Source organism: Saccopteryx bilineata, chromosome 3, assembly GCF_036850765.1.
Source record: "Saccopteryx bilineata isolate mSacBil1 chromosome 3, mSacBil1_pri_phased_curated, whole genome shotgun sequence".
Classification (NCBI taxonomy): Eukaryota; Metazoa; Chordata; class Mammalia; order Chiroptera; family Emballonuridae; genus Saccopteryx; species Saccopteryx bilineata.
In genome coordinates this window covers 300,151,710-300,223,798 of record NC_089492.1, presented here as the reverse complement: position 1 = coordinate 300,223,798, position 72,089 = coordinate 300,151,710, and the positions used below count along the sequence as shown (strand labels likewise).

The window sequence follows — 72,089 nt, the reverse complement described above, 5'->3', positions numbered from 1 at the left end:
CTACTTTGACAGTATGTGCACAATTGCAGTATACATTAAGGGGCTGAGCAGAAAATAGGGCCAACACTAAAAGCAAAGTAACTCTATACTTTGTCCTGATTGATAAGAAGTTTGTTTAACTTGAGTTTTATTTGTGTGGTAAAATCCTGCTTTTTCTGAGTTGGAGCCATCAGTAAATACTGTTAGGGCAGTAGTAATAAGCTGTGATCATAAGATCTCCAGGAACAACAAACTGGTAGTTAAGGCAAATTGAATAATTTTATTAGCTGGATAGTGATTATCTATCAAACCCAGGTACGTGGCAAGAGTAATCTGCCAGGAAGTAGAGGCCTGCCAAAACCAGTTTTGTTGAGAAATTATAAATGGAAAAAAGTGATCCCAATGGAGGTGACACTCAGAAAACTGCAGTAATGGAGGAACAAAAATTTATTAGTAGCTGGTGGCTGGTGGAGCATGTGGAGTTAGTAGAACCAAAGCATGAGATTCCAAAATTAGATTTTCTTACAGGTTATATACCTTTACAGTATCCAAGCAATGGGTGTATGATTTCCTTGTTTAAGGTTTCTTAGGACTCAAGGAGAGGGGATGAAAAGTTTCTGTGATGTCAACAAGGGGCAAAGGGGTTTCCAGATCATTGGTCATAGCTACATACAGAGCCTGCTTTTCTTGCTTTGTGTGGCAAGAGGCTCTAAGCAACCATTTAGAGAACTATAGGATGTAATTACTTTATAACAGGCTGACACAGTTATCACTGCTGGATTCATTTTTTTGTATCCTTCTGGTTTATCTCCTCTCAAAGCCAAAACAGAAGGGAGGTTTGCTGCCTCCTCAATTCACATTCAAAATGGCCAACTCTATCAGGTTAAATTTTGAAAAATTTGACCATGTTAAATATTGTATGTTCCATGTGTGCTGAAAAACAGCCTGTCATTTTGAGATAGAGTTTAATTCAACAGGTCACACTAGTGCTTGTGTGTTTTAAAATTTTGAAGTCTGTAATAATTTTGCTGTCTTTAATAATCTAAGAATTTGCATCTGTTTCATAGTGATATTACAGTGAGATATGTTGGAACTTTCCATTAAATGTAAATATAGTCTTTTTTCTTTTGTGAATATGTTCATTTCACTTGCAAGTTTTACAAGCAACAATGTAGAAGGAAGTGACCTGATGGAGGACAGACACACAGATAACTTTATCAGAGGAAAAGAGAATTTATTAAAAGCTGGCAGAGCATAGAAGGCTAGTAGGTCCAAAGATGTACTCAAAATTTATTTTCTTACAGGTTATATGCCTTTACAGTATCTAAGCAATGGGCATGTGATTTCTTTGTTTAAAGTTTGTCAGGACTCAAGGAGAGGGGAGGGAATGTTTCAATGGGATCAGCAAGGGGGAAGGGCTTTCCAGATCACTGGTCATAGTGATATACAGATTCTGCTATTCTTGCTTTATATTGTAAGTAACTTTAAGCATCCATTTAGAGAACTATGGGATGTAGTTAACTTATTACTGGGTTATGACTTGGTTACCCCTGCTGGCTCCTTTCCTTTGTATTCTTTTCATTTCTTTTTTCTCAGCAAAGAGGGGCCTGCCCTTCCTTCTTCAATAAAACTTCCCATAGACAAAATAAACTCTTGGCTTTCACCTATAATTTACCAGTCTCCAGAAGTTTTAAATTTGATGAAAAGTTCACCAGCCACGTATTTATTTGGATTAATTGGTGTCAACGTTGAAATCACTTTTATCTCAACATGATTAGTTGCAATATTATGGAACAACATATAATCTCTATAATCTACCTTCAAAATATTCCTAAAATACTCTGAACATTGAATTAAAACAAACAAACAAAACATGTTCAGAAGACAAGCTATAGGAATGATTTGATGAAAAAATTGGCTTAAACTTTTAGGTACATAAGCATCAACTGGAGATTAAAACTGAAGAGGCATAAGTGTAATCAAGTTAAGAAATCAATCAAAATGTTTGTGGGTTTTTTTTATAACAGCGTGGGTGAAAAGGGGGCCTGTTGGGCATATATGTTTGTAAAAAAATTTTTTTTAGTTTGCTTGCTTATATTTTGCATTGGCTTGGGCAGCGCCATGTGTATGTAGTCTGTGAAAGGCTACACTGCTTGCTCTCAGAGCAGCAGATTTTAAATTGCTGATTACGTTCCTGCTCTGGAGGGGCTAAAGGAATTTTTTACTCACCTGGTTTTGCAGACAGGATAGAAGGAGTGCAGTGGTAGAACCGGAGTAGAGGGGGTTTGGTTGCTCCACTGAGGCTGATAGGGGCCTTTGATTCCAGGAGGAACCAGAGGAGATGTTCCAGGTTGCAGAATCAGAGAATGGGTCAGGGCTTTGTGATCTCTGAATGAGAGGGAAGCGGTCTTTCTTGCCTGTTTGCTTGTCTGCCGGTAAGACACTTTTAATAAAAGGAACGACCCACCATTTTTTGTCTCCACTGTTTACTGTCTGCGAAAATCCAATGAGAACCTGCACGGCCACAACTGCTGTGGCCACTGGCCTTATAGGGCCACCCAGTGAACTCGACAAGCTCAGGGGAGGCCTGCATGGTGGCCCTGCAAACTCAGAGACCTAGAGTCACCACACAAGATGATCTGAAATTAAAACTTTCTAATAAAAAGCAGTTCGTGGTGGGTAGTCATATTCTAAGGAGGTAATTTTCTCTGACAATGTCAATGCTTACCTTAATCAAGCCTGTCTGTTGTCTTTTGCATCTACAATAAAGTACTTGATAGTATGCCTTTGAAATGTAAGGATAATCTACTTTTTCTTACCCATCTAGGGCAGGAATCCCAGCACAGTAGAAATCACCTCTTCTGCCTTATGATTGTTATTATCATGTTAATCACCTTAAATATTTTATTCCTGCCTATGTAAAAGAAATTTTAGTACCTATACATACATTTTTACTTTTTATCTCATCCCAGGAATTTTTCTATTTTACTTTCTCCTGGCTTCCTAATCTATCATCAATCAATTTCTTTTTTTTTTTTTTTTTTATGTGTGTGTGACAGAGACAGAGGAACAGATAGAGACAGACAGATTAGAATGGATTGAGATGAGAAGCATCAATTTTATTTTGCTGCAGTTTAGTTCCTTATTGTTTGCTTTCTCATATGTGCCTTCACCCGGGGTGGGGTAGGGAGTGTGGAAAGCAGCAGCAGACCAAGTGACTCCTTGCTCAAGCCAGCGACCTTGGGCTCAAGCTGGTGAACCCTGCTCAAACCAGATGAGCCTGCGCTCAAGCTGGCCACCTCAGGGATTCGAACCTGGGTCCTCCATGTTCTAGTCCAGGGGTCCCCAAACTTTTTACACAGGGGGCCAGTTCACTGTCCTTCAGACTGTTGGAGGGCCAGACTATAAAAAAAATATGAACAAATCCCTGTGCACATTGCACATATCTTATTTTAAAGTAAAAAAACAAAACGGGAACAAACACAATATTTAAAATAAAGAACGAGTAAATTTAAATCAACAAACTGACCAGTATTTCAGTGGGAACTATGCTCCTCTCACTGACTACCAATGAAAGAGGTGCCCCTTCTGGAAGTGAGGTGGGGGCCGGATAAATGGCCTCAGGGGGCCGCATGCGTAGTTTGGGGACCCCTGTTCTAGTCCAATGCTCTATTCATTGCGCCACCGCCTGATCAGGCACGAATTCATTTCATGTAATCCCCACCCCATATCTTTCTCCCATGATTTTGATGTATAAAGTAAGTGATGAAACCGCTATCATCCAAAGCACTTTCTCAATGCGTTATTTGCCAAATAAGGAGCCTGAGATGGGTAGAAAATCAGCCCCAGAGGGTCATTGCCAGTAAATCCTGGCTGGGCTGTGGGCATGCGGTTATTATGTCTCCGCCTCGCTGCCTCTAACTTGATAAAATAATAATAATAATTGAATCTGTGAAAGGTGATTATAAAAAGTTTGGACAAAACACTCCATTTTAGGAATAATGACGAAGTTCAAATCAACACACAAGAAAAGGCCAATGAGAGCACGTGGATGGCCCAGACCCAACCCCAGATCCAGCCCTTCTCCGGTCTTTCAGCTATAGACCCGCCTCCTATTACGACCAGCCAATTGCAGAAGTGCTCACTAAGGAAATAGTCCCTCGTTGGTTTTCAGGGAACGCGCACGCGCAGGTTGTTACAGATGCGGAAGCAGCTCTAGAGCAAGTATTGCAGATTCGGGAGGCAGTTTTCCCGGTTTAAACTTGACTCTCCCCGTCCCCATTCCTGCACGCGGGGAGCCTGAGGGTAGCTGCGGACGCCGAGAACCCCGCTCCCGAGTCCCCAGCGGTGAGTGCGGAGTCCCGGTGAGAGGCCCCAAGCCTGCCCGCTTCGCTACCAGTTGTGCGCTTCCTGTTGGTTTCTGGGGAAACTCTGAGGCCGCCCCGCCCGTGTCCCCCGCTGTCGGGCGTGGGATCCGCCTGCCGCGGGGTTTTATGCCTCGGTCCTGAGGGGGCAGCCACCCCCTCCTAAGACCCCACCTCATTTAATAAGAGACCCGGCTCTGGAAGAGCACGCTGTCCATGGGGTGGGGATTCGGGGCGAGAACGCGGGGTCCCCAGAAGAGCCCCCGGCCCCGCGCGGGGAGGGCTGTGTGGGAGCGGCGACTGCGAAGGGGCCCCGGGGACGCGCAGAGCGGGGCTGGGAGGGGTCAGGGGACGGAGAGAGACACGGGAGGGGAGGAGAGGTCAGTGAGGGGCCATGAAGAGACGGCAACGTGTGAGTGCGCGGGGATGGGACCGCGACGGGGAGAGTGACAGTAACCGGGGAGAGGAGCGGGAGGGGAAGAAAGGGGAGAAATCCCGAGGAGAGGGAGGGGCCCGGAGAGAAGGGCGGGCAAGGAGGGGGGCTGCCGAGCAGAAGGGGGAAGAAGAAAAAAAAAATTTTTTTTTGAGGGCCCATTGGATTTACTACTTTTATTACACATCTCGCATTTAATTCACTTTTTAAAAAAAGCTATTGAGATAACGTGTCTGTTGACTCGGCTTTCTTGCAGTAGTTATTAACTTTTAAAATTAGCATTGGTGATATAGAGTTGGCAGGAGGAGGACACCCGAGTTCAGACAAGAGAAGTTTATTATTTTTATATTTTAAAAGGCTTTATTGAGTACAGAGCGCATCCCGTCCAACAAGGTTCCCTAGCCCCGGGGAGGCAAGAGAAGTTTATTAGGGGGTCATCTGCCAGGCTGACTCCTAACGCGCAGGTCAGCAACCGGTTCTCTTAACAGGTAGGATTAAATAGAGGATTTGAGTGTGGGAAATAAAGATTGACAATAAGTAAGCTAGGGGACCTTCCACACCTAGGTAAGTCAATCCGGATGCCTGGTGGTAACTTGAATGTCCAGTATCTTAATGTCCTTTCATGCTCTTAAGGGAGAGGGGGTCATGGACCCCACTTTCAACCGTATCAGGTGATATAACCATAGCTTATGATTTTTGTTTCTCCCTGAAGTGAGAAACAGGGAGGCAGAAAGACACTATTGCATATACTCCCCATCGGGTTCTACCTGGCAAGCCCACTAGGGGGTGATGCTCTGCCCATCTAGGGCTGTTGCTCAGCAGTCAAGCTCTTTTAGTGCCTGGGCTGAGGCCATGGAGCCACCTTGCTCCAATAAAACCGTGGCTGCAGGAGGGGAGGAGAAAAATAGAGTGAAGGGAGAGGGGGAGTAGTGGAGAGGGACATGGTTTCTTAGCCTGTGCACCCTTCCAGGAATTGAATGCAGGACTTCCAAACACTGAGCTGATGCTCTACTGCTAAGCCAACTTGCCAAAACCAGAACTTATCATTCTTTTCCAAATATGAGGCAGTCTCAGTTTCTTAAATCATTGATTTTAGAAGTTGTTACATTAAAAAAGATTCCATATCATTTTCTTTTTAAATATATTGTGTCGAGTTTAAATTCTGAGCCCTGCATCCTTTCTAGTGTCTATCATATATTGAAACTGCCGTTGGTATTGAGTAAACTAAATTAGGCTATTTCATTGTGCACTTGATAAGGATGTCTGATCTTAGGAGTCAGAACCTGGTCTTTTTTTATTTATTTTTTTACTTACTTATTTTAGAGAGAAGAGATAAGAGACAAGGGTGGAGCGGAGGTGCAGGAAGCATCAATTCCCATATGTGCTGAGATGAAATCACTGAGTCTACACTGTTTAGGGTCTTGTGGGAAACCTCCACAGGACTAAAAATGACAAATCTGGAAACATGGTATCTCTCTAACCAAGTGGTGGTGCAGTGGAAAGAACATCACACCGTGTTGCAGAGCACGGAGTTTCAAAACCCAGGGTTCTGGCTTGAATGAGAGATCACCAGCTTGAGCATGAAATCAGACATGAAACTGGTTGGTGGCTTGAAACCTAAGGTTGCGGGCTTGAGCAAAGCGTCACTTACTCTGCTGTAACCATGCCAGTCAAGGCATATATGAGAAAGGAATCAATGAACAACTAAGGGCCACAATAAAGAATTGTGGCTTTTCATCTCTGTTATTCCTGTCTGTCCTTATCTGTTCTTCTCTCTGTCTTGTCTCTTACATAAAAAAACCACACACAAAAAGAGTAGACATGAGTAATGTTCCCAGGTATTTTGAAATTTCTGCACCCAACTACAGATCTCTACCACTTCATTCATAAACTCCTAAGTGAAAAAAACAGCTTAGCACACATAACGTCAGCTACGTGCACAGGTTTCCTAGGTCCCCAAAGCAATAAAAGAGCCAGATAATGGTGACCTTCAAAGTCCAAGGGGAGGACTTCGGCCCACACTGCTAATGTGATGATGGAGGTCACTGGAGTATAATCGGTCCAGAAAGAATGCAGGAGCACAAGACTTGCTGAAGAGACCAGCTGTTCCTCTATGACAGCAGGACAAACCCGCTTCTCACAGCTCTTTCCAGTAGCAGCTTATGAAACCACTCTCAGATTCGCAGTCTGTGCCAGGTTGCCCTGGTGTGCCCTAGAACAGTGGTCCCCAATCTTTTTTGGGCCAGGGACCGGCCTTTAGGGTGGGATGGATAAATGTATCATGTGACCAAGACAAGCGTCAAGAGTGAGTCTTAGACAGATGTAACAGAGGGAATCTGGTTATTTTTTAAAAATAAAACATCGTTCAGACTTAAATATAAATAAAACGGAAATAATGTAAGTTATTTATTCTTTCTCTGCAGACTGGTACCAAATGGACCACGGAGCAGTGGTCTGGGGGTTGGGGACCACTGCCCTAGATTTCCAGGTGCACCCTATGGTATTCCAGAGAAATATGTGCCTGTTGGGGACGAAAAAACCAACAGGTTTTTGGAGTTTAGATTTTTTGGGAAACAGGTGTGGGGAATTGGCTGTAAGCTGAGTCTGCCCAACCGCCCCACATCACTTGCCTGATTAGGTTGCAAAAAGCTGTTAAGCTGTGGTGCTAGATTCTTTTACACTACACCCCATATTACCTGGAAAGACGAGGCACCTTTCTTATATCCTTTGTTTGGTGTAAAGTTAAGACTTGCTAATTGCTTCATTTTGGCCTATAAATAAAGCAAGATGTGGTTTTTGGGTGTGCTTTGTTCTTTTTTTTTTTGAATTTTTCTGAAGCTGGAAACGAGGAGAGACAGTCAGACAGACTCCCGCATGCGCACGCCCACCAGGGGGCGATGCTCTGCCCCTCTGGGGCGTCACTCTGCCACTACCAGAGCCACTCTAGCGCCTGGGGCAGAGGCAAATGAGCCATCCCCAGCGCCCGGGCCATCTTTTCTCCAATGGAGCCTTGGCTGCGGGAGGGGAAGAGAGACAGAGAGGAAGGAGGGGGGGGTGGAGAAGCAAATGGGCGCTTCTCCTATGTGCCCTGGCCGGGAATCGAACCCGGGTCCCCCGCACGCCAGGCCGACGCTCTACCACTGAGCCAACCAGCCAGGGCCTGTGCTTTGTTCTTGCCAGCAGCATTTACAGGGCCTTCCTGACCCCGTATTTTCTTAATTCTGCACTGTTCCCATTCGTGACCTGGAATTACGAGCTGAGCTGGTTCATGACATGTGCCTAGATACAAAAATATATTCTATTATTCCATTTCATTACGGAAATACTGCTATTTTTGTTAACACGTTATATTAATTTTTTTATTTTTTATTTTTTTACTTTTATTAACTTTTAGAGAGGAGAGAGAGTGAGAGAGAGAGAAGGGGGAGGGAGGAGCAGGAAGCATCAACTCCCATATGTGCCTTGACCAGGCAAGCCCAGGGTTTTGAACCGGGGACCTCAGCATTCCAGGTCGGCGCTTTATCCACTGCGCCACCACAGGTCAGCACATTATATTAATTTTAGATAAACACATCCAAATAAAATGGATAGATTTCTCAAAAAAAGTGATATTGTAGAATACAATTCTAGGAGTGAGCAAAAGTTAAGTTTAAATAAAATAGGACTTGGAGGCTGACAGACAGAATTTAATTTATAGCATTTTTCATCACTTAACAGTAACAGTACAGTTCTATTAGAAACTCATTCATGGAAGCTTCAAGTGATTTTGGTTTAACATTAACAGAAGAAAAACTGGCAGCTATATCCACTGATAGTGGATGACTAAACATAAGGAATTGTCTCAAAGCCTTTTGGATTTCTATAAAAGAAAAATATTGTGGCAATATCTAAAAAAGCTTTGAACATTTTACTACAACCTTCAACATCCTATTTATGTGAATTAGGATTTTCTACCTTAAACACAAGAGTAAAAAAAGGAATTCTTTAACGTATTAATGAGGAAATGAGTTTGCCTTGAATTCGAATATATGCCCAAACATTGAAGAAATCACCAGGACACATCAGACTCATGTTTCTCGTAAACACAAGAATGAAAAAACTTAACACATTTGGGCTGGGATCTGAAGTTACTAAATCTTACTAAGAATGAATCCATATATAAAGATAACTTTTTTGTTCATTTTAACCCTTTTTCTTAAAAAGCATAACTGAAAAATGTAACTTTAATGTCAGAAGTTAATTTTGTTGTATTTCATTTAGTTACCATAAAAACACGCTTATACTTTATATTTTTCTTTAATATTTGACTTATTACAACGTATTTCTCAGAAATTTGTATATAGTGTGCCTACAATTATTTGTAGGATTTTACATGCGCCCCAATTTTAAAAAGTTTGATAAGCACTGCTCTAAGGTCTGGACTCCTCCATGACCTTTAGATCTCTCACCTGTGTTGTCTGCCTCATCTCACCTACATGAGTGGAAAGATAGTGTCTTTTTTTCCCCCCTACACTTCAAGTGCTTCTCCCATTGCTCTAGAAAGCGAGACATGCTTATTTAAATAGGGAACATAAGTTTTGATATAGTCTCCAATTTCCAATACATTTCGTGCCCAGGTGAAAGACAAGGCACAATATTATAATGTTCTTATAACGTTTCATGATACCACCTAATTGTTCTAGAGAAAAAATAAGACTCTTTTTGAAATACATTTTTAAAATTCATTTTAGTGAGACAGTCAGGCACATTAATGTGTTACTGTATGTGCCCTGACCAGATATCTAACAAGCAAACTGATTTGGGATGATGGTCTAACCAACTGACCTATCCAAGAAGGGATAACACAAATTTAATTTTCCCAAATTGAGCCAGTTTTGCAGCATGAAAACAGGTGTCCACTCTCCAGTGTTCACATCAACTCGGCATCTGGGGTGTTTGTCATCTCCCACCTAGTCCCACAGCCTCACTGCTACTGGGATTCAGGTTTCTTTATTGTGAAGCAACTATTAGAGTGACAGCAGTGTCCTGTGTGTGCTCACTTCATGAAATGTCAGAACAGTGACAGGACACCACCTAGTATTCAGATGAACACATTGGCAGAGATAAGAAACTGACTGATAACATCACTAATAACATGTGAGAAACTTAATTTAGTGAGGAGTGGAAGAACAGAGACTCCAATAGGTGCCATGACTGGGATCCACCTGACAAGCCCATTAAGGGGTCTGCTCCCTTATAATCAGAGCCATTTACCACCTGAAGTGGAGACCAGGGAGTCAGCCTCAGCGCCTGAAGACAGCTCGTTCTAATTGAGCCATGGCTGCATGAGGAGTGAGAAAGGGAGAAACAAGAGGCAGAGGGTTGAGCAGATAGTCACTCCTTTCTGTACCGACTTGTACATTCTACCACTGAGACAACAAGCCAGGGCCAAGAATAATTTAAAAACCACGATATAATTGTTACTCTTCAATGAAAAACTGAAATACACTAAACAAGATGAAAGTTTGTGTGACCTCTGTGAAATTACCTGCATTTTCCAGTTGATTTCTGTATGCCATTACATTGCACAGAAGCCATTCTTAAAATCGCTAAGCAGGTCATTAACATAACATTCCATAACCATAAAAAAAATAACTATACTAGGTTTCCTATTAAAGTAAAAGAGGCCTGACCTGTGGTGGCACAGTGGATAAAGCGTCAACCTGGAAACACTGAAGTTGCCAGTTCAAAACCCTGGGCTTGCCTGGTCAAGGCACATATGGGAGTTGAAGCTTCCTGCCCCTCTCTCTCTCTTTCTCTCTCTCTCTCAATCTTTCTCTCTCTCCTCTAAAAATGAATAGATAAAAATAATTTAAAAGTAAAAGAGATAAACTGCACAGTAAGTTTCTAAAACCAAGAGTCATGAGTTTGGGGGGAAAGTTAAGTACAGAAAGTCATTCACATTGGAAATTTATAAGTACTACTTGGAAAATATCAGGTTTGTGAATTACCTTGAGAAACAAAATTTTTGTTGCATCCACAAAAACACTTGATCTTCCCTAATTCGTGTGCTGATCTCAAATCTGACAGTTTTATTTGTAAGGTACAGTTTCTTTTGCAATTCAAGATTTTAGGTTTTCATCTTACTGTAAAATTTTCAACATTTAGTTTAACATAATGAAGTAGAATGTCTTCTTGGGCATCATCTTTGTGGAAATACAATTTATATAATGCAGTAAATACACTAATACACTAAAAGATATGATTGCATCAGACTTTGTCTACAATTTCAAAATAGAACATATTAAGACACTTATTTTAATCATAAATTTTATGCAAAACTTATTTAAATTCTATTCAGGCAAAAATTTGCATTTGTAGCTTTTGTGTTTGTGTAATCGTTGAAGACAATCTCATTTGATTCTCCAGTAGTACTCTGTTCATCACCAAAAGCTCCAAGATTTTCGGGAAACTTATCAAAGTGACTGTTCAGGAAGTGAATCTTAACACTCCTGTTACATCCATTGTTGCAGAAAGCCACCAGCATCCTTTGAACTAGAAGTTCAGTTTTCTGCTTTTTTGTGCCAAGGAAGTTCTTTGTAACTGCCAAAATCCCCCCCCCCCAAAAAAAAAAACCCCTTCCATGCTGCTTTCTCCTCCTTATTCATCTTCCTGGCAAATTGTCACGTATGAGGGTTTGAATTTGAGGTCCATTGAATACACCTGCTTTTGTCTTCTCAAAAGACAAGGTAAGAAAAGCAGAAATATGTTGAAAGCATTCACTTTCTCTATTCAAAGCCTGAACAAACTGCTTCATTAAGCCAAGTTTGATGTGAAGTGGGAGAAAAAGGACCCTGTCTTGATTAACTACAGGTTTATTCACATACTTTGCATCCCTACTTCCAGAGCTTCATGTTTCAGCCACTCCTTCTGTGTCCAGTGTTTCTCCCAAGCTCGGCTGTCCCACAAACACAGAAAGTAAGGATCCTTTGTGAAACCTCTCTGTTGTCCTAGCAGGAAATTTAAGATCCACACTAATGATCTAGTTATGCTCCTCATACTTCAGTAAGTCGAGGGCAATTTTTATGTCATTATAATCTTCTCGCAGATGAGTTGAAGAACCAATTGGAACCGCTGCACAAACATTATCATTGTGTAGGAGAACACATTTCAGACTCTGTTTAGAGCTGTCAAGAAATAGCCACCATTCTGTTGGACTGTAAGTGGTAACACCTAGCTGGCTGACAAGACTACTGATATGACAGTAAACAAAGTGTTTGTTTTCAGAAAAAAGTACACAAAAATTTGTTCATGCTTCCTGAAATGGGATACTTTAGCTGACCAGTGAAGTACATTCTTTTCTTGAAGGCTGGAAGCTATTGGGTTGGGGAATAAGTTCGTAGCGTTTTTATATTTTTTTATTTTAGAACGATTTGTTTGCTGTTTGGCAAAGGGTAAGTATTCATTCGATAAAACTCTTTCTGCTCTACAAAACTATGTTAATTGTATTTTTGAGTTTTTAATTTTTTATTAGTTTTGAGGCTTAGAAATGGAATACCCAGGAGGCAAAAATCAACATTTTCGACACCTGCTCTTCTTTGCTTTTCATCGAGGTCAAAAAGCTGCCGAAGCAGCCCGGGACATTTGCAACGTGTATGGAGAAGGTGTCATAGGCCAGTCTACAGCACGGAAATGGTTTGCAAAGTTCAAAAATGGCGACTTTGACGTCGATGACACGTGCCACAGCGGAAGGCCTTCTGAATTCGATGAAGAACTGGGAAATGCTCGAAAAGAATGCCTCGGTCAACAAGGAGCTCTACATTGCCCAACTACACCGCGTGAATGAGGCTATTCGACTGAAAAGACCTGATTGACATGGTCAAACCATACTCCTTCATGACAATGCCAGGCCCCATGTTGCACAAGTTGTCAAAGCCGCACTCCAAGAGCTCGAATGGGAGGTCGTTCAGCATCCGCCGTATTCTCCGGACCTTGCACCGACCGATTACCATCTTTTCCGCTCCCTGTCAAACCATATGAAGGGCGTTACCTTCAATAACAAAGAGGTCCTTAAAAACTGGCTCAACTTCTTTGACACCAGACCAGGCGATTTTTGGCGGAACGGCATCAACAAATTGGTCGAGAGGTGGGAAGAGGTTGTAAACAGCAACAGCAAATGTATAATTGATTAACTTATTGATATAATTATTGTTTTTGTTTAAATAAAAGTCTTCGGTAAAAATGCTACGAACTTATTCCCCAACCCAATAATAACTCAGCTGCTTTCTTTGATAGGCCCAAATCTCTTCCTAAGTCATTCAACTTGGTTGGCTAAACTGCTGAGGGGTTAATGACTGCTTGGCATCAGAGGAAGACCCTTCAGATTCTACAACGACTTCCTCATGCATCTTATCAAAATACACTTGATCACCATGTTCACTTTCTTTGTCCTTAGAAGAAATAAAACCACTGAGAACTAGAACCGGGAGTGTCTCAAAGTGTGGGACAGGTCTTATTGCTGAAGGAGTATTAGGATATACGACCATATGCCATTTTTTCTTGGCACTGCCCTTTGTATGAATCAGACAGAAATAACAGTCACTGCTGTGGTCCTTAGGTTCACACCAAACAGTGGGAATACCAAAAGGCATTCCTTTGTGTTTTCCTTTTGTCCAGTCACAAAGCATTTCTTCAAAACTATGACACACAATATGAGGAGCCCAAATCTTGTCTTGATCGCCAAGGGGAACTTGAAAATAGGCAATATATGCATGTGTCAGAAATGATGAAATACTGCGCCTTTGATGTTGAAGTGTGTAACAGCTACATATATAACAGAAAGTGTCAGGACTATTCTTACATTTATGCCTACTCGAAGAAGCCATGATTCAATCTTAAGAGGGTGTTTTTATCAAATATTTTTTTACATTTAAAAACTACAATTATGTAAAAGAGATGTTTGGCCTGACCAGGTGGTAGCGCAGTGGATAGATGCAGAGGACCTAGGTTCGAGACCCCAAGGCTGCCACCTTGAGCGCGGGTTCATCTGGTTTGAGCAAAACTCACCAGCTTGGACCCAAGGTCACTGGCTCAAGCAAGGGGTTACTCGGTCTGCTGTAGCCCCATGGTCAAGGCACATGTGAGAAAGCAATCAATGAACAACTAAGGTGTCGCAATGAAAAACGAATGATTGATGGTTCTCATCTCTCCCCATTCCTGTCTGTCTGTCCCTATCTATCCCTCTCTCTGTCTCTGTAAAAAATAAACAAATAAAATGCTTAAAAAAAACCTCAGCAATTAAAAAAATGTAAAAAAAAAAGTGATGTTTGTAAAACATGAATTACCTTGTGGTTATGTTCAATCCACGAGTCGTTGCCTTTTAACTCCAGTTTAAAAACCAATGCATGCCATTAACTGTAACAAAAATTAAAATTGCATAAAAACTAGAGCATGAATCAAAAAACGGATGTCAGATTTGGAATCAGCGATTCAGAAATATAAACAGTTCTAAAACCTCATGCAACAAAAAGTGGGGAAAAAAAAATTGTTCCCCAGTGTTATATGTGTGTTGATGCATTATTTCCCTATCCTTATGAAGACATGCACACACATTTCTTTATTTTTCAGTCTTACTCCTACATTACATCTTCAGATTACTAATGTACATAATGCACTTTGTGTACCAATGTAATTTGTTTACATTGACTCAAAAAGATATGAAATAAGACACATAGGCTCAACATTTAAAAAGAATTTCCTAATTATACTAGAGTGGGTTATTATCAATTACTAGAATTTGTGAAGCAGAGCACTGTGATACAGGAGGGTGAGCAGCAGTTACAGAACAGACCACAAGGCAGATAAAACAGACACATGTATAACTAACAAGCCCTGGAGGAACAGAACAGCAGGGCTGGTTCTACCTGTGGAGGACACTGCACAATGCTGGGAGAAGCAGGACCCAGAGCACAAACCTTTAATAGGATCCATCTGCATAATTATCAGCATTCTAATGTTAAATTCAGCTTGTTGAAATAATACCAAAAAAGGGAAGAATTTTTTAAGTTACAGAATGAATATAGGTAAGGGTGAAACATGGTGAGAGCCCTGAGGTAGAAGAAATTCTATTACTCACATGGGTCTCAAGTAAGCCTTGCATACGATGTAAAGCTTTCCAATGTTCTTTATGTCTGTTACTCTTCTATCCAGTCTTAGCAGATGTTGAGTAAGATAGAAATCAGGACAAAGACTATGGAACATAAATTGCATTTTATGGCTTAATTCTGTTGCTCAAAGAGGTTTTAAAAAAGGTTAAATATTTTGCAAACTTAATGGCATTTTTACTGTTTCTATCCATCATTAATTCTACAATGTTCAGCAAGTTTTCACTGCAGATAAAAGGCTTTAACCACATACTTTACATTTATTTGAAAGGTGCCTCTCTAGTATGTTTTCTCATTTAGGAAGGTGAAAGCAGTCACTTAAAAACCTCCATATTTGCCTGACCAGGCAGTGGTGCAGTGACTACAGTGCCAGACTGGGACACAAAGGACCCATGTTTGAGAACCTGAGGTCACCAGCTTAAGCATAGGCTCATCTGGTTTGAGCAAGACTCACCAGCTTGAGCCCAAGGTTGCTAGCTCGAGGAAGGGATCACTCTGTCTGCTGTAGCCCCCCACACCATCAAGGCACATATAAGCAAGCAATCAATGAACAATAAAGAAGCTGCAACAAAGAAAAGTTTCTCATCTCTCTCCCTTCTTGCCCGTCTCTCTGTCACCACAAACAAAACAAAACCAAAACTTCCATATTTGTAAGGTTTCTCTGGATAATGAATTCTTGAAAGTGTACTAAAATTTCCATGCCAAGCAAAAACCTTATTATACTACCTACAAATGTAACGTTTCTATCCAGTATGAGGTTTCTGATGATTACTGATGTTTCAGGACCGGCCAAAAGCTTTCCCATATTCTCTTCGTTTGTAAGGCTTCTCTCCAGTATGAGTCCTCTGATGTCGAGTAAGGTGCGAGGAGCAATTAAATGCTGTGCCACATTTTGGACATTGATAGGGCTTCTCTCCAGTATGAACTCTTTGATGATCAGTAAGACTTGATGAAATTCTAAAGGATTTGCCACATTCCTTACATTTGTATGGTTTTTCTCCTGTGTGAATTCTTTGATGTACAATTAGGTGTGAGTTCAGGAGAAAATTTTTGCCACAATCTAAACATTTGTGAGATCCCTCTCCAGTATGAATTTTCTGATGTAGTGCAAGGTATGAGGAACGACTAAAGGCTTTGCCACATTCTCTACATTTGTATGGTTTCTCTCCTGTGTGAGTTTTTTGATGTCTAGTAACAGAGGAGAAACAAGTAAAGGCCTTGTCACATTCTCTACATTTGTACGGCTTCTCTCCTGTGTGAGTTCTTTGGTGATTAGTAAGATCGTATAAACACCTAAAGGCTTTGCCACATTGTCTGCATTTGTACGGTTTTTCTCCTGTGTGGGTTCTTTGATGTTTAGTAAGACCAAAGTGTTGAGTAAAAGCTTTGCCACATTGCATACATTTGTATGGTTTCTCTCCTGTGTGAATTCTTTGATGTACAGTAAGAGCTGAGGAATGGTTAAAGGCTTTGCCACATTGCCTGCATTTGTATGGTTTCTCTCCTGTGTGAATTCTTTGATGTTCAGTAAGGTGTGATTTACGTATAAAGGTTTTGCTACATTCTAAACATTTATGAGACCTCTCTCCAGTATGAATTTTCTGATGGTAAGTAAGAGTTGAGGTACGACTAAAGGTTTTGCCACATTCTGTACACTTGTATGGTTTCTCTCCCGTTAGAATTTTTTGATGTACAGTCAGTTGTGAGTTCAGGAGAATGTTCTGGCCACAATCTGAACATTTGTGAGACACTTCTCCAGTATAAATCTTCTGATGCTTATTAGTAAGAACTGGCGAGTGGCTAAAGTGTTTGCCACATTCTTTGCATTTGAATGGTTTCTCTCTTGTGTGAGTTCTTTGATGTAGAGTAAGAGATGAGGAACGAATAAAGGCTTTGCCACATTCTCTACAATTGTATGGTTTCTCTCCTGTGTGAGTTCTTTGATGTGTAGTAAGATCAGAGGAATAGCTAAAGGCTTTGCAACATTGTCTGCATTTGTATGGTTTCTCTCCTGTGTCAGTTTCTTGGTATATAGTAAGCTTTGTTTTCTGGATAAAGGTTTTGCCATGTTTTAAACATTTATGAGACCTTTCTCCAATATGACTTTCTGGATGGTTAAAAAGAGTTGAGGAATGGTTAAAGGCTTTGCCACACTGTGGGCATTTGTTAGGTCTCTCTTTGGTGTGAATATTTCTCTCATGTGAATTAAGACATGAATGCCAATTAAATATATTACCAGATTTTTCATAGTTATAAAGTTGTTCTCCAGTATGGAATTTCTTAAGTATATTTACCTTGGATATTTCACTGAAAGCTCTGTTACATAAATTATAAGTGTAAGCTTTCTCCTCAGTAAGAATTTTCTCTTCAGTATGATCGGAAGATTGTTTAAAACATTTGACACATTTACTTTGTTCGTTTGTTATTTTCGCAACATGAATAACTTGATGAATATTAGAATGTGATATCTGGTGAAACACTTTTCCGTGTTCATAATGGTTCTCAGGAAACTGAGTTTTTTCATTTTGATTATGAACTGATTCTTGTTTAACATTTTCCCAATGTTCATTGCATTGATAACTTCTGTCTTCATTATGTGTACTCTGGTAATCATCAAAGATAGATATGGTTATAATAAATGGTATAATTTCATTTAACATGTACACTTATTTTCAAATAATTACTCTATGATACCTATTAAACCATGTTGGCTGTACAAAATTTACTCTAAAGGCAATGATTATAGATAATGAAATTAAAAAAAAATTTTGAAAAAGAAATCCAATTACTATTTACTCCAAGATTAAATAACTTTCTAAGTTTTATAGATTTGCTTTTTAAAAATATGTAATAGTAAGAAATAGTTTTTGATCTTGGTGGGAAACCCCACATAGCAGCAATATTCTGCTCATGTGGGAACGTTGCTCCATTGGTCAGCAATGGAGCCATTTTTTTAGTGCCTGGAGAAGAGACCACAGAGCCATTCTCAGTGCCCAAGGCCAGCTCACTCGACCAATCCAGCCATGGCTGTCAGTTTGGAAGCAAGACAGAGAGAGAGAAGAGGAGGAAAAGTAAAGAAGCAGATGGTTGCTATTCCTGTAGGCCTTGACCCAGAATCAAACTTGGGACACCCACACTCTTGGCCATTCTACCACCGAGGAAAACAGCCAGAGCCAACTTGCATGTTTAGAAACCAGCTGATTGGCTATGTAGCTGACTTAAAGAGAGTTTCACAAATGTGTAATATTTTTTACCTATTTAGAAAATAGAGTTTACTACAAATAATAGTCCTACCCTGTCCAGATAGCACAGTTGTTTGGAGCATCATCCTGAAGCACGAAGGTTGCTGCCTCAGTTCTTAGCCAGGGCACATACAGAGGCAGACAGATGTTCCTGTCTCTCTCCACCTTTTTCTCTTCATCTTTTTTTTAAAAAACTTTTTTTATGATTTTTTAAAAAGATTTTATTCATTTTAGAGAGAAGAGAGAAAGAGATACAGAGAGAGAGAGAAGGGGTAAGGAGCAGGAAGCATCAATTCCTATATATGCCTTGATCAGGCAAGCCCAGGGTTTTGCACCAGCGACATCAGCGTTCCAGGTGACGCTTTTATCCACTGCGCCACCACAGGTCAAGTTCTCTTCCCCTCTTTTGATAAAATCAATGCAGTGTTTTTTTTATCTTTTTTCAGAAAGGCATGGAGAGAGAGACAAAACATTGATTTGCTCTAATATGAACTTTGACCAGGGAATCAAACCAGCATTCCATGCTCCAGGACAATTCTACAACCCACTAACATATCCAGGTGGGACACAATTTCTTTTCTACTTTCAGAGAGACAGAGGCTGGGAGAGAAGAGCAAGAAGGGAAGCATTCATTGTTGCTCCACTCTGCTTATCCTGTGTGCCCTTACCAGCGATAAAATCTACAATGTTGTTGTTTCAAAATGACATTGTAACCATCTGAGTGGTTAACAGGCCAGAGTGAAATAACCACTGAAACAATAATAATAATTCTCTCACCATGGCAAATACCCTGCATTTCACTGTCGTCCCTTTATGCAAGGGTTGTAGGCCCAATCCCTGGTCAGGGAACATACAGAAAAAAATCAATGTTTATGTCACTGTCTGTCTCTCTCTCTCTCCATATCTCTCTCTAAATACAGTGGTACCTTGACACATGAGCCCTTTAAATCATGAGCAATTTGAGAGACAAGCAGTCATGTGTGGATTTAACTCACAAGCAGATATTTGAATCACCAGCTTCCACCACCCTCTACTACATGGCCTGCCAAACGTTCTGAAAGGAAGAAACAAACTTCCATGAAAAGGTTTCTGTTGAACTGGCCTCTTAAGTGAAAGCGAGGAAAGTGTGGCAAAAAAGCTAAGTCAGTGAAAAGAAGGATAATTAAGTAAAGTAAAAAAATAGCAAATAAGTTTAGCAATAACGTTACATATCACACATAGTGTGTAAGTTAAATTGTCAAATGTAGCGTTAAGTGTGTAGAGTGTTATGTTAAGCAATAGTTCACAAAATGAAATCCTCCTGTGCCAATCTCCTCCCCCTCTGCCAGCATCTTCACCTGAACTTGAAGGTAAATACACTTCATAAACCAGTTATTTCTTTAAATTCTCTTATTATGTATGTGTGTGTATACATATATATACATATATGTATTTCTTATTTATAAAGTAGATTTTATTTAAAACCATATATGTAAAACAAAAAATTTGTGTGGTTTTTGTGGGCCAGACGGATTAATTGCATTCCCATTAATTTAAATGGGGAAATTCGATTTGACACGTGAGGAAATTGAGTCACGAGAGTGGTCATGAAATGAATTAAACTTATATGTTAGGGTACCACTGTACATAAATAAAATTGCGGCAGGTTAGTTCTGTCCATATTAATGTCCTTTATTCTCACCACTCTTCCTAAATTTCTGAGGCTTTCATTAAGTTTACATTACCAAAACCTCACCTTCCATACCTTACCATTATTCTTTTACAGAAGAAATCTTTGATTCCTGGCTCTTGATACAAGGTCATGTTATCCTCAGACGGCATAGCTAAAAATGCAAAATATGACAGTTTTGAAACAAGGTAAATGGATATACCTGCAAGTATTGACAAAATTACATTTTAAGGCCTGACCAGGCAGTGGCGCAGTGGATAAAGCATTGGACTGGGATGTGAAGGACCCAGGTTCGAGACCCTGAAGTCACCAGCTTGAGCACAGGCTCATCTGGTTTGAGCAAAAGCTCACCAGCTTGGACCCAAGGTCGCTGGCTCGAGCAAGGAGTTACTTGGTCTGCTGAAGGCCCACCGTCAAGGCACATATGAGAAAGCAATCAATGAACAACTAAGATGTCGCAATGAAAAACTGACAATTGATGCTTCTCATCTCTCTCTGTTCCTGTTTGTCCCTGTCTATCCCTCTGACTCTATCTGAAAAAAATAAAATTACATTTTAAGTATGCCAAAGGCAGAACTAAGAGTTAAAAGCAACACCAAGAAAGGTAACAATGAAAAAAGTCACATCAGGAACAAAACATCTGTTACTAACAGTATCTGCTGAAACACCCAAGCACAGAAGGGCGATACGGTAAGAATATTTCCAATTACCAATTTCTTCTTAAGAAACACAGAAATGACAGTACTGTATGTTCAGTGAACTGGATGCTTCACTACCTGAAAGACTGTTTCTGTTTTGTATAACAGAATGCCAAGGGAATTGCAGTACATGGGGAATGTACCATACTTTTTGTTTTTTTTTTACACGGACAGAGAGTGAGTCAGAGAGAGGGATAGATAGGGACAGACAGACAGGAGCAGAGAGAGATGAGAAGCATCAATCATCAGTTTTTCATTGGGACACCTTAGTTGTTCACCGATTGCTTTCTCATATGTGCCTTGACCACAGGCCTTCAGACCGAGTAACCCCTTGCTCGAGCCAGCGACCTTGGGTCCAAGCTGGTGAGCTTTCTCTTTTTTTTTTTGCTTAAGCCAGATGAGCCCATGCTCAAGCTGACGACCTCGGGGTCTTGAACCTGGGTCCTCTGCATCCCAGTCCGATGCTCTATCCACTGCACCACCGCCTGGTTAGGCTAAAGACCATTTTTTAAAAAGTGAGTAATCATTCAAACACACAGAGACAACAGTACTGAAGACAGATATCGAAAACAGAAACAGCATGACCAGTGGCGGCGCAGGGATAGAGTGTCAGCCTGGGATGCTGAGGTAACAGGTGTCAATCCTTGAGGTCTCTGGCCTGAGCATGACCTCATTCGCCTTGAGTGGAGGCTCAAATGTTTAAGAGCAAGGACACCAGTCCTGACCAGAGTGTGGTATAGTAAATTCAGTATCAGCTGAGATGTTGAGGAAACAGGTCCCAAATTCCAAGGTTGGTGACTACAGTGTGGGCACACTATTTTAACAGTGGGGTCACTGGCATAGATATGACCCATGGTTGCTAATTGAAGCTCAAGGTCACTGGCCTGAGCAGGGGGTTTGTGGCTCAGGTAGAGCTCCCCGTCAAGCACATATAAGAAAGCAATCAATGAACAACTAATGTGCTCCAATGATGAGTTGATGCTTTTCTTCTCATTCTGATTGTCCCTCTCTCCTCAATAGAAAACAGAAAAGAAAAAAATTATCAAAGTTGCCAGCTTGAGCATGGGATCGTCATGATTCCACAGTTACGAGCCTGATCCTAAGGTCGCTGGCTTGAGCAAGGGGTCACTCAGTCTGCTGTAGCCCACTGGTTAAGGCACATATGAGAAAGCAATCAATGAAAACTAAGGTGCCGCAACAAAGAATCGATGCTTCTCATCTCTCCCTTCCTATCTGTCTATCCCTCTCTGTGTCTCTTTGTCTTTGTCTCTCTCTCTCTCACACACACACACACACACAAAATCAAGAATGTGAATATAAATGTTAAGAAATAAAAGGATAAAAAAAATGAAATCTTAGCGTTTGCAGAAGCATGGACACACATAGAAGCTATTGTGCTAAGTGAAATAAGACTGGCAGAGAAACACATGTACCATATGATGTTAAGTATATTTGACATCCAAAGAATAATATAAATGAATAAATCACCAGAAACAGACTGACAGATACAGTGTGATGGCAGGCAGCGGGCAAGGGAGTTGGAAGACTGGAACAAAAAGTTAAAGCAGCCTGACCAGGTGGTGGCGCAGTGGATAGAGCGTCGGACTAGGATGTGGAAGGACCCAGGTTCGAGACTCCGAGGTCGCTGGCTTGAGCACAGGCTCATCTGGCTTGAGCAAAAAAGCTCACCAGCTTGGACCCAAGGTCGCTGGCTCCAGCAAGGGGTTACTCGGTCTGCTGAAGGCCCGCGGTTAAGGCACATATGAGAAAGCAATCAATGAACAACTAAGAAGTCGCAACACGCAACAAAAAAAACTAATGATTGATGCTTCTCATCTCTCTCTCCGTTCCTGTCTGTCTGTCCCTGTCTATCTCTGCCTATGTAAAAAAAAAAAAAAAAAAAAGTTCAAAAAGTTAAAGCACTTGAGAAGTACACATTGGTAGTTACAAAACAGTCATGGGATGTAAAGTGCAGCATGGGGACTATAGTAAACAATACTGTATTAACTATGCTGGGTCCCAGAAATACCATGGAGAACACTTTCAGATGTTATAATGTGTATTAATGTCTAACCAGTATCCTGTACATCTGAAACTAGTTTAAAATAATACTGAATGCGAAAGAAAATGCAAATCAAGGAAAAAAATTAGTCTGTAGAATTTTGAAAATTATATAATAAAAGTTCCAGTGATCAAAAATCCTTCTATGTTGCCTGACCAGGTGGTGGCGCAGTGGATAGAGTGTCGGACTGGGATGCGGAAGGACCCAGGTTCGAGACCCCGAGGTCGCCAGCTTGAGCGTGGGCTCATCTGGCTTGAGCAAAGAGCTCACCAGCTTGGACCCAAGGTCCCTGGCTCCAGCAGGGGGTTACTTGGTCTGCTGAAGGCCCACGGTCAAGGCACATGTGAGAAAGCAATCAATGAACAACTAAGAAGTTGCAACTCGCAAAGAGAAACTGATGATTGATGCTTCTCATCTCTCTCCGTTCCTGTCTGTCTGTCCCTGTCTATCTCTGCCTCTGTAAAAAAAAAAAAAAAAAAAATCCTTCTATGTTAACTATAATTTATAACTGAGTATACACTCAAACAGTACAAATTTTCAACATGATATTATACAGCAGAAAGATTTATTACACAAGGCTTCAAATCATTCAAAAATAACTATCAAATATAATTGAAATAAAGATATTTAAATGACATAAGAAAGTTTTTCTGGTTTCCTGTATTTCAGCTATTCTGACAAAAATCTGTAGGGTGTAATGCACCTAAAAAAAATTAACCTTCATTTCCAAATAAAGGAAGCATTACAAAGTTGTGAAATATGGACAGACTAATCTAATACTTAAACATTTCAGATTAAGCACATAATAAGAAAGAAACATGCTGACAAAGCAAATGAAAAACCGCATCATTGCTTTTGCCTGAAATAAACTTGAATTAAGGGACAAAGCCGCTTTCTAAATATGAAGTGCCCAATAATGCTGTATCCTACTTCTTACCAAAGGAGAACAATTCTGCATGTTTACCTGGACTTGGGAATCCAAAATCACAAATATGACAAAGATCTCATCAAAAAGTAAAAATCATAGCACAGAGTCCCAAGGCAGCACTCCTCTGCACTACAAAAAAAATTATAGAAGGATGGTGATGATGAAAGCAGGGAACAGTGGACACCTTCCTACCTGCTGGGCAATACTCTAAGGTCGCCTATGGCAGTAAGTATTGAAGGACTCCATGAGCTATGTAGAGACATGAAATTACTCTAATGTAAACAATTAAAAATTACATGCTGGAAACATTTTTTTCTTCTTTTTCAAGTTAAAAGAGGGGAAATAGACTCGTGCATGCACCTCGATGTGATGCACACGAAACCCCCATCCATGGTTGTTGTTTTATCCATCTGGGGCCATGGTCACAACTGAGGTATTTTTAGTGCTGGACACAGAGACACCACAGAGCTGTCCTCAGTACCCATGGATAATACACTGGAACCAAATGAGACATGGCTTCAGGAAGGAGAGAGAGAGAGAGGGAGAGAGAGAAGGGCGAAGATTGGAGTAGCTGAGGGTGACACTTCCCCTGTATGGATTGAGTGGAATTGATCCCAGGACATCTATATTCCAAGCTGTTGCTCTCCCACTGAGACAAAGTGCTAGGGTCCAGACCAGAAATTTGCAATAATTCATACTAAGCAAAATAACACTTTGAATTAAAACAGATCTTTTCACTTTAGGGAGATACTTTCTGTTGTGATAAAATAACTGAATCTACACTGTGTACGGTCTTATGGCAAACGTCCATAAGATTAGAAATGAAGTATCTTGCCTGACCAGGAAGTGGCATAATGGATAGACATCAAATGGGGAGACAGAGGACACCCACGTTCAACACCCCAAAGTTGCCAGGTTGATCATGGAATCACAAGCGTGACTATGGGATTGCTGGCATGAGCATAAGATCATAGACATGACCCCATGGGCACTGGCGTAGGAAGAATTACTCCCTCTGCTCTAGCCCCCCATCAAGGCACATAAAAAAAGCAATCAATGAACAAGTAAGGTACTGCAACAAAATAATTGATGCTTATTTCTCTCCCTTCCTGTCTCTCTCCTTCTCTATGTTTCTGCTATAAAACAAAACAAAATAAAACACTCCAAATGAGAAAACACAGCTTATCATGTAATTCCTCAGGTACGTGCACATGTTTTCCGTGGTCCCCAAAGCTATGGAAGAGGAGCCATCATGGCAGCTCTCAGTCCACGGGGAAGACTTGGACCCCACTGCTAATGTGATGATGGAGGTCACTAGAGCAAAAGCAGAGTCCTGAGATGGTGTCAGACCACGGAACATGTGGGAAACGAGCGGTCCCTCTATGACAGCAACCAGAATACACCTGGGCTTCTCACAGCCTCTTCCACTGCAGCAGCTTCCCAACCACACTGTAAAGTCTGGCTTCCTCCCTGACCTTTAGATCTCTTACTTGCCTCATCTTCTTCATCCAACCAACCTGGATACTGTCATTTTCCTTCAGTTTCAATTTCTAATTTATTTTGTGCCCATGTAAGTAGATATGATACAATATTACAATGTTCTAGAAAATAACTTCCCAAAATACTGTTTTCTGATAGCACCTTAATCATTCTAAACAACATGTAAGTTTTCATACACTGAGTTAAATCAATGTGCACCATGAAGGCTTTGTTTCTACACCATAGCAGAACTCTAAAATCTACCCTGCAAGGCAGAAGCTCCCACGTGATGTTCCCCCGATGAGAAAAAAAGCTGCAGAGAGAGAATAAACTAAGGAAGGAAGTCGTCCTCACCCAGGGAGACCAGGTTCCTGTAGTTCTCCAACATCACATCCGTGTACAGTTTCCGCTGAGCTGGGTCCAGGCATTCCCACTCCTCCTGAGAGAAATCTACAGCCACATCCCTGAAGGTCACATCCCTGAAGATCAATGGTTTCTGGAAGAAAAGACACATTAATGAAGGTTCACAGTCTCAGTTCATAATGCCATCCAACATGAAAACAGGGTTAGAATTAGTTTTTTCCTAAGAGGAAATGATCCAGTAAGATCATGCTCACCCAGCAATATATAATTTTTTCTGAGTGTGTGTGTGAGAGAAAGAGGTCAAACAAACTAGTTAAGAGAGAGATGAGAAGCATCAACTCAAGCTATGGGACTTTCACTTCTTCATTCACTGCTTTCTGATATATGCCTTGACCAGGTGCCTCTAATTGAGTCAGTTAACCATTGCTCAAGCCAGCAACCTTTGGCCTCATAACAGCAAATGTGGTTCTGAAAAAAAAAAAACCCACGCTCAAGCCAGGGACCCCGGATTGAAGTTAGTGACCTCTGGGCTTTGAATCTGGGTCCTCAGTGTCCCAGGTCAGTGCCTTATCTACTGTGTTACTACCTGGTCAGGGAGAAATACTCTTTCTCAGAAAATTTTTGTCCTCTAGTAAATAAGTGAAACAGCAAGTTCATGTTTTTTTTTTCTTCTCTCTCTAAGGTTTATCAGTAGAATTAAGGTATCAACACAGGCATGTGAATTTATCAGTACTGTATTTGTATCACTGATGATCAGTTGTGTATATTTGTCAGGTGGAAAAGTCACAAGTTGGAAGAGTAAGTGCTTCTTCAATTCTGACGTGGACAACCCTGAACTCCCATTTTCTAAAAATGCTGAATCTCACTCAGGAGTTCTGGGATGGGGCCTGTGTTCCCACACAGCTAACAAGCTCTCTTTCTACCAGCGACACCAATGTCTCCAGTCCATGAGTCATACTCCTAAATTGCACAGAGAAAGGAAACATGAAGTAAAAGGCATAGATGACGTTGAGCTAAAATCTTAATGGAATTTCTTGTTCTCAAGGGATAGGATTCACAGCAACCCCAAATTTACTATACGTAATCTTAGAACAAGTTATTTCATTCCTTGCTGTGAGACTGTTTTCTGAAACATACAATGAATGGTAGACCTTGAGTTTTACTTCAAACATAATCTACAATTTAAAAAAAAAAGTATTAACCCAGGCCAATACTCATAAGAAACCTCATAAACATCTGTAGAAGTTTGCATAACTGATAATAACAAAAACTTCTTAAGCAAAGAGAAAACATAGCTCTAATAATGTTAGCATGTCATGCACACAAACATAACAGGAGAACTAGGTACAATTTGAAAGTGATAGAGCCTGACCTGTGCTGGTGCAGTGGAAAAAGTGTCAAGCTGGAACACTTGAGGTTGCCAGTTCAAAACCCTGGGCTTCCCTAATCAAGGCACATATTGGAGTTTATGCTTTATGCTTTTACCCCTTCTCTCTCCCTACTTAATCTGTCTTGCTTGCTCTCTCCTCTATAAAATAAATAAAAATCTTAAAAATAAACTAAAACAAAATGATAGAAAATAAAATGAAAGAGATTGTGATTCTGTAATTTCATGAATCACTTGTGAATAATACTCATTTTGTTTCTTTTTTTTGTGACAGAGAGACATCAGGAAAAGAGGCAAGAAACATTAGTTCTTAATCACATCTACTTAGTTGTTCATTGAAAATTTTCTCATATGTGCATTGATAAGGTTGGGGGGGAACTACAGCACAGCTAGTGACCGCCTTGGCTTACCCTTTGCGACAAGCCAGCAACCTTGGGCTTCAGGCCAAAAAACTTTGTGTTTAAGCAAGTGACCAGGGGTCATGTCTGTGATCCAACGCTTAAGCTGGTGACCTCGGGGTATTGAACCTGGGTCCTCTGTTTTCCAGTCCAATGCTCTATCCACTGTTTCACCACCTGGTCAGGTGAAACTCACTTTTAATAAACACAGTAGCAAGAAGAACATCCACAGTAATAGAAAAGAATTTGAAGCAACTGATTATTTCATTCTCATTTCTTTGAAAATTTTTATACACATTCATGAACAGCTCTGTTGTGACATTGTAGGCACAGAATATGAATAAGAAAATTATCTGAAAATGGTCATAAAAATAGTAATTTTTAAAAATGTCTATCGACATGTACCCTCCATGTCCTGTTCCTTAACACTCTCTTAAAATAGAAAGAATTTCTCAGCAATCTAATGAGCAGGTCTCTTCTACCTGCTCTTCTCTGTCAGAACTTCCTCAGCTATTCTGACCCGTAGAAGGTGCATTTCCTTAATCCTGTCTGACAGAGCTGACGCTGCAGCCACATGAAACTACATTTCCTTCTTATTAATGCTGGAGCCTCTGACCCATTCATAAGGATGTTGGACACAGTTGCCCTTCCAGGTTGATGTCATAAAGGGGATATTTCTAGTATTTGAAAGTGATTAGAGAGTAAGGGCAGCATGAGAGATACCCCCGATCTCTCCCTTTGAAATTTTAACAAATTGAAGTTATAACACAGTGCAGTAACCCCAGCTGGGCTCATAGGGCACCTGAAAGATCCACACAGCGAATGCACTGATGAGGCAGGTTGAAAGGGCATGGAAGATAAAACACACTCACAGTCAGCTCTGAAGAGGAGAGAAACCACCCTGATCAGGTTTGTCTTTCTGTTTCTTTGCTTCTCTGTGGAAAGGAGGAAGGGCCATGCTGCCTGGGTCTTGTTTACTGTGAAATCAAGAGTCAAATCCACAGTACCTGAGCCTCCTTCAGATAGGAGAGGCGAGGAAAGGCTGGAGGCAGAGGAGGAGGTGCTGAACTAAGGGGGGAGCAGAGGGGGGCTGAGCTCAGGGTCTCGGCCACACTTCCCATGGTCTGCCTGTGGCCCTTTCTCTGCACTGACACAAAGTGCAGGCCCCCAGCCTCCCTGATGTCAACTTGCTCATGTCGCGGGTAGGAAGAGTGGCAGTGGCAGACCCCACAGCTAGCTCTGCAAAGCCATTCTCTCCATCTCAGGTCTCCTGGTTCCCTGAGACCAAATCTCTATTGCTAGAACATTAAATCCACAGACCCAGAAAGCCCTAAAGCTGAAGCCATAAAACCCTCACAAAAAGCCAAACCCACCAATGACTGTGGCACTGCCTGCATCATTAACAGGAAGGTCACAGTGGAGTTCCTTCCAAGAATCTTCAAGCCAAAACTTGCAGTACAGCAACATCTACTGAAAATATAGTAAGCTACGATACCTGAAAAAAATTTTTCTTTTTATTTCTTTTCCTCATTTTATTTACTTTCATATTTCTTTTTTTATTTGAATTTTATTATCTTTAATTTTTATATTATTATTTTTAGGGTGTAATTTCTTTTTTCCTTTTTTATGTTTTCCCTACTTTTCTGTAGTTTTTCATTTTAATTATTATGTATAAAATTTTTATATTTTTCATGACTTTTTTCTTTTTCATATTTTTGTTATTTCTTGATAGAGATCTTAACAATAGCACTCTCAAATGCCATCAAGGTAAAAGAAATCAAATATCCTAGATACACAAGAAAGAGATGTAATTCAGATAATAAAAAATTTTCATAAAGAAATCTCAACTACATGGAAACCTTGGACATAAAAGACAGAATTTAAAAATGAAGTTACAAAAAAAACTCAGTAAGTTGTGAGGAAACAGTGATACACTTTTTATTGAGCTAAAAAATTAAGGAGCAAAAAGAGCACTACAAGAAGGAGATTTAAACTTTAAAGAGAACCAGATAGAGCTGAAGAACTCAATACATGAACTGAAAAATGAGGTAGCAAGTTTAGCTAATAAAACAGTCCAGACAAAATAATCAGTAACCCCAAAAACAGGCAACTATGGATTCTAAAGAAAAAAGAGAAGACAGACTCAAGAATAAAAAAAATGAGAGAGCACCACAAGAATTTGCCTCCATGAGAAAGACCTATATAACGTGTGACCAGGCAGTGGCGCAATGGATAGAGAGTTGGACTGGGACACAGAGGATCCAGGTTTCAACCACCATGGTTGCTGGCTTGAGTGTAGGTTTGCTGGCTTGAACATTTATGTGATCACAGACATGACCCCAAAAACCACTGGCTTGAGGAAGGGGTCACTCGTTCTGCTGTAGCTCACCATCAAAACATGTATTACAAAGCAATCAATGAGCAACTAAGGAGCTGCAAGACAACTGATGCTTCTCATCTCTCCCTTTCTGTCTATCTGTCCCTATCTGTCTTTCTCCCTGTGTGTAATTAAAAAAAAAAAAAGAGCAATATAAGAATGGGTATATCAGAATAAAAGGAAGAAGGGGACAAAGAGCTTATTCAAACATATAATGAAGGTAAACTTCTTAAGCCTATGAAAACAGAGCCTCGAATCTAAGAAGCAAACACAATGCTGAGTTATCTCAACCCAAACAGACCTACACACAGGAAAAACGACCATCTGCTTCTCCACCCCTACCCCTCTCCCAGAATCTCTCTCTCTCTCTCCCCCTCTCGCAGCAAAGGCTCCACTAGATGAAGTTGGTCTGGGCGCTGACGATGGCTGAATGACCTCACCTCAGGTGCTAAAATGGCTCCAGTTACAACAGAGCAATGGCTCCAGTTGAGCAAAGCATCATCCCTTAGTGGACTTGCCAGGTGAATCTTGGTCATGCGAATGTGGGAGTTTCTCTCTGTCTTTTTACTTATCACCTAAGAAAAATACATAAAAACAAACAAACTGAAAGCAGGTGTAGCCATACCCTTGTCTAACAAGGTTGACTAAAAGACAACAAAGGTAACCATACACACAGATAGACATTTCATTATGATAGAGGGGACATTGTATAAAGAAAGCATAGTAATTCTTTATATGCTCTGAATCAGAAAGCACCAGTATATAAATGACATCTACTAACTGATCTAAAAATAGAAGCAGTAAAAAACACACACATATGATACTTGGAGATCTCAACACACCATTGACACCTTTAGATAGATCATCCAAACAGAAAATCAATAAAGAGCCTGACCTGCGGTGGCACAGTGGGTAAAAGCATTTACCTAGAACACTGAGGTCGCCGGTTTGAAACCCCGAGCTTTCCTGGTCAAGGCACATATGGGAGTTGATGCTTTCTGCTCCTCCCTCCCTTCTCTCTCTGTCTCTCTCTCTCTGTCTCCTCTCTCTAAAATGAATAAATAAAAGTCTAAAAATAAATAAAAATAATTTAAAAAAAAAGGAAAATCAATAAAGAAATATTGACTTCAAATGACACACTGGACCAAATGATATAATACACATTTACATAACATTTCATCCCAAAATATCAGATTATATCTACATTCTTCTGTAGTGTGCACGTAACGTTCTCAAGAATAAACTATATGTTGGGTCTCAAAACTAACATCAAAAAATTCAAGATTGAAATTATACCAAGCATGTACTCTGACCATAAGGCTTGGCAATTAGATTCAGCCTGACCTGTGGTGGCAGAATGGATAAAGCATTTACCTGAAACGCTGAAGTCACTGGTTCTAAACCCTAGCCTTCCCTGGTCAAGCCAAATGAGGCAGTTGATGCTCCCTGCTCCTTACCCCCTTCTCTATTTCTCTCTCCTCTAAAAATAAACTTTTTAAAAAGAGAAATTAGAATTCACCTGCAAAAAGAAAGTAAGGAAACCTACAAAAATGTGAGAATTAAACTATACTTTTAAAAAATGACTGGGTCAAAGAAAAAATAAAAGCAGAGATCAAAAGTTACATACGCCCTGACCAGGCAGGTGGTGGCGCAGCGGATAGAGCGTTGGACCAGAATGCAGAGGACCCAGGTTCAAAATTCTGAGGTCGCTGGCTTGAGTAAGGGGTCACTTGGTTTTTTGTAGCTCCCTAGTCAAGGCACATATGACAAAGCAATCAATGAACAACTAAGGTGCCGCAACGAAAAATTGATGCTTCTCATCTGTCTCCCTTTCTGTCTGGTTGTCCCTATCTGTCCCTCTCTCAGTCTCTCTCTCTCTGCTTCTGTCACAAAAAAAAATAATGAAGTATTAGTTAACAGGAAAGTTCATATCATTACAGACTTATATCAAGAAACATAAAAGATCCCAAGTAGACAACCTAACATCATACCTTGACTATCTAGAAAAAGCAGAACAAAAAAACCCAAAAGTCAGTATAAGAAGTAAATAGTATAATTTAAAGCGGAATTATAAAAAATATAGAACATAAAAAGTACAGAAAATATAAATGCAACAAACAGCTGATTTTTTGAAAAATCGATAAAACTGACAAACCACTGGCTACCAGGGGTCCCCAAACTTTTTACACAGGGGGCCAGTTCACTGTCCCTCAGACCATTGGAGGGTTGAACTATAAAAAAAAAAACTATGAACAAATTTCTATGCATATCTTACATAATAATACTGTACATATCTTATTTTAAAGTAAAAAAACAAAACGGGAACAAATACAATATTTAAAATAAAGAACAAGTAAATTTAAATCAACAAACTGAGTGGTATTTCAATGGGAACTATGCTCCTCTCATTGACCACCAATGAAAGAGGTGCCCCTTCCGGAAGTGCGGCGGGGGCCGGATAAATAACCTCAGGGGGCCGCATGCGGCCCGCAGTTTGGGGACCCCTGGCTAGACTCATGAAGGTAAATAGAGAAAGGACTCACATTAAACAATTCTAAAATGAAACATGAGAAATTATCAGAGAAGTCATACATATACAAAAGATCATAGTATAATACTATGAAAGATTTTATGCCACAAAATTCAACAACTTAGATGAAATGGATAAATTGCTACAACTGTATAATCTTCCTAGACCAGGGGTAGGGAACCTATGGCTCGTGAGCCAGATGTGGCTCTTTTGATGGCTGCATCTGGCTTACAGACAAATCTTTAATAAAAAAAATAATGTTAAAAATATAAAACATTCTCATGTATTACAATCCATTCATTTCCTACCACTCATGTTGATGGTTGTGGGTGGCTGGAGCCAATCACAGCTGTCCTCCGGGACAACACCAAATTTTTACTGGATAATGCATAACGTACACAGGTTGTTGTATGGCTCTCATGGAATTACATTTTAAAATATGTGGCGTTCATGGCTCTCTCAGCCAAAAAGTTTCCCGATCCCTGTCCTAGACAAGTCAAAAAAAGGGAAAACCTGAATAGACCCATGAGCAGAACAAAAAATATATAAACAACTACCAAAAAGCTCCCAAAAGCCTGACCAGAATGGCACACTGGATAGAGGGTTAGACTGGGATGTAGAGGACCCAGGTTTAAATCCCAGGGGTCACTGGTTTGAGCGTGGGCTCATCTGACTTGACCAGGAGATGACAAGCTTGAGTGCAGGGTTACTGGCTCATGCTAGTTGCTAGACATGATCCCATGGTCGCTGGCTCGAGCCCAAAGGTTGCTGGCTTGAGTAAGGGGCCACTTGCTCTGATCTAGCCCCCCTGGTCAATGCACATATGAGAAAGCAATCAATGAACCACAACAAATGATGCTTCTTATCTCTCTTCCCTCCTGAAAGTCTGTCCCTCTCTGTCTTTGTCCACACCCCCCAAAAAAATCACCCTTCCCAAAAATAAAATTCCAGGACCAGATGAATACACTAGGAATTCTACCAAACATTCAAAGATGTGGTTCTTATGCATCTCAAATTCTTCCAAAGAAAAGAAACAATACTTCTTAACACATTTCATGTGGTCAACATCATGTTACCAAAAGATGGCAAGGGTAGTACAAAAATAAACAGAAAACAATGGACCAATATCTCTAAGGAATACTGATGCAAAAATCCTAAAGGAAGTGCTAGCAACTCAAATACAACCATTAAAAAAATAATACACAATGATCAATTGGAATTCATTCCAGGTGCACAAAGATGGATTAATATACATAAGTTGTTTAACATAACACACATCAACAAAACGAAGAAAAATCATAATCCTATCAACAGATGAAGAAATGCCCATCAGTAAGATACAACATTCCTTTATGTTTAAAACACTCAATAAAATTGGAATATAAGTACCTCAACATAATAATGGCCCTATATATGACAAACCATCAGCTAATATACTAAATGAAGAAAAACTGAAAGCTTTTCCACTAAAATCAGGAACAACAAAAGGCTGTCAGTCTCTTCACTTCTATTCAACATAGTGCTGTAAGTTTTAGCCAGAGCATCAGGCAAAAGAAAGAAAAAGTATTTATATCGGGAAAGAATTAATGATATCATTTTTCCAGATGATATGATCCTATATATAGCACACCCCCTGCCCTGGCGAGTAGGCTCAGTGGTAGAGAGTTCATCTAATATATGGATGTCCTGGGTACAATTCCGTCAGGGCACACAGGAGATGCGCCTCTCTGCTTCTCCACTCTACTTCCTCTCACTTGCTCCTCTATGTCTCCTGCAGCTATGGCTCGATTGGAGTGACTTGGCACTAGGCACTGAGGATGGCTCCATGGTCTCCACCTCAAGTGCTAAATAATGGCTCGAGGTGCAAAGGAGCAAGGACCCCAAATGAGCAGAGCATTGCCCTATAGTGGGCTTGCCAGGTGGATCCAAGTTGGGGCACGTGGGAGTCTGTCTCTGCTTACGCTCCTCTCACTGAAGAAACAAGAAAGAATGAAAGCACCAAAAATTCTACCAAAATAAATTAAAAACTATAAACCAATGCAGTGAAGTCGCAGGATACAAAATCAACATATAAAAATGTATTCCTTTCATATATGCCAACACTGAAACTTTAGAAAATGAACTAAAAAAAAAAATTCCCTTGACAATTTAAAGAATAAAAGAAAATACATTGGAATAAACTTAATAAACAATGTAAAGTATCTATATATAGAAAACTAAAAAGCATTATTAAAAAGAAATTGAAAAGCAAACAATGAAATATAAAAATATATCATGTTCATGTGTTAGGGACCAAAAAACCAACAGGGTTTTTGCAGTTTAAATTTCGGGGAGGACAAAGGTGTGGGGAACTGGCTGTAAGCTGACAGTCTGCCTAACCCTCAACCTCGCCTGCCTGATTAAGTTGCAAAAGGCTAAGCCCTTCCCCACACCTCCATATTAGCTGTGATACTAATCCTACGACCCATGTCCTCTGGAAAGACTGGAGGCAAGTTTCTTCTATCTGTTGTTTTGTGTAAAGTTAAGATGTTATGAATGGTGGGGGCTTTCTGCACTTGGTAAAAATTCCTGGGTTGCCTTGGAAAGGTGATCAAAAATCTCATTGATTTGCTAATGGCCCGCTTCACCCTATAAATAAAGCAAGATGCGGTTTTTGGGGGTGGGCTGCTTCTGCTGTCAGCTTTGCAGAGCACTCCCGTACCCATTCTTTAATTCTTTAAGCGTATTTTCTTAATTTCGCACCGTTCCCACTCAGGACCTGGAATTACTAGTCTCGCTGGTTCGCGACGTTCATGGATTAGAAGGGTCAACATAGTTAAAATGGCCATATTACCCAAAGCAATATACATATTTAATGCAATCTCCATCAAAATCCCCAAGTCATTTTTTAAAGAAATGAAACAAAAAATAACCAAGTTTGTATTTACCCTTAAAAAAAAAAACCCTAGTAACAAAAGCAATCCTGAAGAAAAAAAAAGAATGAAACCAGAATTACATTACTTGACTTCAAATTATACCACTGAGCCTGACCAGTGGATGGAGCATAGGACTGGGATGCGGAAGACCTGGGTTTGAGACCCCAGGGTCGCCAAATTGAGCATGGGCTCATCTGGTTAGAGCTAAAGCTCACCAGCTTGGACCCAAGGTTGCTGGCTCGAGCAAGGGGTTACTCGGTCTGCTGTAGCCCCACGGTCAAGGCACAAATGAGAGCAATCAATGAACAACTAAAGTGTCGCAATGCGCAACGAAAAACTGATAATTGATGCTTCTCATCTCTCCGCTCCTGTCTGTCTGTCCCTGTCTATCCCTCTCACTGACTCTCTCCCTGTCTCTGTAAAATAAATAAATAAATAAAAATTGTAAAAAAAAAAATATATATATATACCACTGAGCCATGATAATCAAAACAGATAGTATGGGTAGAAATATAGACTCACAGATCAATGGAAAAGAATCAGGAGCCCAGAAATAAAACCACAATATAAATATGGACAAATCTTCATCAAAGGAGCCAAAAAAACCAAACAAACAATGGAGAAAAGAAACTTTCCAATTAATGGTGCTGGGAAAACTGAAAACTCACATGCAATACAATGAAACTTTGTTGTCCCCCTGCACATAAAGCAATTCAAAAGAGATCAAAGGCCTTAATGTAAGAGCTGAAACAGTAAATTACATAGAAGAAAACATAGGTACTAAACTCACAGACCTTGGCCATACATGGCCATTTATGGATTTGACCCCAATGGCAAGGGAAGTAAAGGCAAAAATATATCAAACTAAAAAGCTTCTAAACAGCAAAAGAAACTGACAACAAAACAAATAGGAGGCCAATTAAATGGGAGATTATTCTTGCAAACAACAGCTCCTATTAGGGGTTAATATCCAAAATAAATAAAGACTTTACAAAGCTCAGAAACAAAAAAAAAGCAATCCAGTTAAAAAATAGATGACGTGAACATACACTCCTCCTAAAAAGACATACAAATGGCCAACAGATATATGAAAAGATGCTCATCTTCACTAGCTGGTTTAGAAATGAAACTCAAACCTACAATGACATACCACCTCACACCTGTTAGATTGGCTACTGTCAATAAGGTAATAACAAGTATTGGAGACAATGTGTAGAAAAAGGAACCCTCATTCACTGCTGATAGGAATGGAAACTGTTAGAGCCATTGTGGAAGAAAGTATGGATGCTTCAAAACATTAAGAATGGAACTACCGCCTGACCTGTGGTGGCGCAGTGGATAAAGCGTCGACCTGGAAATGCTGAGGTCGCTGGTTCGAAACCCTGGGCTTGCCTGGTCAAGGCACATATGGGAGTTGATGCTTCCAGCTCCTCCCCCCTTGTCTCTCTGTCTCTCTCTCCTCTCTCTCCCTCTCTGTCTCTCTCCTCTCTAAAAATGAATAAATGAAATAAAGAAAAATTAAAAAAAAATCTTACCATCTCTCCTGAACCAATCAAGACCAATATTCTTCACCAGTGAAATAAGTCTTTAATATTATTTTTAATTAAAGAATGGAACTACCATGACCCAGCAATCCCTCTACTGGGTATCTACCCCCAAATACAAAAATATTCATAAAGACACATGCAACCCCATGTCAATCGCTGTGGAAGTCACAGTGGCCAAGGCATGGAAACAACTAAAGTGTCCTTCAATAGAGGATAGAGTCAGATGATGTACAATGGAATACTACTCAGCCATAAGAAATGATGATAGTCTGAACATGCAGTGACACAGAGGATAGAGAACCGCAATGGGGTGTGGAGGACCCAGGTTCTAAGTCGCCGGCTTCAGCACAGGCTCATCTGGTTTGAGCAAGGATAACCAACTTGTACCCAAGTTCCCTGCCTTGGGCAAGGGGTCACTCATTCTGCTGTAGCCCCCCAGTCAAGGCACATATGAGAAAGGAATCAATGAACAAGTGTGGTGTTGTAAGAAAGAACTGATGCTTCTCATCTCTCTGCCTTCTTATTTGTCCCTATCTGTCTCTGTCACACACACGCACACAAAAAATTAAATGATAATAAAGTGTCATTTATAACAACGTGGATGGACCTTGATAACATTATATGAAGTGAAATACGTATATTAAACCCAAGAACTGTCTACACACATAGTTGGGATGTAAAACTGAGACTCGTGGACATAGACAAAAGTGGTTACCAGAGGAGGGGATGCAGGGGAGAAGAATAAGAGGAGGGGTGTGGGGCAGGGTATAGAGGAAGGACAAATATAAAGTGACAGGAAATAATTTAACTTCGGGTGATGGGAATACAACATAATCAGTAGTTCAAATGCTGTGGAGGTGTTTACCTGAAACCTGTCCTCTTAGTGATCAATGTCACCCTGTTAAATTAAATTGTCTAAATAATAAATAAACTGATTAATTCATGGTGGAAATTTTTCATGCCCTTAGGGAACCTGGATGAAGAAAAGACACAGAAGGCTCTGGGACAAAAAAGGGAAGAATATAAGCCGCTGACCCTGACAATTAAGAAAAAGAGCCTGGGCCCTGATAGCTCAGTAGGTTAGAGCAGTGGTCCCCAAGCAGTGGACCGGGACCGGTCCATGGGCCATTTGGTACCAGTCCGCAGAGAAAGAATAAATAACTTACATTATTTTCATTTTATTTATATTTAAGTCTGAACAATGTTTTATTTTTTAAAAAATTACCAGATTCCCTCTGTTACATCCGTCTAAGACTCACTCTTGACTCTCGTCTCGGTCACGTGATACATTTGTCCCACCCTATAGGCCGATCCATGAAAATATTTTCTGACATTAAACCAGTCCGTGGCCCAAAAAAGGTTGGGGACCACTGGGTTAGAGCATGGTCTTGAAGTGCAGAGGTTGCTGGTTTGATCCCTGCCCAGGGCACATACAGGAACAGATCAACATTCTTGCTGTCTCCCTGACTCTATCTAAAATCAATAAAATAAACAATAAAAAAGAGAAAGAAAAAGAGAAAGAGCTTGACTGTTGGCAGTTTATGAATCCTCAACCTGGGATGTTGATGTTGCTGGTTCGAAGCCCAGGGATTACCAAGTCAAGGAACATAAGGGAAGCCCCTATTACAAGTTGAGGCTCCCTACTTCTCCCCCCTCTATCTCTGCCTCCATCTTTCTCTCTACTATCTAAAATCAATAAATGAAATAAAAAAATAAGTAAATGAAAACAGCATCACTAGGCAGGAACATCAGAAGTACAGAAATAAAGGTTGAGGGTCCTAAATCCACTGAAGTTAGGAGGAAAAGCAAACACAGCCTCTGCCCAGGACACATCGCTTACCTGAGAAGCAGCCATTCTGTCCTAGTCCAGCTCCTGCTTGTTTTCTCAGGCAACAATATGTTGAGGAGTCAAGTCTGCATTTTGAAAATGTGCTGCCACAGGTGTCCACACAGCCCCTCTATCCACTTCCACTGCAGTCACAGACAGAAGGATCTAGAAATGCTGAAAAGGACACACTCTCCTGTCCATCCTCACAGGAGTCACCCAAAAGTGCTCCTACAGGGAGACCACACTGTATTATTTTCCTATCTTCACCTGTCTGTCCTCCCTCAGATGTTCACACATTCCCACAGCAATGAGAACGGGCGCTGCTCTACTGAACACCCAAACCCAACACAACACCCTGTCACCTCCCCTGACCGTCCCTGCTCCCCACTCTCACTAACGCATCCCGGGTGCTCTCCTCCCTGGAACATGTCTGTGCCTCCCCACCCACCTTTCTCTGTCTCTCTCCTAAGAGTTAAGGGCTCCTCTTTTGCCTCTGAAACCTGTTTCCTGAGCCCACTTCTATCTACATCTGTGACATTTAATTTGATGCGATAGAGAAAGGGACTGATAGGAACAGACAGACAGGAAGGAAGATGAGAAGCATCAATTCATCATTGTGGCTCTTTGGCTGTTCCTTGATTGCTTTCTCATATGTGCCTTGATGAAGAAGAGCAGAAGGCTACAGCCATTGGTTTTTGAAGCAAGGTGGCCCCAGGTACAGGGCATGGCTCCATGGCCTCAACTCAGACAGTAAAATAGTTCAATGATAAAATGGCTCTACTGCTGAGCAACAGCCTAAGATGGGCAGAGCATTGCGCCCCCCCGGTGGACTTGCAGTTTGGGTTCTGGTGGGGGCGCATGCAGTAGTGTCTTCCTGCACCACCACTTCTCACTTATGGGTGGGAAAAAAATTTATAAACTTTGGTTATGAGATATAACAAATGCTTATTTAAAATTTAATAACTACTGCAAGAAAGGAAATATTCAATAAAGTAAGATTAGCTCAATAACTTCTTTTTAAATGAATTAAATGTGAGATGTGTAAGAGGGCAATCCATTGGGCCAAAAAGAAAAATAAATTATTTTCTCTTCATCCGCACTTCTGCTCGGCAGCCCCCCTCCCTGCGCCCTTCTCTCCGGGCCCCTCCCTCTCCTCGGGGTTTCTCCCCTTTCTTTCCCTCGCGCTCCTTTCCCCGGTTACTGTCACTCTCCCCGTCGCGGTCCTGTCCCCCCGCACCCCCACGTTGCCGTCTCTTCATGGACCCTCACTGACCTCTCCTCCCCTCCCGTGTCTCTCTCCGTCCCCTGACCCCTCCCAGCCCCGCTCTGCGCGTTCCCGGGGCCCCTTCACTGTCGCCGCTTCCACACAGCCCTCCCCGCGCGGGGCCAGAGGCTCTTCTGGGGACCCCGCGTTCTCGCCCCGAATCCCCACCCCATGAAGAGTGTGCTCTTCCTGGACCTGGGCCTCTTATTAAATGGGGTGGGGTCTCAGGAGGGGGTCCACGGGTCCCCAGGCCCGGGGGGGGGGGGGGGGGGGAGGCAGTCCAGGTTCTACCGGCCAAGAGAGGCGGGGCGAGGGGCGCACACTGTCCGTCTCCAGCGCCCGCGTCCGACTCCCGGGACTTTAAACAGCGGGGGGGGGGGGCTGCCCCCTCGGGACCGAGGCAGAAAACCCCGCGGCAGGGGGTGTCCCACGCCCAACGGCGGGGAGACACGGCGGGCGGCCTCAGAAATTCCGCCGAAACCGACGCGGAGCGCCCACCCGGCAGCGAAGCGGGCAGGCTCGGGGCCTCTCACCGGGACTCCGCACTCACCGCTGGGGGCTCTGGGAGTCCACAGCGACCCTCAGGTTCACTGCATGCAGGAATGTGAACGGGGAGGTTCGGGTTTAAACCGTGAAGGCCGTTTCCATATCCCGCGAGACCTTCGGTACTGTCGCTTCCGGGTCTGTAACAACCAGCGCGTGCGCATTACCTCTAATCTCGGGCGGGATTGCGAGTCTATAATTCAAGGACAGAATGGAAAGGGGTGGGTGCCGGGGCGGGGCCTTGTTCCAACCACCTGCCTCATTGCTTATATATAGCCTTTTCATTTTTGTTGGTTTGAACTTTGTAATTATTCCTAAAATTGAAAGATTTTTTCCCCAAACTTTATTTGATAATGACCTTTTACAGATTGAATTATTTTTTATGAAGTTAGAGGCAGAGAGGCGGAGAGATAGTGCCCGCATGCCCACCCCCCAACCAAGATCCGCTATCAGTGATCCTCTTTGGCTGATATTCTATCCACCTGAGGCTGCTTGCTCGGCAAATGACTTTGTAAAATTTTTATTTTTTGTTTGCTCACTTTTATTGTTAAGAAATGGTGCTGGGCAGCCACGTGTGTGCCTGCCCTCAGAGCAGGGCAGTTGATTGCAAATTGTGCATTGAATTCCTGTTTGGGAGGGGCCATTGTTTTACTAATGTTTGCTATTGTGCTTTGATGGAGACACAATGATACTGAGTCTGGAAAACCCATTTATTTTATATGCTTAAACAAAGGGGTATTGTGCTGGGGGTGGAAGCAATGACCTCAAATCTATTAAAAATACTGAGGGTAAAAAGAGCATGATTCAATTGTGACTGTGGGGAGCAATAATATCCTTTACCCCCTTTCCGTTTTTTGTAGTTGAAACTTTAGGGTTTTGTTAGCACGTTCAAAAATAGCTTGTCCCTGGGGGTTATAGGGGATCCCCATTTTATGGAGAATTTGATAATGTTGACAAAAGTCGTTAAAAGCTCAACTAGTATTGTAAAGTACCGTACCCCAGATGCTGAAAAGTACCATACCTCACTTCTGCAGGTTTACATAGAGTCACCAAATCCAGATAAATTTTGAAGGGTTTTATTAAAGAAGGAGATTTATTAAATATGCCGGCCACATATGGCCGACACGGGCCATATGCAGACCCAAATCGTGGGCCCTAAATACATCTCATGTTGTAAGGTGTCTGTTGGGCAGATAAAATATATTATGCTCACTTTGTTAAAGATGGCGCTGCCCACGTGGAAGCCTGTCGCCCAGGTGATATTAATGTGTGTTGGGGGCAGGCTGTGGGCAGGCAGGATCCTTGTAGCCTGGGGCTTGGCTTTAGGACTAAACCTTTCCCAGCCTTTTTTTAAAAATTTTTTTATTTTTAGAGAGAGAGAGGGAGAGAGAGGAGAGAGAGAGAGAGAGAGAGAGAAGGGGGGAGGAGCAGGAAGCATCAACTCCCATATGTGCCTTGACCAGGCAAGCCCAGGGTTTCGAACCTGCGACCTCAGCATTTCCAGGTCGACACTTTATCCACTGCACCACCACAGGTCAGGCCTTTCCCAGCCTTTTTGATGTGGGGTGGTACATCCCATCATGCCTCAGATAAGTGACTTTGTATTAAAGACTTTCCTATTTTGTATATTGGATTAAAGGTTTTGATTTCTGCACTATAAATTGGAACAGACGGGGAGCTTGCTCTCTAGGTTCCTGAGATTAGCATTAGAGGAGAGAGCAGAGAGGAGAGCAGAGAGAGGCCAAGTGGAGTAGGCCAGCAGAAGCAGCCAAGATGGCAGAGTGCTGAAGGAAAAGCCAGTTTGTGCAGAGTTTGTACAGGGAGAAGGAAGGTGATGGGGAACAGAAGTGAATAAGTCTGGTGAGCTAGAAACCTTTGATTCTAGGAAACTCAGACAAGTCAGTAGCTTTGTGTAAAGCCAGCGGCCAAGGCCAGGCCACCATCACAGCAGCCGCCCAGCCCATGCAGGTTCGCATTGGATTCGGACAGTCGGTAAAGAAACAACGGAACCACAAACTGGTGGGCCATAGTCTTTAATTCTAACTTGCACCTGGCGGGCAAGTAAAAACACACACTGGGCTCCAAAACCCAGTCACATTCAGTGCTCACAAAGCCACTGACTTATCCGAGTTTCCTAGAATCAAAGGTTTCTAGCTCACCAGCCTTATTCTCCTCAGTTCCTGTTGGGCAGATAAAATGTATTATGCTCACTTTGTTAAAGATGCTGTCGCCCAGGTGATATTAATGTGTGTTGGGGGCAGACAGGATCATTGTAGCCTGGGGCTTGGTTTTGGGATTAAGCCTTTCCCACCCTTTTTTGCTGTAGGGTGGTACAATCCAATCATGCCTCAGAGGTGACTTTGTATTAGAGACTTCCCTACTTTGTATATTGGATTAGAGGTTGTGAAGCTACAGTATAAAGTGGGGGCAAAACCGGAGTTTGCGCTCTTGGTTCCTGAGATTATCATTAGAAGAGAGAGCAGAGGAGAGCAGAGAAAGGCCAAGTGGAGGAGGCCAGGAGAAGCAGCCAAGATGGTGGAGTGCTGAGTGAGATGCCAGTTTGTGTAGAGTTTGTATCTGGGATAAGGAAGGAGATGGGGAACAGAGGTGAATAAGTCTGGTGAGCTAGAAACCTTTGATTCTAGGAAACTCGGATAAGTCAGTGGCTTTGTGAGCACTGAATGTGACTGGGTTTTGGAGCCCAGTGTGTATTTTTACTTGCTCGCCGGGTGCAAGCTAGGATTAAAGGTAATGGCCCACCAGTTTTTGGCTCCTTTGTTTCTTTACCGACTGTCCGAATCCAATGCGAACCTGCATGGGCCAGGTGGCAGCTGTGATGGTGGCCCTGGCTCCTGGCTTTACAGTCCCCCATCTCCTTCCTTCTCCAGCATCAAACTGCACAAACTGGCCTCTCACTCAATACTCTGCCATCTTGGCTGCCTCTCCTGGCCACATGGCCTCTTTCTGCTCTCTGCTCTGCTCCCTCTGTTCTCTCATGCTAATCATCCCAGGAACCAAGAGAGCAAGCTCTCATTCTGCCCCCATTTTATAGTGTAGATTCCAAACCTTTAATCCAATATACAAAATAGGGAAGTCTCTAATACAAAGACACTTCTCTGAGGCATGATTGGATTGTACCGCCCCACATCAAAACAGCTGGGAAAGGCTTAATCCCAAAACCAAGCACCAGGCTACAAGGATTCTACCTGCCCACAGAGACACACATTAATATCACCTGAGCGACGGCCTCCTCGTGGGCAGCGCCATCTTTAACAAAGTGAGCATAATATATTTTATCTGCCCAACACTTTGTGAGCACTGAATGAGTGGGTTTTGGAGCTCAGTGTGTGTTTTTACTTGCCCACCGTGTGCACGCTAGGATTAAAGATAATGGCCCACCAGTTTTCGGCTCTGTTGTTTCTTTATTGACTGTCCGAATCCAATGTGAACCTGCATGGGCTAGGCTGCTGTGATGGTGTCCATGTAAAATGGCTTTACAGTGCCAATAGCTACAGAATTAATGTCAGTCCAGTAGCCATGGCCTTTAATATAATTATGCCCATTCCAAGCATAAGGGCAACTAATATCACCTGGGCCACAGGCTTCCACGTGGGCAGCACCATCTTTAACAAAGTGACCATAATATATTTTATCTGCTCAACAATTAATATTAATATTTTAGGAAGTTTAAAGAACATTTTATTAGTTTGGGCTAGGCATGCAGAAAGATTTTGTAAGTGTGATTTCTATGCTTGTGTGATTAGCATAAGACCAAGATGGCATTGTGTTGTAAATGCAGAAAGAGGAAGAAGACTTGGATTTCGTGACCTTCCCCCATACCTATGGGGGAAGAGTCAATGACTAGCCAGGTGTAGGGAGAAAAGAATTAAATCTTTTCTTAGGCTGTTGGATCATTTGCAGGCATTTATTCCCATGGAAACCACTCCTCCCCTCCTGAAAGCATGTAATTAATGTATGTATCTCTAAACAAAAGGTATAAACTTATGCTGTAATGTCAGGTTTTCTTCCCTCCCATGTATGATTAGGAGTATATAAACAGCCCCAGAGCTGTTTTGGGGGGCTTCACAATTTAGGTTTGTTGCCCTGTGTCAGCTATATGTGGTCAGCATTTTTAATAAATTTTCTCCTTTAATAAAACTTTTCAAAAACTTATTTGGACTATGTGCCTCTACAAACACCCACAGATTTGTGGATTTAGTTACTTTACAACATTTGGCGTCCATCGTGGGGTCTATGGTGTTTCTTGTCACTGGGTAGAGGCACCCTGAATAGAGCAGACTCTAGGGGAAGCTGCCTGGGGCCCACTTGAGAGCCAAGGAGAAGTGCCACCTGAAACTTCCAGGGCTCCCGGTCATCCTGTGGGGTTCGGACAGTTCCCTAGTAGATGCCTTCCAGTTCCCAAATTTGAGAGTTTGGACTATTTGGCAGAGAAATAAAGGAGGTAAGAAAAACAACTCTTCCTGCTCTGCTGAATTTTTCTGACTTTCCTCTGAATACTTGCTTTTGCTTTTTGTCTGAGACTGGTACTGATCAAATTTGGGACTAGAATGTAAGTAATTTAGGAAGCTTTGCTAATTTGTGACTCTGGGAATGTGAAACCTTGGAAAGGTAAGTAAAACCTTCAAAGCTGCTTTACTGATGAGAGTAAAGCCAGTGTTCTGACATTACCGAGTTGAATCTAGTCCTGTTGTGGATTCTCCAAAGACCGAGATGTCGGTAGGAGATCCAGTTGGTCTTAATTAGGATTCTCTGGGATGCATTTAGTTATACTCTGACAGGACAATTTGTAGGAGCTGAAAGTGACCAAGTCCATCAGCTTCTATCATGATTTTGTGCTTGCACATTTATATATTTCTCAAAAAATAATTAAAGGGGACTGAGTAAAAACCCTGAACTTCTAGAGGCAGTTAATTGTGTTATGCTCTCAGAGAAACCTGAATAAAGACACCTACCTAAAGCCCCTACAGAATGTGGCCTGAGTACACCTGAGGCCATGAGGGAAGCCCTTTCCTCATCTATGAAAACGTGCTCGTGTGTGGTTGTGTGTAAGTCTTTTGTTTAATGTCTAAATATGTGTTTTAAAGTTTGGCTTTGGCCTTTTGTATTAAAACTGGAAGCTTCTGACTAAAAAACAATCTAAAGTAGTGAACTATTATTCTCTTTGTTCTCAAACTAGCTTTGGGGTGCCCTGCTAGATTTCTCCCCTTGTCTTGTGTAATAATATCTCAATAGTCAAACACTTTTATTCTGGGTGCTAGTTAATTATCTGTGTGGGTAGAGCTCAGAGTGCATTCCTAACAGCTGTGGCTGATGCAATGCTGTGAGAACACTCCAGCACCTGAAACCCTCCTAGGCACATCCAGGAAGGAGCTCACCCGCTATAAGGAAGTGACTCAGTGCCAACCACGCCGCTCCCTGATCTTTTCAGCCATTGGCTATGAAGGACATGCTATAACACCCTATAGGCTGAACCTGTGTATATAAGCTAGCTTACTTCCTGAATAAAGCGGACCTGTGTCCCTGAACCTGGTCCCCAAAGTTGGGTCTCTGTGTCCTCATTGCCCTCACCCCCGGTGGGCCTTGTCCACATAATGGCACCTCAAACAGGGACCTAACCGGCATCTAAGGGATGGGTGAGTGACCCTCTGCAATGGGAACCCCCCTTACTCCTGAGCCCCGCAGGCATGAGCCCTACATGCCTTATTGCAGGGTAGGCAAGTTAAAGTTAGGAAAAAGAAAGTTAGTAAAAAGAATCTTTGTACTTACTGGGAAATCCTGTCTGGTTTCGGTCCATGGCTTGAGGATGCTCCTCTCTGGGATCCAGATGCTTGGGCCTGGGCTCTCCAATGCATTCGTTAGGCCAGGGTGCATGGGGGCGGACCTTCCCTCTTGGCCTCACTCCTGCCCTGCTGGCGGTGCATGCCTGTCTGGCTGGTGCTCCTACTGGGGACCCTCCGCTGGTTCTGGGATCCTGTGGGCTGCTCCTCTTTTGTGGGGGGTGGAGGGAACTGGCTTCCTGTTTGCCTCCCTCTTCAGAGGAGGAGGGTGGTTGGGCCACTGGGTTTGGTGGGCTCGCGGCTGAGTGCGCAGAGACTCCAGCTGGGTTGGTGGCTGTGCTGTCGGCTCCACCTCCCGAAGAAGCGGACGTCGCAGCTTCCACAATCCCTGCTGGGGCTGCATGCTCCACCCTTCCCAGCTACTAGCCAGTCCCCCCAATCCTAAAAGCCACTGCCCAACTTAAGCCCCTGTATCCAGTCGTTCTCTCGTGTGATGCTGACCAACCAATGTGGGTTGTGCAGTGGCCATTGACAGCATCTTAGATTGGGAGGGTTGCACAGGCTAGTACAGCAACAGCTGGAAATCGGACATGTTGGGCCTTCCACCAGTCCTCATAGTTTGCCTGTTTTTGTGATGCAGAGGAGGGTATCCAGAGGGTGGAGGCTCCTCCACAATTTGGAGGCAATTAGGGAGCATATGGCAAAGGTAGGTACTTTGCAGCCAGGCTTGCCACATCACTCTGCAGTGCCGCAGGTGGCCTGTGTCCATCCGGAAGACAAGCCTTATTCTGCTTTTATGGTGCCCTCCACCAACCACGCCCTTCCAGCGCAGCAGTATCAATAGACAGTCCTGCCTCAAGGCATGAAAAACAGCCCCACCCTGAATGCCATTGGACTTTTCATCCATTATGCCCTGCATTGCTGGCAACAGGCTCCTCTCAATATCTTCTCAGATAGTGCCTATGCCATACAAACAGTTAAAGGTCTTGCCCATTCCACCTTCTGACCCAAGCAGACTTTACTTGATACAGCCCTCAGCCAGCTTAAAGAACTATTAGAGGAGCATCAATACTCTTGGTATATTCAACATCTTTGCTCTCACTCAAGCTTACCTGGTCCTCTTACAGCAGGCAAATCACAGGTGAATCACCTAGTTTTAAAACTTTCCTCTATTGAGCAAGCTAGACAACTTCATGCCCAGTTTCATATGTATGCCCATTCTCTCAAATCTCTCTTTTCCCATCTCATTCACGCAACCCGCAAACACCTTGTTCGTGTATGTAAACAGTGTGGGCCCTTACTACCTTTAGGCCCCCTACAATCACAGGGTGTCAACCCTCGAGGCTTACAGGGAAATATGCCCTGGGCTTCACCCAGAGAAGTGCTTACCAGTGTTGTCTTTACCCTTAATTATTTAACTTTTGATTCTGATAGTATAACCCCAGCCTGCAAACGTTGGGGAGGCCTTTGTAGCCACCTAACCCCTTTACCGTTGGTATGCTGGAAGGACCCAGCCACAGTTCAGTGGTGGGGACCATACCCTCCTCTAACACAGGGAGAAGTTATGCTTGTTTTTTTCTAGAAAATAGCCTGCATTCAATTTGGATCCCAGGAAGGAACATACAACCACTCCCGGGGTCCCAAGATGACCCCACCAATGACGCCTCCAACACCTGTGAACCCTCCAGTTCAGGAGATGGCCAACCTCAGCCTTGATGAACGGCCACCTGGAGGAAGTCCTCAGTGCTCCAGAAGAAGATCTCACGGAAGAAGACCTCGCGGCCGGCATGCACACCCCATCACCTGGGGGGATGTGGAGGCTTTGGCGGGGTGGGCCCAGAGAATTGCCCCTGATGGGCCCCCAGGCCCTGGTACTCTGTTCCTGCTTATGTGTGATATCCCCACGTCTGGGATGACTCCCAGATGCATGTGGCTTTTCCCCATCCTGGCATTATCCTGCCCATAGAGACAACAACAGCAAGCTGTCATTCATCAAGTCCAATTGGCCCTAATTAAAAGAGAAGGGGGAAATGTAGGTAGAACTCAGAGTGCATTCCTAACAGCTGTAGCTGATGCAATGCTGTGAGAACACTCCAGCACCTGAAACCCTCCTAGGCACACCCAGGAGGGAGCTCACCCACTATAAGAAAGTGACTCAGCGCCAACCACGCAGCTCCCTGATCTTTTCAGCCATTGGTTATGAAGGACACACTGTAACACCCTATAGGCTGAACCTGTGTATATAAGCTAGCTTACTTCCTGAATAAAGCGGATCTGCATCCCTGAACCTGGTCCCCGGAGTCAGGTCTCTTGTATCTCCATTGTCCTCATCCCCAGTGGGCCTTGTCCACAATCTGTCTTATCCTTTTTTTTTTTTTTTCTGAAGCTGGAAACGGGGAGAGACAGTCAGACAGACTCCCGCATGCGCCCGACCGGGATCCACCCGGCACGCCCACCAGGGGCGACGCTCTGCCCACCAGGGGGCGATGCTCTGCCCATCTTGGGTGTCGCCATGTTGCGACCAGAGCCACTCTAGCGCCTGAGGCAGAGGCCACAGAGCCATCCCCAGCGCCCGGGCCATCTCCGCTCCAATGGAGCCTTGGCTGCGGGAGGGGAAGAGAGAGACAGAGAGGAAAGCACGGCGGAGGGGTGGAGAAGCAGATGGGCGCTTCTCCTGTGTGCCCTGGCCGGGAATCGAACCCGGGTCCTCCGCACGCTAGGCCGACGCTCTACCGCTGAGCCAACCGGCCAGGGCCTCCTTTTGTTTTTATTGGTACACTGATTTCTGGATTTTTCTGAAACAGTCTTAATTCTATAATTGGTAATTTTAGCTAATAAATATGGGGAAAAGGGCCAGTTCACAGAAGACCCCTTTAGGTTGTCTTTTAAAACACTTTCATGAAGCTTATGAAGACAGCCATAAATACAAAATTAAATGGTCCAAGAAAAGGCTACGCTATCTCTGTAAATCAGAATGGCCGATTTTGGGAATAGGATGGTCGGCAATTGGGCGTTTTAATCTCCAGCTAGTAGAAGAAGTCTGGAATATAGTAACTAAAAATTTAGGTTACCCTGATCAGTTTCCATACATTGATCAATGGCTAAATTTAACATTAGATCCGCCACAATGGTTAAAAGCTTGCTCAATATAGAAAGGCGATATATCTTCCTAGTCCAGCCAGACTTATATCTAAACAGAAAAGAGATTCAAAAGAAAAAAATTAGAACTCAATTTAAAAAATCAATTTACATATTGCCATAGGGAATACGGCTGGGAAAGTATTTCTCCAACCTCTAGGAGAAAAGCCTGGCAAGTAAGCGATTTAGGTGAAAGAGAAAAAAGAAGCTGAGCGGGGATGTGCGGTGTGTGGAATGGTGGAGTGCGGGTGCGGCCAAGGAAAGGCGAATGTAGACATGCCTTCTCCCACCTTTGCCTCGCCCCTGCCCTCGCCACCACAGTGCACCCAAACAGAAGGTGGAGCACTAAAAGGCGATCCCCACCACCACCTTCAGGTGCATGCTGAGGTTAGGATTCAGCCTGCTGTGTGTAGAGCAACAAAAAAAAAACACAACGAAGTAAGAATAAAATAACTAAAATATAAAATAAGAATTAGTTTCAAGCCTGACCTGTGGTGGTGCAGTGGATAAAGCGTCGACCTGGAAATGCTGAGGTCGCCAGTTCAAAACCCTGGGCTTGCCTGGTCAAGGCACATATGGAAGATGATGCTTCCTGCTCCTCCCCCCTTCTCTCTCTCCTCTCTCTCCCCCTCTCTCTCTCCTTTCTAAAAAAAAAGAATAAAAAAAAAAGAATTAGTTTCAAATGTCCTGCTACTGACCAAAAGAGGTTTTGCCCATTTAAAAATTACAAGGTAAGAATAATATTATTAAAACTTTGCTTTAAAAAAATCATAAAAAAAGAAAAGGAATTTAGAAATTAACAAACCATAGGTGTGGACCATGCTAGTCAATTGACAATTTCTTTAAAATTAAAAATAAGCCCTCTGTGAGTTTGGAATAGTGGCTTGTTGTCCTCCACTGGTATAAAAATGAGAAAAAATTCCAACACTCTTCCGTGGCGGAGAGGGTGTTGGGTCTTCTATAAGCCTCTCAGTTAGATAGAAGACATAGAATTCATGAGGAAGACCCACAACATTAACTATAATGGTAAAAACTGTAAAAAAAAATTTCAGGGAATTGCTCGAAAAATTGGAAACCTCATATGGGCTAAAAACAGCCCATTATTAGGAAGATAAATTTATAAAAATTATATTTTATTTGCTGCTTTTATTATAAGAAATTAAGCTAAACAAATGCTGGGGAGGGAATAAAAGTCAGCTTGGCTTTTGGAAATGCTAAGTCCAAACGCCCGCCTGTCAGTCAGGGCCACCTCTCCCATTACAAACCTGTCTCTAATTTGGCAACAAAGGAGAAGGGAACAGAAGTCCTGAGAGAGTGCCGCTTTGGAACTGAGCCCAGAGCCTCACTGCTGGGCCAGGCTGGGGCTCAAGTCAGCCCTCAAATTGTGCAAAGAGGGCCTGAGCAGGCGTTGGCGCAGTGGAAAGAGTGTCGGACTGGGATGCAGAGGACCCAGGTTCGAGACCCCGAGATTGCCAGATTGAGTGCGGGCTCATCTGGTTTAAGCAAAAGCCCACCAGCTTGGACCCAAGGTCGCTGGCTCCAACAAGGGGCTACTCAGTCTGCTGAAGGCCTGCGGTCAAGGCACATATGAGAAAGCAATCAATGAACAACTAAGGTGTTGCAACATGCAATGAAAAACTAATGATTGATGCTTCTCATCTCTCTCCGTTCCTGTCTGTCTGTCCCTGTCTATCCCTCTCTCTGACTCACTCTCTGTCTCTGTAAAAAAAAAAATGTGCAAAGAGGGACAAACACATCAAATGTCTATTCCTTTTCCCCTCTCCTAAGAACACTGGCTGGCAAGCTGCCATTCACAAACAGCTCGTGGGCCACAAAAGGCTTTATTTTGCCCTCTTAGGTATAGCTCTCCAATGAAGTGCCAAGTGTGGACGCTGCCTCAGTAGGGAAGGTACCCACATATATAGTTGAAATTTAAAAATTAGCTCTTAAAAAGAATTTAGTTATTGTACTGTTAGTAATTGGCTCTATTAACTAATAGGTTTTCTGACCACTGGGTTAGAAGTAATGACTTATTGTTTCCCCACTGTTATGTAAAAAAAAAAAAAAAGTATAAAAAACCAAGCTCACAGTTCTTGGAGTCTGCTTTTCCCTCAGGCATCCACCCCGCCCCTCATGCAAAAGGAAGTTAATATCTCTTTGCCAGCTAAGTAGTTTATACCAAGAATCCCTTATTGTATAAAATATTTTCCATATTAAAATATATATATTATTTTAAAGACCTTTTGTTAATTCTTTTATTTGCTGGTTGTTGTGCAGATAAAATATATTATGCTCACTTTGGTAAAGATGGCGCTGCCCACGTGGATGCCCATCACCCAGATGATATTAATGTGTGTTGAGGGTGGGCTGTGAGCAGGCAGGATCCTTGTATCCTGGGGCTTGGTGTTAGGACTTAGCTTTTCCCACCCTTTTTGATGTAGAGTGGTGCACTCTCATGAGGAATCCCATTATGCCTCAGATAAGTGACTTTGTATCAGAGACTTTCTTGTTTGTATATTGGATTAAAGCAGGGGTCTCAAACTCGCGGCCCGCAGGCCACATGCAGCCCGCCGAACAATTTTGTGCGGCCTGCAGACTAATCCACGAAGTTCAAAATATTTTGGATAAAATTAAGTAAGCCTAGGGGCCTACTTGTATTTTTCATTTCTCTAGCATCCTAGCTAGATATTAGCTTAGTTAACAGCAGTTGTGATGCGAACTACAGTTTCTGGTCATTTTGTGACACTGAAAAGTGTTGCGTAACAGTTGCCTTTTGTAGACCTAGTGTGGCCTGCCGAACGGCTGTGATCTTGCTCTGCGGCCCACATGCTGAGTTGAGTTTGAGACCCCTGGATTAAAGGTTTTGATTTCTGCATTATAAAGTGGGGCAGACCGGAAGCTTGCTCTCTCTTGGTTCCTGAGATTAGCATTAGAGGAGAGAGCAGAGAGGAGAGCAGAGAGAGGCCAGGTGGAGTAGGCCAGGAGAAGTAGCCAAGATGGCAGAGTGCTGAAGGAAAAGCCAGTTTGTGCAGAGTTTGTTCAGGGAGAAGGAAGGAGATGGGGAACAGAGGTGAATGAGACTGGTAAGGTTAGAAACCTTTGATTCTAGGAAACTCGGATAAGTCAGTATCTTTGTAAACACTGAATTAGTGGGTTTTGGAGCCCAGTGTGTGTTTTTACTTGCCTGCTGGGTGCAAGCTAGGATTACAGATGATGGTCCAACAGTTTTTGGCTCCGTTCTTTCATTACCATCTGTCCGAATCTACTGCAAACCTGCATGGGCCAGGCGACTGTGATGGTAGCCATGGCTGTTGGCTTTATACTGGTTTATAACCTTATGATATTGAAATCTTAATTTAAATATTAAAAATTTTAATATTTTTATGTAGTGTTTAATTTATTATCATTTTACAACAATATTGTTTTATACTAGATATATAAAAAAGTCATATCTTAAAACTCCTACTAATCTATTTTATCATACTTTTGTTAAAATTTATTTTAAATACTAATGTACTGAATTTTTCAGCAGCAAAAAACTCTGGAGTTCTAAAGGAGTCACTAAAAACTTGTTTTTATTGATTTAATCTAGCTACTAATGCTGTTTGTCCTTTTCCAGGAGTTTATATAGACAAAAAGGGCTCTCAAGCCCCTCAATGAGATCTTCTGAGCATGGCTTTTACAGGGGTCCCCAAACTTTTTACACAGAGGGCCAGTTCACTGTCCCTCAGACCATTGGAGGGCCGCCACATACAGTGCTCCTCTCACTGACCACCAATGAAAGAGGTGCCCCTTCTGGAAGTGCGGCGGGGGGCCGGATAAATGGCCTCAGGGTGCCTCATGCGGCCCGTGGGCCATAGTTTGGGGATGCCTTGACTCTATAATAACCAAAGTAGTAACAGAAAAGGCAAATAAGGCCTGAAAGAGGTCAGGAAATACCAGCTTTTGGCATATGCTCTAAAGCAGGCATCCCCAAACTTCGGCCCCCTGAGGCCATTTATCCGGCCCCCTGCTGCACTTCCAAAAGGGGCACCTCTTTCATTGGTGGTCAGTGAGAGGAGCACTGTATGTGGTGGCCCTCCAATGGTCTGAGGGACAGTGAACTGGCCCCCTGTGTAAAAAGTTTGGGGACCCCTGCTCTAAAGGCTCCAACGCTCAGAAAAGGCTTCATAGGATTCCATCAGGGCCTTGCATCAAGTGTGGAAAGAAAGGTCATTAAATTAAAGCCTGCCAGGCTTCCCGGCCCCACTGGTTAACACATCTTTGCTGTGGAAAAGGGACATGAGAATTGAAGCTGCCCCCTTGCTGCATGGAGGGAGGGTTCATTGTCTTCTAGCTCTGCTCCAGCTACCTGTGACCTGACCTTGCCCAACATACTGGGATTTGCCACTCAAGGCTAAAAGGTGCCAAAGCTGGCCATTGGCCGCATCTCAGAACATCATCCATGAGGCTAAGGTATTTCTTCCAAGTAGCAGGTGAACTGATCTCATTTCTTGGAAACATGAAGGCCATTTACTATGCCTTGCCTGAATATTTGAGTTTTATTTATCCCTTAAAGATCTCTACTGTGGGTATTGACAGTCTAATTTTATTGCTTTATTTAATATATAGTGTCTTCTTTATTCCTCTTGTCTCAATGCCCCATGCCTATTGTAGGCTGGGACCTGCTCCTAATTCCAGCTAGAAGCAATGATCATTAGAACTTAAACTCTAGCTGCAAAGTGTAGAATGTGACCACAACTCCAATACATTGTGGACTTTTCCAAAATATGTGTAACTCCTATTTTTTAGGACATTTCTCAGACTGAAGTGAAATTAAGTTACATTGACAAATAATATAAAACAATGAGAATATCAACATAGACTTAGTAAAATTACATTAACATATTAAAAACAGTTGTGACTATGAAAATTTTATTTTAAATCCTATTGTATTAGTTAAAATTTTACTTTTGTTTAATAATCTAGTAAGCTTTAGTCATTTTATTACATTAAAACACTTGTTATAGTATTTACTAACATTAACTATTTGAATTTTATTATTAACTATATATTCTTCCAGTCTGCCTCAAAATCAGAACATAGTAATTCAAATGAATAAATGCCACCTGGAATCAGTGGGGTTTTGGGACCCTTATTGCCAAAGGTTTATTTGAAACCAATTAGAAAATATTTAAAAATAAGGAAGAAAAGAATTTAATCAAATAAACATTTAGAAATAGACTTTAATAAATTAATTAACAATTGTTAGGAAATTGCTATATATGCTTCTTCAAAAATTAGCTTGCCCATTCTAGTATTGGACCTATATTTGTGTCCACAGTCTCAAAGCTAGTAGGAAAGAAACTCAATATTAATCAAAAGCTAATTTGAAATTATGTTGTGCCTACAGGCACCCAAAAGATTCAGAGCAAATAAAATACATGAATTAAATAGTAAAAAAAAAACCCCACATAACTACTATTTTCTAAGTACTTACAGGATTTACAGGTTATTCAGGAAACTGTTCAAAGGACTGTCCAAAGGTGCTTCCAACAGATTCAGTACATCATCCAAGGACTGACTCCCACGTGGACAGGCCTACACACCGTGATCCTAACTCCCACTGCTGCCAAGGTAGAGGGCATGCCCGCCTGGGTCCACTATAGCCAGTTGAAGCCTACAAACCCAGCGAAGACAGAAGACACCATTGTGAGGACAAAGACTGACCCCACCAACCCTTGCAAATTAATCCTAAGAAGGACGATGAATATACTAAGGACTTGTTGGGCAGATAAAATGTTATGCTCACTTTGTTAAAGATGGCGCTGCCCACGTAGAAGCCCGTCACCCAGGTGATATTAATGTGTGTTAGGGGTGGGCTGTGGGCAGGCTGGATACTTGTTGCCCGGGGCTTGCTTTTAGGACTAAGCCTTTCCCACCCTTTTTGATGTGAGGTAGTGCAATCCCATCATGCCTCAGATAAGTGACTTTGTATTAAAGACTTCCCTATTTTGTATATTGAATTAAAGGTTGTGATTTCTACACTATAAAGTGGGGCTAACTGGAAGCTTGCTCTCTTGGTTCCTGAGATTAGCATTAGAGGAGAGAGCAGAGAGGAGAGTAGAGAGAGGCCACGTGGAGGAGGCCAGGAGAGGCAGCCAAGATGGTGGAGTGCAGGGAAAGAAGCCAGTTTGTGCAGAGTTTGTGCAGGGAGAAGGAGATGGGGAACAGAGGTGAATAAAGTCTGGTGAGCTAGAAACCTTTGATTCTAGGAAACTCAGACAAGTCAGTATCTTTGTGAGCACTGAATTAGTGGGTTTTGGAGCCCAGTGTGTGTTTTACTTGCCCGCCGGGTGCAAGCTAGTATTAAAGATGATGGCCAACCAGTTTCTGGCTCCGCTGTTTCTGTTGGAATCCATGGGAGTACATAGACCAGAGTAACAGGCTTTATTGAAAGGAAGAAAGGAACCCTGCTGGGCACTTCTCTGGGGGAGAGGAGCACCGGTTACAGACTAGGGGTGAGTTATATAGTGTTTGGGAGAGCCTGAGGGGATACTGAGGCAAAAGTTATGGTATGTATGGAATACTCCTCCTTGGGGGGCTTCGAGCATGTGGGTGTTGAATCAAAAGTCCTGGTATGTCTGGAGCCCCTCCTTGGGGCGGCTTGTCAGCTTTTTGGAATTCCTCTGTCTCAGGGGAGATAGTCCAGTAAGGGTGAGTTCTGACAGATAAGCGGAACATCAAGAGGGCAGTTTGGAATTCATGTATCTATCAGTTTCATTACCATCTGTCCGAATCTAATGCAAACCTGCATGGGCCAGGTGGCTGTAATGGTGGCCCTGGCTACTGGCTTTACAGGACTCTTTTTAATCAGACTTTAGGGGGAAAAAAAAACTAAGGTAAAACAAAAATCAATTTAATTGTCACTAAAAAGTATAAATTAAAAATTCTCACTAAAAATAAATTATTATTGATAGATATGTAAATTCCAAACTGCCCTCTTGATGTTCCACTTATCTGTCAGACCTCCACCCTTACTGGACAATCGCCCCTGAGACAGGGGAATTCCAAAAAGCTGACAAGCCCCCCAAGGAGGGGCTCTGGACATACCAGAACTTTTGAATCAACACCCACATGCTCGAAATTCTTCTTGACCCCATATAATTTGTCCCCCTAGCTTGTACTGGTACTCTTCTCCCCCAGAGAAGTGTCTAGCAGGGTTCCTTTCTTCCTTTTAATAAAGCCTGTTACTCTGGTCTTTTGGCCTCCCATGGATTTCAACATTTGGTACCAAAACCCAGGACAGGGTACTAACTGCCTGGACGATCCTTCTTTGCCATCCAAACTTACAACCAGGGAAGCAATGGGCAGCAGCAGCTCTTCCTGGGCTTACTCTCTGATTCTGTTTGGACGTGTAATTGTAGGTTGATTGGCCGGCAGTCTAACCCTGTCCTGATCTCCTGCTGGACCAGAAAGATAAGGAGATTCTCCCTTACCCTTCCCTGGTTGGCCTCCAAATTTCTCTCTAAAAACATCCCTTTCTGGTCAGACGGTTTTCTCTGATACACCTCACACTTTGAGGAGTTTGACTTTCAGACTCAGTGGACTGCACGGGAGACTAGGCGCCTAGCCAAACCTCTCCACTCTCTCAGACTTCTCATCCTTGGAGCTCCCTGACAGGTGTTGACAACCTCTATCAGGGATGACTACCTCACATGGAGATTCTCTCCTCTTGGGACAGTGACAAAAGTGGGAGACACTTCCTCTTGCTCACCTGTCTCCATGGCTCTTCAGAGTCTAAGCCTTTTTGACCAGACCCTTCTAGGATGTCTCATAAAAAACCTCACCAAACTCAGTCTCTCAGACCTCAGACCGAAGAAATTAATCTTCTTCTGTAACATGGTATGGCCTCAGTACAGACTAGACAATGACTTCCACTGGCCTGAAAATGGCTCATTCAATTCCAATATCCTAAGAGATCTTGACAATTTCTGCCACCAGATAGGGAGGGCATCAGAGATTCTTTATGTGTGGGCTTTTCTTCTCCCTTCTCTACTGTCCTTAATTTCTGTGCCTTCTGTTCTACACACAGGCCATTTTGGCCAAAGAAACCTCACATAAAACCTCTGCTCCGTGGACTCTCAACTATCTCCCACCTGCCTGACCCCAGAGGGGACCCCTCTCTTGGGACCGCTGTCTGTTCCCTCTGCAAATCTTTTCCACTCGAGTCTCTTCCCTCCAAGTACCCCCTCCCTTCTCTACTGTGCTCTTCATCCTCTCCCTCCTCCTTAGAAGCTCTGGCTCTGGCTGCAGTTCCTGTCTCTTCTCTGGCCCCTCCTCCCTCCTTACAAACTGCAGTTCTGCCTGTCTCTTCTCTGACTCCTCCTCTCTCCTTACAAATTGTGACTGTGCCTTTTTTCTCTTTGCCCTCTCCCCTCTCCTCAGAGCTCTAAATATTTTTTTACTCCTCTGACCTCATGACACTTTAATCTCCTCCTCTTCCTCTTGCAGATTCTGACCCTCCTCTTTTCCATCTGGCTCCTCACACTGTCCATCCATCTGCTTTCTTTCTTCCTCCCCACTAGGCTGGCAACTCCCTGTCATCTTGAAAAACTTAAAAAAACAGCAGAATTTTATATTAAGCTATGTGAGTAAGTAATCTGTCTTGTCTCTTTGTTTGTCAGAAAATATCTCTAGTATAATTTGAATTGAAACAAGTAAAGAGCGCTCATTTCAATACCTTAATTCATAATGTGTATCTGAAGTCTTTGTTTAATGTGTAACTGTGTCTGTTTCTAAGGTCTTAAACCAATAATTACCCACCTCTTAAACCAGGCTTACTCATCCCCACAGACTCTCCCTGCAATACCCCAACCCTTCCTGTTCAAAAACCTTCAGGGGTTTATCGCCTCATACAAGACTTACGCCTAATCAATGAGGCAGTAATTCCCCTCCATCCAGTAGTCCCTAATCTCTACAAGTTACTGTCACACATTTTCTCAAACACCACTCACTTCAGATCCTAGACCTCAAAAATGCCTTCTTGCCTGACCAGGTGGTGGCGCAGTGGATAGAGCATCAGACTGGCATGCGGAAGGACCCAGGTTCGAGACCCGAGCTTGCCAGCTTGAGTGCGGGCTCATCTGGCTTGAGCAAAAAACTCACCACCTTGGACCCAAGGTCACTGGCTCCAGCACGAAGTTACTTGGTCTGCTGAAGGCCCCCGGTCAAGGCACATATGAGAAAACAATCAGTGAACAACTAAGGTGTCGCAACAAAAAAACTGATGATTGATGCTTCTCATCTCTCTCCATTCCTGTCTGTCTGTCCCTATCTATCTCTCTCTCTGTCCCTGTAAAAATAAATAAAATGAAAAAAAAATATTAAAAAAATGCCTTCTTTACCATTCCTCTACACTCTGACTCTTACTCTCTGTTTGCCTTTACTTGGACTGACCTTAACACTAATGCAGCCCAGCAATTTATGTGGATTGTCTTACCCCAGGGGTTCAAAAACAGCCCACACCTGTTTGGGCAGGCACTAGCTCAGGATTTAGCAGCATGCAATCTCAAAACTAGTACTCTCTTACAATATGTAAATAACCTACTCCTCTGCAGCCCCTCCCTGCCTGCTTCAAGGAGACACACCACCCTTCTTTACTTCCTCGCTATGAAGTGATATTCTGTCTTCTCTGCTAAGGCTCAACTTTATTCTCAGTCCCTAGTGTATCTAGGCATTTCCTTAACCCCCCCCCACCTCCTGAAGTCTGACCCTAGATCAAACTCAGACCCTCCACAGTCTCCAACCACCTACCACCGCAAACCAAATCCTTTCTCTCCTCAGTCTAATAGGCTTTTTTTTTTTTTGTATTTTTCTGAAGTTGGAAATGGGGAGGCAGTCAGACAGAGTTCCGCATGTGCCCAACCAGGATCCACCTGGCATGCCCACAAGGGGGTGATACTGTGCCCATCTGGGGTGTCGCTCTGTTGCAACCAGAGCCATTCTAGTGCCTGAGGCAGAGGCTACAGAGCCATCCTCAGTGCCCGGGCCAACTTTGCTCCAATGGAGCCTTGGCTGAGGGAAGGGAAGAGAAAGACAGAGGGGAAGAAGAGGGGGAGCAGTGGAGAAGCAGATGGGTGCTTCTCCTATGTGCCCTGGCCGGGAATCAAACCCAGGACTCCTGCACGCCAGGCTGATGCTCTACCACTGAGACAACCAGCCAGGGCCCTAATAGGCTTTTTAAAAACTGGATTCCCAATTTTGCTCTCTTAGTCAAGCCCCTCAGTGAGATCTTCTGTGCATGGCTTTTAAGGTCGATAGTGGCCAAGGAAATAACAGAAAAGGCAAATAAGGCCCAAAAGAAGTAAGAAAATGCCAGCTTTTGGCTCCAGTGCCCTAAAGGGCTTCATATAATTCCATCAGGGCCCTGCTTCAGAGTGGTAAGATCATTGAACTGAAGCCTGCCAAGCTTCCTGGCCCCATCAAGGGACACACCTCTACTGTGGAAAGAGGGACACGAGAAGGTAAGCTGCCCCCTTGCTCCATGGAGGGAGAGTTCAGTCTCTTCTATCCCTGCTCCAGCTACCTGTGACCTGACCTTGCCCAGCATGCTGGGAACTACCACTGAAGGCCCAAGGACATCATTCATGAGCCTAAATACCTTAGAAAAATCCCAAGGTATTTCTCCCAAGTATCAGATAAACTGATCTCATTTCTTGTAAACACAAGGGCCATCTACTATGCCTTGCTTGAATATTTAAGTTCTATTTATCCCTCAAAGATCTCTATTGTAGGTATTGACAGTCTGATTTTGTTACTTTATTTAATGTATAGTATCTCCTTTATTTCTCTTTTCTCAATGCCCCATGCCTATTAGCAGCAGGCTAGGAACTGCTGCTAATTCCAGCTAGAAGCAGTAGCACTAGGACTTAAACTCTAACTGCAAAGTGTAGAAATGTAACCACCCTTTCCCTAAGTACTTGCAGGATTTACATGTTACTCAGAAAACTGTTCAAAGTCTGTCCAAAAGGCGCTTCCAGCATTACATCACCCAGGGACTGACTTTCATGTGCACAGGTCCACACACCGTAATCCTGACAACTCCCACTGCTGTTAAAATAGAAAAATGGCACGCCTTACTCCAACCACAAACTGGAAGCTGGTTGGTCTAGGTATGGCAAATATATAAAAAAAAACTAAGGACTGTTTTAATCAAACTTTGGGGAAAGGGAAACTAGGGTAAAAAGAAAGTCAACTTTATTATCACTGAAGGATAAAGATTTTTAAATCAAGAGTTCTGACTAGAAAGGAATTGCATGGTTTTGATAATAGAAGGTATAAGGTATGGAAATACTTTTTGAAAGAAAAAGGAAAAGCAAGTTGTTATGAAGGCCAGTTACTTCTGGATAAGAAAGTACATGAAAGCTAAAGGTTTATGTAAGTTGTAGAAGGTTTGTGCAGGTTGTAGGAGGTTTTTACTGAGAAAAAATTTGTACAGTCAGAAAACTGGTTTTCATAGAATGTTTAATCAGTCACCCTAGCTAACAATCCTCTACTCTCCCCACTTATTAGGACAACTCTTTCCTCTACCCCAGGGGTCCCCAAACTACGGCCCGTGGGCCGCATGCGGCCCCCCGAGGCCATTTATCTGGCCCCCGCTGCACTTCTGGAAGGGGCACCTCTTTCATTGGTGGTCAATGAGAGGAGCATAGTTCCCACTGAAATACTGGTCAGTTTGTTGATTTAAATTTACTTGTTCTTTATTTTAAATATTATAATTTTTCCCATTTTGTTTTTTTACTTTAAAATAAGATATGTGCGGTGTACGTAGGGATTTGTTCATAGTTTTTTTTTATAGTCTGGCCCTCCAACAGTCTGAGGGACAGTGAACTGGCCCCCTGTGTAAAAAGTTTGGGGACCCCTGCTCTACCCTGACCATCTGTAGCTCAGAAACAGAGAAACAAAACTGACCCCTTGTCCTTCTATTCTCTATTCACCTCTCAGCCTGCCTCACCCAATCAAAAGCTTTCTACTTGTGTGGGACCAACACTTATACGTGTCTCTTTACTAAGTGGACAGAAACCTGTACCCTAATCTATCTCACCCCAAATATCAACCTAATGCCTCCCCATGAGCCTTTTTCAATTCCTAGTACACTACCCATCAATCTAAGAACCAAATGAGCTGTACAAGTAGTCCCTCTTCTTAATGCTTTAGAAATCTCTACAAAAGTAGGTCTAGAGGCAGGGGGACTGGACACTTCCCTGTGTTATTCTTATTCACTCTCTCTGAAGCCCAGCAAATTTGTAAACATGGAATCAGTGTTTTCACACAAACTGGGTGTCTTGACTATTGCCTTTCATTAGTCCACTCACTCTACTATTTATTTTTCTAACTTTTAAACCCTGCCTCTTACATTTCTTCACTAGTTTCTTACAGAACCACATGTAGACCTTTGCCAATCAGAAAATTGATAAAATCTACCTAACCCTACACATCAACTCTGAAACCTGCCCTCTCTAAATAGAAAAATCTGAAACCCTATATCAGCAAACCTTCTAAATCTTATCTTTCAATTCCTACAGGTCCCCTAACCCTAAAGCTCTCCCATATCCCTGAAGAACTAGGAGAATAAATAGCATTCACCTCTTAATCCTTCTCAGTCTTTTTACCCTTCACATAGTAAGGAGACAAGATCGCTGGGTCTTCTTGGCTGAAGAAGAGCCTACAAATGGACATGAAACATTTTCTTTTAACTCAAGCTAACTTCTTTCTCCAGGGCTGCCAGGAAAAAATATCTCTGACTTTACCATGGAAGAACTTTCATACACACACACCCCTGCTATATAACCCTCCTTATCTCTGCATTCCTAATCTCCAAATACTTGCCTCTTTCTTTATCAAGTTTCTACAGGCCCAGATGAGAGAAATCTCTAGGATTAGCTACAATCAAATACTCCTACACTCCTATTCCCCAGTACCCCAAGGAGAACTTCATGAGGGAAATATCAAATAGGTAGGGATGACAGCAGGAAGAAGCTGCCCTTCAGCCCGAGAAGTTCCCTCCTAAATGTTCTCCCAACCTTCTTCCTTTTTAACCACACATGTTCAGTTCTTCTAAAAACTTACACCAACAGGTTCACTGTCTCTAAAAATCTCCACATGTCCTCCCATTTGAGAGGAACCAGACCAGCATGTCTCATGAGGGTCATCCAGAAGACCACGTATCTCCCTGTCACCCTGTTCAATCAGCACTTGCAGTGAGCAACTAACAATTATGTTACAAATTTTTTTTACTTCCTCACTCAGGTTTTCAGAGACATCACTTGGTTCAGACCTTACAGCATGGAAATTGATGACCTCCTTAACTGGATGAAGGACTTGGGTTGGCAAGGTTCCTTTCTTGAGTTCTGTCCAGAAAAAGCAATAATTTTCCAATTTTTTTCTCCTCTTTGTAAGGTATTTTTCCTTGCCGAGAAGGAAGAGGCCAGAGCCACGAAGTGTGGAATAACAAAAGGCTTTATTGAGTACAGAGCATGCATCCCACCCAGCGAGGTTCCCTGGCCCCAAGGAAAGATGGAGGCCAGGGAAGTCACAAGTGGTGACCTGTGTGAGAGATATTTAAAGGGTCCCTAGGGTGGTCGAGCTAATATGATGTGGTGAAATTTCACTGGCTGGCAGATGGTCGCTGTTTTCCAAAGGGCTCCAGGGAAGTTTCTTTTGGCGTGCTTGGTTGTGAGTGGTCCTAGCCAAAGTTCGCGGGTCTGACCTTTCCCACTATCCACCGACCTTACATTCTGACCTTTTGTGTTAAATAGAAAAGGGGCACCGTTTATTCGTCTGGCTACTTCCTGCTGATTAGGGGCTTCATGGGGAGGGGAGATCGGAAGGTAGTGGCTTTGAAGGGTGTCAGGGGGAACATCTGTGTGGCCGTGAGTTGAGAAACTTCACGGATGTGGTCCTGTAGGATTTTTTATTTTTTTATTTTTTGTATTTTTCCGAAGCTGGAAATGGGGAGAGACAGTCAGACAGACTCCCACATGCGCCCGACCGGGATCCACCTGGCACGCCCACCAGGGGGCGACGCTCTGCCCCTCTGGGGGGTTGCTCCGCCACAACCAGAGCCACTCCAGCGCCTGGGGCAGAGGCCAAGGAGCCATCCCCAGCGCCCAGGCCATCCCGCTCCAATGGAGCCTGGCTGCGGGAGGGGAAGAGAGAGACAGAGAGGAAGGAGGGGGAGGGTGGAGAAGCAAATGTGTGCCTCTCCCATGTGCCCTGGCCGGGACTCGAACCCGGGTCCCCCACACGCCAGGCCGACGCTCCACTGCTGAACCAACTGGCCAGGGCCCTGTAGGATTTTTTTAAAAGAGGAGTAATAAGGGATTTGTAGGATCCAGCCTTTTGGTAAGCTGGAGATGGATGGAGTCCAGTGGTTCCGACTGCCAGTGATCCTGTAAGGAGGAAAGCTTGAGGCAAAACAGCATGTCAGGAGTGGTGTAAAAAGAGGAAAGGAAGGGGTCCCATCCATTCCCATAACCAAGACCTGTGAGGGAATTAGAGGTCCAGAGTGTGATGGCACAACAGAGAAGGTAGCCCCCATGTCCAAAAGAAATGAGATGGACTTACCCACTAGTTGCAGCATACCCTGGGTTCTCCATGTCCTAGGAGTTTGAGCGATGCACCCACCTGGCTGGATTGACCTTCCCATTCGGGCGGCTTGTCCTCCATGAAGAGGCACTGAGGAAAAGCCTGTTGCCCAAAGGGGCAATTGCTCTGCCAGTGACTGAGCTGCTTGCAGTCAGGGCAGGACTCAGTGGGCAGCCGCCAGCAGGGGCCCTGCCAGGACCAGTGGTCCTGCTTGCCACACTTAATTCAAACTGCTGGTGGGGTTTCTCTTTGTGGCTTGGATTTGGGTCGGGCACTTTCTGTATCTTGCCTCTGTTGTTCTACTGGCCTCAGGGTTGCCACAAGAGCTGGGGTTTGGAGCATTACCTTCTGCTGCGTGCGGGCCTCGTGAATAGCCTTGGCCTGTTTCTACTAGTTGAGATCATTAAAAACTTTAAATGCCATGTTCACAGGTCCCAGATAAGGGTTTGGGGGGGTTGAGAATAAGAGGAGGAGGGCTCGTGTGGATCCCAGCACCCAGATCCCGCTGGAAATGCTGGAGCCAAAGGCAGGACAGGGCCAGAATTTCCTGCAAGAAAATTGGGGTTGGACGTCCTGAAAAACGGTGTAAGAGCCAATGTGAGGCTGAGAATGGCGTGAAGGAGGAGGGGTTTAAGAACACAGTGGAGAAGGGAAGGGCCCGTGGCTAGCAGGGGAGGAGAAAGAGAGATGGTAGTGGTGAATAAGAAACAGGATTTTTCGAAGGGAGGGGAGGGGGCTTTTGGAGGGAAGAGACCTGAGCACAAAAGAGGTATGCAGAGGGACCAGAGAAAAGTTTTGAGAGAGGGGCAACCCCAGAGGTCAGACAGGCGGGAGAAAGAGTTTAGAGTCCACAGAAAAGGAAAGATCAGGAGTGGAGGTTTCAGGTGAGGTTTCTCTGGCCATAGAAAGGCCTGCGCGGTGGCACAGGTGGCACAGAGATTAAGGACAGGTGCGTGAATAATTAGAAGCCATGTATGTAAGAGATCTCCAATCAGTTCCCAGCTTTTTTGGTGATAGTTAAATTGGTGAGGGTGTTAACACCGAAAGTCTGTTCAGGAGGCTAATTCAGTGGGTTCTGTGGCCTGGCCACAGCAGAGAAGAAGAACAGTTTCTTCTTCTTTAGGAAGGGAGATTCCTGTGCCCCCACAGCCACCCTCAGTCCTCGGAGTGGTCAGATTTGAGTACCAGCATCCTAAAACTCAAGGTCTGGCCATGGACGGAAAAGGTAAAGTGGATATGCTTGGGACATCTCCGCAAGCACACACACTCAGAACAAAAAGACTTCCCTGACATAGCTATGGTTTTGGACAGGGAGTCTCGGCAGAAAGAATTGAGCGGAAGGCTGGAGGCAGTATGTGCACCATGTGCTGAAGTGGGTGGATGGTCGGAGGTCCTGGTTTTTTCTTGGAGGGGATGAGGAAGAGGAGTGGTCCTTGCAGACTTCAACTCCTCCTGGGTTTTCAGCACCAAAATGTAAGGTATTTTTCTCTGCTGAGAAGGAAGGAAGATCCTAGAGCCACAAAGTGTGGAATAACAAAAGGCTTTATTGAGTACAGAGCACACATCCCCCCTGGCGAGGTTCCCTGGCCCTGAGGAAAGATGGAGGCCAGGGAAGTCTCAAGTGGTGACCCATGTGGAAGATATTTAAAGCATTTCTAGGGTGGTCAAGCTAATATGATGTGGTGAAATCTCACTGGCTGGCAGACGGTCGCTTTTTTCCAAAGGGTTCTTGGGAAGTTTCTTTTGGCGTGCTTGGTTGTGGGTGATCCTAGCCAAAGTTCACGGGTCTGACCTTTCCCACTATCCACTGACCTTACAATCTTTCTCCTTATCACCCCTCACCATATATTATAAAATTAATAACTGCCTTTCTTTTATATGTAACCACAGAATTTAGAAATGATAGATATGTGTATTCCAAACTGCCATCTTGATGTTCCGCTTATCTGTCAGACCTCCACCCTTACTGGACTATTGCCCCTGAGACAGAGGAATTCAAAAAAGCTGACAAGCCTCCCCAAGGAGGGGCTCCAGATATACCAGGACTTTTGATTCAACACCCACATGCTCAAAATTCTTCTGGACCCCATATAATTTTCCCCCCTAGCTTGTACTGGTACTCTTCTCCCCTGGAGAAGTGCCCAGCAAGGTTCCTTTCTTCCTTTCAATAAAACCTGTTACTCTGATCTTTTGGACTCCCATGGATTCCAACAATTATAAAAACCAATTAGTTTTATGTAAATTACAAAAAGTTTATAGTTTATAAAAAATTAATCAATGATATTTGTTTCTTTAAATAAAGTATATTACTATTAATTCTGTTTGTTAAAATGTGTGTTATATATTATAAGTTAATATTTGTGAACACAGCCTTACGCTCATCAATAAATTAAGTCAAAAGTTTGCCCTAGGAAATAGAATCAATAAGAAATGTTATAAAGTGCCAAAAGCTACAAAATTAATTGTAAGGCCAGGAGCCGCCATCGTGGCCATTCACATGCAGGTTCCCATTGGATTTGGGCAGATGATAAAGAAATGGTGGAGTCAGAGGATGGGGGGCCATCCTATTTATTGGTGTCTCACCAAGACAGGCAAACCACAAAAGAAGACAAGGGAAAAGCAGAAAACCAGCTCTTCCCATGAAGGGCAAGGGATCAGGGAAGCCCCTGCAATTGTGATAGCAGGAACTGTGTGTCCAAGCTCCTGGTCTGTCCCACTTTATAGTGTAGAAAACCAAAATCCCTTAATCCAATATACAAACAAGGAAGTCCCCAATACAAAGTCACTTATCCAAGGCATAATTGGATTCCTCATGAGAGTGCACCACCCAGATCATACAATCAGTCAAGGGTGTGGGGAAAAGCCCAGTCCCAAAACCAAACCCCAGGCTACAACGACCCGGCCTGCCCACAGCTTGTCCCCCACACCCAATACATGTCACAAGCAAGCAAACATATATATCATATTTACATACTTATTTGACCAACATTAATATTAATATTTTTAAAAGTTTAAAAAACATTGTATTAGTTTGGGCTATGGGTGCAGAAAAGTTTCGTAAGTATAATTTCTATGCTAGTGTGATTAGCATATGACCAAGATGTCATTGTGTTGTAAATGCAAAAAAAGAAGACTTGGATTCCCTGACCTTCCCCCATAGCTATGGGGGAAGAGTCAATGGCTAGCCAGGTGTAGGGAGAAAAGAATTAAATCTTTCTTAGGCTGTTGGATCATTTGCAGGCATTTGTTCCCATGGAAACCACCCCTCTCCTCCTGAAAGCATGTAATTAATGTATATATCTCTAAACAAAAGGCATAAACTTATGCCGTAATGTCAGGTTTTCTCCCCTCCCATGTGTGATTAGGAGTATATAATGTTGGGCAGATAAAATGTATTATGCTCACTTTGTTAAAAATGTCGCTGCCCACGTGAGGCCATCGCCCAGGTGATATTGATGTGAGTTGGGGATCGTTGTAGCCTGGGGCTTGGTTTTGGGATTAAGCCTTTCCCACCCTTTTTGATGTGGGGCGGTACAATCCAATCATGCCTCAGAGAAGTGACTTTGTATTAGAGATTTCCCTATTTTGTATATTGGATTAGACTAGGTTGTGAAGCTAATATATAAAATGGGGGCGGGACGAGAGTTGGCTCTCTTGGTTCCTGGGATGATTAGAAGAGAGAGTAGAGCCAGCAGCAGAAGGAGGCCACGTGGAGGAGGCCAGGAGAAGCAGCCAAGATGGCGGAGTGCTGAGTGAGATGCCAGTTTGTGTAGAGTTTGTATCTGGGATAAGGAAGGAGATGGGGAACTGAGGAGAATAAGGCTGGTGAGCTAGAAACCTTTGATTCTCGGAAACTCGGATAAGTCAGTGGCTTTGTGAGCACTGAGTGTGACTGGGTTTTGGAGCCCAGTGTGTATTTTTACTTGCCCGCCGGGTGCAAGCTAGGATTAAAGGCTATGGCCCACCAGTTTTTGGCTCCATGGTTTCTTTACCGATTGTCCGAATCCAATGCGAACCTGCATGGGCCGGGCTGCTCTGATGCTGGCCCTGGCCCTGGCTTCTGGCTTTACATTAAACAGCCCAGGAACTATTTTGGGGGGCTTCACAATTTAGGTCTGTTGCCCTGTGTTAGCCATATGTGGCCAGAATATTTAATAAATTTTCTCCTTTAATAAAACTTTTCAAAAAATTATTTGGACTGTGTGCCCCTACAAACACCCACGAATTTGCGGATTTAGCTACTTTACAATATTCAGAGGCTGGTTATATACTCTTGATCACATACCTGCTGGGGGAAGCATGATATTATGGCATAAGCTTAAAACATTTGTTTAGGGAATCCACAGAAAACTTAAGACTTTCAAGGTAATACAATAAAAGATATTTACAATCTGTTTGGGTTCATCTTCCCTCCTTTGCCTAGAGGTATGTTACTTTCAAGATTCCAGAAAGGAGGCCCTGGCCAGTTGGCTCAGCGGTAGAGCGTCGGCCTAGCGTGTGGAGGACCCGGGTTCGATTCCCGGCCAGGGCACACAGGAGAAGCGCCCATTTACTTCTCCACCCCTCTGCCATGCTTTCCTCTCTGTCTCTCTCTTCCCCTCCCGCAGCCAAGGCTCCATTGGAGCAAAGATGGCCCGGGCGCTGGGGATGGCTCTGTGGCCTCTGCCCCAGGCGCTAGAGTGGCTCTGGTTGCAACATGGCGACACCCAGGAGGGTCGCAACATGGCGACGCCCAGGATGGGCAGAGCATCGCCCCCTGGTGGGCAGAGCATCGCCCCTGGTGAGCGTGCCGGGTGAATCCCGGTCGGGCGTATGCGGGAGTCTGTCTTGACTGTCTCTCCCTGTTTCCAGCTTCAGAAAAATGAAAAAAAAAAAAAAAAAAAAAAAGATTCCAGAAAGGGAGGAGGAACCACAATCAATGTAGGGTGGTATGTAAATTCTGTCTTATTGAAAGATATAAAGTTCCTCAGTTAACCTTTATTCCGGATTTAAAACTAAATGACCCATTGTCCTTGCAAGCCAGAAACTTCTACATTCTCCCTCCCCTCCCCAAAGGAAGGATGGGACAGGAAAGCCTGACCTTTCCTCCTAGAATATCATATTAATTTTGCAGCTTTTTGATACCTTACTACAGTATAAGCGAGAGAATTGTCAATTTTTAATTCAACACACTTTCCAAGAGTTGAGAAAGCTGCTAAATAATGAGCTACAACATGGTTAATGGTTTGTTGATCAAATAAGTTGGTAAATATGATATATATGTTTGCTCGCTTATAGTTTGCATTGTGTGTGGGGGACAAGTTGTAAGCAAGCAGAGTCGTTATAGCCGAAGTGACTTTGTATCAGAGACTTCCTTGTTTGTATATTGAATTAAAGGTTTCTATTTCTACACTATAAAGTGGGGCAGACCAGGAGCTTGCTCTCTCTCGATTCCTGAGATTAGCATTAGAGAGTAGAGCAGAGAAAGGCTATGTGGAGGAGAGGAGAAGCAGCCAAGATGATGGAGTGCTGAAGGAGAAGCTGGTTTATGTAGAGTTTGTGCAGAGAGAAGAAGATGGGGAACAGGTGAATAAGCCTGGTGCAATAGAAACCTTTTATTCTAGGAAACTCGGATGAGTCAGTGGCTTTGAGAGCCCTGAATGGAAAGGGAAGTCTTTTCCCACTGTGTATATTTCTTGCCTGCCAGGTGCAAGCTAAGATTAAAAGGTAATGGCCCACCAGTTCTTGGCTCCATTGTTTCATTACTGTCTGTCCAAATCAAATGCAAAGCTGCATTGGCCAGGCAGCTGTATTGGTGGCCATGGCTTCTGGCTTTACACAATATCCCCTGTTTGTGCTGTGGCAAAGAAAAGTCTAGAAAATGTACCTATACAAACATGTATCCATCTTAGTTTATTAAATGAAGGAATCTGGGTCACACCCATTTGCCACATGTGATTAGGACAAAGTCCTCCAGGGTTAATTTTGGTAGAAAAGACTGGGAAGTAGATTTGACAATAGAGATGTTTTTAGTAATCAATTGAGCTTGTTCTCGAGTAAGACTGAGTTCTCCCCAAAGGCTGTTAGCATTCTGATGACATTGATGGGCTGCCTGAGCCATCTCATAAGGGCTTATAGCCTGTACATTGGCTACAAGGTGATCAATTTTTGAATTGCCTTTGGATAGAGCTATTGGAAGCCCAGAATGAGACCTTATATGTCCAATAAAACATGGATATTGCCAGTCTTGTATAACCTTCTAAAGCTTTGTAAATAGATGGAAACATTCCTCTGAATGAGTATGTCCCATGATAGCAGTTTCAATAACCTGTACTACTTTGACTGTATATGCCCAATCACTGTATATATTAAGGGGCTGAGCAGAAAACAGGGCCAACACTAAAAGCAAAGCATGTAACTTTGCGCTTTGTGCTGTTTGATAAAAAGTTTGTTTAACTTGAGTTTCTTTTCACAGTGTGTATCAAATAAGTTTGCAAATATGATGTATATGTTTGCTCATTTATAGTTTGCATTGGGTGTGGGGGACAGACTGTAAGCAGGCAGGATCCTTATAGCCTAAAGCTTAGTTTTAAGACTAAGTCTTTCCACCCTTTTAATACTGAGATTTTCTCAATACTAAACTTTTTCCACACCCTTGAATGTTGCATGATTTGGGGTAGTGCACTCTTATGAGGAATCTGATTTAGCCTCAGATAAGTGACTTTGTATCAGAGACTTCCTTATTTGTATATTGGCTTTAAGGTTTTGATTTCTACACTACAAAATGGGGCAGACATGGGGCTCACGCTTTTTTGGTTCCTGAAACTAGTATTGCAGAGGAGAAGTGGCCAAGATGGCAGAGTGCTGAAGGAGAAGCCAGTTTGTGCCTAGTTTGTGCAGAGAGAAGGAGATGGGCAACAGAGGAGAATAAGGCTGGTGAGGTAGAAACCTTTGATCTTCAGAAATTCGGATGAGCCTGTGGTTTTGGTAGCCCTGAATGGAAAGGGAAGTTTTTTTCCACTGTGTGTATTTCTTGCCTGCCAGGTGCAAGCTAGGATTAAATGTAATGGCCCACCAGTTCTTGGCTCCATTGTTTCATTACTGTCTGTCCTTATCAAATGAGGACCTGCATGGATCAGGCGGCTGTGATGGTGGCCATGGCTACTGGCCTTACACATGGTAAAATCCTGCTTCTCCTGAGTTGGAGCCATCAGTAAATACTGTTAGGGCAGTAGTAATAGGCTGTGAGAATATGATCTCCAGGGACACAAAACTAGTAATTAAGGCAAATTGAATAAGTTAATTAGCTGGATAGTGATTATCTATCTAACCGGGTACATTGCAAGAGTTTTCTGCCAGGGAGTAAAGGCCTGCCAAAGCCAGTTTGTTGAGATACTGTAAAGGGAACAAAGTGTTCTCAATAGAGGTGACACTCAGAAATCTGCAGTAATGAAGAAACAAATATTTATTAGTAGCTGGCAGAGCACGTTTGGTTAGTAGAACCAAAGCATGAGTTTCTAAAATTAGATTTTCTTACAGGTTATATACCTTTACAGTATCACAATGGGCATGTGATTCTTTTGTTTAAGGTTCCTTAGGACTCAAGAAGAGGGGAGAGAAAGTATCTGTGTGGTCAACAATGGGTAAAGAGTTTCCAAGTCATTAGTCATAATTACATACAGATCCTGCTTTTCTTGTTTTGTGAGGCAAGGTGCTCTAAGCAACCATTTAGAGAACTATAAAATATAGTTACTTTATAACTGGCTAAGTTATCCCTGAAGGCTTCTTTCTCTTGTATTCTTCTGGTTTCTCTCCTCTGAAAGTAAAAGCAGAAGAAAGACTTGCTGCCTTCTCAACTCACATTCAAAGTGACCAATTTTCTATTAGGTTACATTTTGAAATATTCGACTGTGTTAAATATTGTATGTTCCGTGTGTGCTTAAAAACAGTCTGTCTTTTTGAGATAGAGTTTAATTCAACAGGTCACACAAGTGCTTCTGTGTTTTAAATTTTTGAAGTCTGTTATAATTTTGTTGTCTTTAATAATCTAACAATTTGCATCTGTTTTATAATGACATTACAAGGAGATATGTTGGAACTTTTTATTAAATGAGAACACAGTCTTTTTTCTTTTGTGAATATATGTTCATTTCATTTGTAACTTTTACAGGCAACAGTATAGAAGGAAGCAACCTGATGGAGGATAGATACTCAGATAACTTTATTAGAGGAAAAGAGAATTTATTAAAAGCTGGTAGAGTATGTGGGTCTATTAGCTCCAAAGACATGTGTTCCCAAAATTGATTATTTTACAGTTTATATACCTTTATAGCATCTAAGCAATGGGCATGTGATTTCTTTGTTTAAGGTTTCCCAGAACTCAAGGAGAGGGGAGTGA

At 42.8% G+C, this 72,089-nt stretch overlaps 1 protein-coding gene and 1 long non-coding RNA gene across 2 annotated transcripts; one reads left to right on the top strand and one right to left on the bottom strand.

Moving 5' to 3' along the window:
* Positions 1 to 4,179: 4,179 nt before the first annotated feature.
* On the top strand, positions 4,180 to 6,518 carry LOC136331948 (uncharacterized). Its single transcript, XR_010730567.1, has 2 exons — positions 4,180 to 4,326; positions 6,100 to 6,518. It is a non-coding gene; the product is annotated as an uncharacterized lncRNA (long non-coding RNA).
* Positions 6,519 to 14,970: 8,452 nt separating this feature from the next.
* LOC136331924 (zinc finger protein 420-like) lies at positions 14,971 to 40,278 on the bottom strand. Its single transcript, XM_066271091.1, has 6 exons — positions 40,156 to 40,278; positions 38,354 to 38,569; positions 29,962 to 30,096; positions 25,351 to 25,492; positions 19,910 to 19,983; positions 14,971 to 17,521 (listed from the first exon to the last, which is right to left on the bottom strand). The coding sequence occupies exons 2-6, from the start codon at positions 38,366 to 38,368 to the stop codon at positions 15,698 to 15,700; spliced, it is 2,190 nt and encodes a 729-aa protein (XP_066127188.1). The 5' UTR covers positions 38,369 to 38,569; positions 40,156 to 40,278; the 3' UTR covers positions 14,971 to 15,697.
* Positions 40,279 to 72,089: the final 31,811 nt, after the last annotated feature.

Coding starts and splice junctions, on each gene's coding strand:
- LOC136331924 (XM_066271091.1), bottom strand. Junction 19,984..25,350: donor CAGGAACCTGGTCTCCCTGG/GTGAGGACGACT, acceptor TTGCATTTTTAG/CTATGCCGTCTGAGGATAAC. Junction 17,522..19,909: donor TCTTCTGTAAAAGAATAATG/GTAAGGTATGGA, acceptor GATGATTACCAG/AGTACACATAATGAAGACAG.